The sequence below is a fragment of the Bufo gargarizans genome, chromosome 1, assembly GCF_014858855.1.
Source record: "Bufo gargarizans isolate SCDJY-AF-19 chromosome 1, ASM1485885v1, whole genome shotgun sequence".
In the NCBI taxonomy this organism is placed as follows: domain Eukaryota; kingdom Metazoa; phylum Chordata; class Amphibia; order Anura; family Bufonidae; genus Bufo; species Bufo gargarizans.
In genome coordinates, this window is record NC_058080.1 from 369161429 (window position 1) to 369233517 (window position 72089).

The 72089-nt window shown below is 42.5% G+C and overlaps 1 protein-coding gene across 1 annotated transcript; it reads left to right on the plus strand.

The window, feature by feature from the left end:
- Window positions 1–1087: 1087 nt before the first annotated feature.
- Window positions 1088–34283, plus strand: C2CD4C (C2 calcium dependent domain containing 4C). Its single transcript, XM_044284565.1, has 2 exons — window positions 1088–1327; window positions 30685–34283. Exon 2 carries the CDS (start codon window positions 30744–30746, stop codon window positions 32049–32051), a length of 1308 nt encoding a protein of 435 aa, XP_044140500.1. The 5' UTR covers window positions 1088–1327; window positions 30685–30743; the 3' UTR covers window positions 32052–34283.
- Window positions 34284–72089: the final 37806 nt, after the last annotated feature.

Consider the following 72089-nt stretch of genomic DNA (forward strand, 5'->3'; position numbering starts at 1 on the left):
TTTCACATCTGCGCTAGTTATTTCCATTGTTCTTCTCTGTTAGAGGAGAAGAACAATGAAAATAATGGAAGTGCCGATTAGGCACGTAACGGAAACCAAGAGAGCTGATCAGATCCCATTGACTATAATGGGGTCTGTTCAGGTATCTGCTTTTTTGCATGCTCTTTTTGGTGGAATCTGCCATGAAAGCCCCGAACGGAATCTCCAACACAGATGTGAGCATTCCCTTGAAGGGGTTGTTTCACTTTAGTAAATAGCATTTATTATGTAGAGGAAGTTAATACAAGGCACTTAATAATGTATTGTGATTGTCCATATTGCCTCCTTTGCTGGGTTGATTCATTTTTTTCCTCACATTATATACTGCTTGTATCCATGGTTACGACCACCCTGTAATCCAGCAGCGGTGGCCGTGCTTGCATACTATGATAAAAAGCGCCAGCCTCTCTGGTGGTCGGGTCCCTGGGAGGGCACATAGGCTGGTGCTTGTTGCTATAGTGTGCAAGCATGACTACTGGTGCTGGACTGCAGGGTGGTCGTAACCATGGAAACGAGCAGTGTATAATGTGATGAAAAAATCCACCAAGCCAGCAAAGGAGACAATATGGACAATCACAATACATTAGTAACTGCCTTGTATTAACTTTATCTACAAATTACATTTGTTGAAATGAGACAACCCCTTTAATGATGCTTTAATAATAATAAAATGCCAGAAAACTCATGGGCAGAAATATATAACTACAATGACAAATGAAATAGCAAATGTAATAATAGATAAGTCAAACTAGAAGATATTGGGAACCTGTTCACTGAGGGTTGTAAGCAAGTGACCATATACATCTCATCAAATACACGAAAAGGAGACAAGTGATAACATCAAGAAGAGAATCAGTTCTTTCCAGCTATAATACAAGCGCATGGCTGACTACAAAGCAGGGAGGATGAGCCGCATACGTGTGTACTTTGTATACAGGAGTGTGCAGTTCCCCACTGGGACTCAGGAAGCAGGCTGTGGGCACATATCCCTGGCACACTTGTTGCTCCCAGGACACAAGCAGAGAGACTAGGTGAGGGCTGGCTGGTGCCTCCCAGAGCTGGGAGGGACATGTATGGTTGGCTGGCAGGGCTGTGAGCTGTGCCTATATAACACACAGAGTCCCGGCTACTTCATAGACAGCCACATACAGGCACCTACCAGACGGCCAGCCAGCTCACCACAGTCTGTAGATGCCAGGCGGGACTCTGAGGTAGAAAAGCCGCAGCATACCAGGAGCAGCTACACGACGCGGCTGAATCCCCGGCATACAGCAGAGCGGCACTGCGGGTAGGTACAGAACCCTGCACTGCCAGCCGGGACCCACGGGTGGGTACAGACCCCTGCACTGCCAGCCGGGACCCACGGGTGGGTACAGACCCCTGCACTGCCAGCCGGGACCCACGGGTGGGTACAGACCCCTGCACTGCCAGCCGGGAGCCACGGGTGGGTGCAGACCCCTGCACTGCCAGCCAGGAGACACGGGTAGGTACAGACCCCTGCACTGCCAGCCAGGAGCCACGGGTGGGTACAGACCCCTGCACTGCCAGCCAGGATCCCAAGGTGGGTACAGACCCCTGCACTGCCAGCACAAAAGACAGCCCTGTCCTGTGCCTGGTATAATGGCTTACATGATTTATATACATTATATATCACATGACTTATATACATGATATATTACATGACTGATATACATTATATATTACATGACTTATATACATTATATATCACATATTATATACAGTACATTATATATTACATGGCTTATATACATTATATATTATATGACTGATATACATTATATATTACATGACATATACATTATATAACATATTATATACAGTACATTATATATTACATGAATTATATACATTATATATTATATGACTGATATACATTATATATCACATGACTGATATACATTATATATCACATGACTGATATACATTATAGATCACATGACTTATATACATTATATATCACATGATATATACATTATATATTACATGCCTTATATACATTATAAATTGCATGATTTATATACATTATATATTACATCACATATACATTACATGACATATTACATCACTGATATACATTATATATTACATGACTTATATACATTACATATTACATTACATATATATTACATGACATATATTGCATTATTTATATACATTATATATTACATGACTTCCACATATTGTGCATTTCCATTCAGCCAGGGCTTCTCCCTTTATAACTAACCCACCGGTCACCTCCTATCATCCTCACCCATTTGCCCATTGTTTGCTCATTCTACGGATCCACTTACTGTTTGCATTATGCTGCAAACATGTTGTCAGAGTAGCAGAGCTGAGTTTACCATTTGGCACAACTCCTCATGATGTCATGTGTTACTGACGCTTTTACATAGGGCTGCCGGTAAACCTAGCACGTTGCCCTGCAGCCCATGTAGGCATTATGATTGCCTATAAGGTCCTCTCACGTACCGCCATAACCATAAGTTTGTATGCTGAAAGGGATTCGTTCACACGGCTCATTCTTCTTTTCGTCAGGGTAATTCTCTTTTATGCTTTTATGAGTGCCTTCTGAAAGAGTTAACGCGGATCTTTAACGCCGTCGTTGACAGCAGGCGAGGAGAAGATTCTGGAGTAACATTGATTAAAGTTTTCCATTGTCTGTTAGTGAGCTTGCCTTGACACGCCATCATTAGCCCTCCCTAATGGCTGTGCCACTGTGGTCCTGTGACCTGTGAGTGGCAGGTGGGCAAACTAGAAGACAGATATAGCGGGCAGGTGGAGGGAGAGGAGAGATAACCCTGTTTACCAGTGCCAGCTTGTGCTCCATATCTGTTCTCACCAGGATTTGTATTATATGTATTATATATAAGCCCTATTCTTACCGCTGCTCCTAGATGGAATGATTTTTCCCTATTATGGCAGCATTCGGATATTTTTCAGTATGGTACCATTCATTGCCAGGGGGACTACATGTAATAATCACTTGTTTGCATTGCCACATACTGAGCACATCCAATCAGTTTGTCACCATCGATCTAACAAGTCTTAATTATCATTTTTATAATTTGCTGCATTTATGGTCAGTCCTACTCCCTGTCTGTCAGTAATCCGGGGTTATTTGCAGATAGCGGGTAAAATATTTTTTTATCATTTTCTATAGAAATCTATATTGTTTGGGAATGGCTACTATTTGCATCATTGCTTTGAAATTCAAAGGGTAAAAAGAAAAGATTGTGGTTAAAAAAAATACTAAAAGCAATAACAATAAGTAGTTACATCATCCACACCTAGCAAAATATTCTGTGTATTACTATTTTGGACATGAGATGTCATACGGGTTTTTACATAGAGCTGATTTCCTGTGAATATGTATGTAGTGTTTTATCTCTACACAACACACTGTATTATATAAAATGGCATCATGTGAAGATGATATAGAAGACCATTGAAGACCTACAGCTGACACTTGAAAGGATCCTTATTGATAGCACATCATAGGTTTCTTTCATGGAAACACCTGTAAACACTTGGAAATATGGGACAAGCACATAAGAGCTAACGCTTCTCTAGGACTATGAGGTTACAAAATTTGAGGACATAGGGAACTGCTCCATCATTAGAGGTCTAACTGATCATCAGAGATGACCGTTTATATCATGATAATTGGCTTCACCCGATGAACAATCAAATTCGTTCATTCATCAGGTGAATGGTACGTGTGGCGAGAAAGGGAGAGGCGCTCATAGAGTAGTAGGAAATTAAAAAAGTATAAAAGAGAACAAAAAAAAAAGGGGGGTGGTAGCCAATTATTGTGCTCACCTTTTGATGTAGTGCATCAAAAGGGAACAATACTCGTGTAGGTGATAGGTCGGTGCTGCCGGTACCTCTCAATCCTCGTGAGTGGAGTGGCCGATTCTCCGGAAGAGTGATGTGAGTTTCAGTGGGGGGATATGTACTAGATACAGTACAGATGGGATACCTTCTTGGCGCAACACGACTTCATTGGATTTTGTTTTAAACTCTTTTTTTATTTTGTTATGAAATAGTAATCGACAAGTATGGATCATCCATATATGAGAAACTACCTTCTCTACATCGGCACGGACCCCGCAGCCTTGAGAAAGGGGTATAATTACTCCGAAACGCGTTATCGCTTACTATTTAATAACAAAATAAAAAAGAGTTTAAAACAACATCCAATGAAGTCGTGTTGCGCTAAGAAGGTATCCCATCTGTACTGTATCTAGTACATATCCCCCCACTGAAACTCTCATCAGGTGAATGCGTCTTCCACCTGGCACCTAAAAATATCATTTTTTTCACCAGGTTGTGCTGTGTAAACACAATGGGGGCAAGCAGTGACTGTATTGATTGCTTGTCCCTATACAGCGGAGGTGATTGCTGCATGTAAATGGAGCCCTCAACTCCAGTGACGAGCAGGCAATTATTGGGAACGTATGGTTCATTCCTGATAATTGCCTGCTCCATATAAAAAGACCTTAACTTGAAGCTCCTTTGACCCAATGTAAAATCTGTGAGAGGGCCCCCACCTTCATGAGCCATTTATAATAGTTTTTTTTTTCTGTTGTGATAGAGGCACCCTAAGGCACAGGGTCAGGGAGCAACTGCCACCTTTAAACCCCCATCATCAGTTTACATGCTTGTGTTATATAGTTTATCAAGCTACTTGAGATTATGTAAAGTAGACTAGGCCACCACCCAGAATCCTACATATTCTTCTGCATATAATTCTCTTAAAACTCATCATCCCATGCCAGCTGCAGACTCCCGACAGGCACCTTCAATTACCACTACACGTTTTAGTATCAACGAATGCCAGCTGTGACTTCAACATAACAGTAAACCATTCCATATAATGTAATAATGAAAAAGAAAGAACTAAAATATAGAGACAAGCAAACCATCATGAGATGGGTTAATTAAAATAACTAGAGTTGAGCGAACACCTGGATGTTCGGGTTCGAGAAGTTCGGCCGAACATCCCGGAAATGTTCGGGTTCGGGATCCGAACCCGATCCGAACTTCGTCCCGAACCCGAACCCCATTGAAGTCAATGGGGACCCGAACTTTTCGGCACTAAAAAGGCTGTAAAACAGCCCAGGAAAGAGCTAGAGGGCTGCAAAAGGCAGCAACATGTAGGTAAATCCCCTGCAAACAAATGTGGATAGGGAAATGAATTAAAATAAAAATTAAATAAATAAAAATTAACCAAAATCAATTGGAGAGAGGTTCCATAGCAGAGAATCTGGCTTCCCGTCACCCACCACTGGAACAGTCCATTCTCAGATATTTAGGCCCCGGCACCCAGGCAGAGGAGAGAGGTCCCGTAACAGAGAATCTGTCTTCATGTCAGCAGAGAATTAGTCTGCATGTCATAGCAGAGAATGAGGCTTCACGTCAGCCACCACTGCAACAGTCCATTGGCATATATTTAGGCCCAGCACACACACAGGCAGAGGAGAGAGGTCCCGTAACAGAGAATCTGGCTTCATGTCAGCAGAGAATCAGTCTGCATGTCATAGCAGAGAATCAGGCTTCACGTCAGCCACCACTGCAACAGTCCATTGTCATAAATTTAGGCCCAGCACCCAGGCAGAGGAGAGAGGTCCCGTAACAGAGAATCTGGCTTCATGTCAGCAGAGAATCAGTCTTCATATCATAGCAGAGAATCAGGCTTCACGTCACCCACCACTGTAAGAGTCAATTTTCATAAATTTAGGCCCAGAACCCAGGCAGAGGAGAAAGGTCCCGTAACAGACAATCTGGCTTCATGTCAGCAGAGAATCAGTCTTCATATCATAGCAGAGAATCAGGCTTCACGTCACCCACCACTGTAAGAGTCAATTTTCATAAATTTAGGCCCAGAACCCAGGCAGAGGAGAAAGGTCCCGTAACAGACAATCTGGCTTCATGTCAGCAGAGAATCAGTCTTCATATCATAGCAGAGAATCAGGCTTCACGTCACCCACCACTGTAAGAGTCAATTTTCATAAATTTAGGCCCAGAACCCAGGCAGAGGAGAAAGGTCCCGTAACAGACAATCTGGCTTCATGTCAGCAGAGAATCAGTCTTCATATCATAGCAGAGAATCAGGCTTCACGTCACCCACCACTGTAAGAGTCAATTTTCATAAATTTAGGCCCAGAACCCAGGCAGAGGAGAAAGGTCCCGTAACAGACAATCTGGCTTCATGTCAGCAGAGAATCAGTCTTCATATCATAGCAGAGAATCAGGCTTCACGTCACCCACCACTGTAAGAGTCAATTTTCATAAATTTAGGCCCAGAACCCAGGCAGAGGAGAAAGGTCCCGTAACAGACAATCTGGCTTCATGTCAGCAGAGAATCAGTCTTCATATCATAGCAGAGAATCAGGCTTCACGTCACCCACCACTGTAAGAGTCAATTTTCATAAATTTAGGCCCAGAACCCAGGTAGAGGAGAAAGGTCCCGTAACAGACAATCTGGCTTCATGACAGCAGAGAATCAGTCTGCATGTCATAGCAGAGAATCAGGCTTCACGTCAGCCACCACTGCAACAGTCCATTGTCATAAATTTAGGCCCAGCACCCAGGCAGAGGAGAGAGGTCCCGTAACAGACAATCTGGCTTCATGTCAGCAGAGAATTAGTCTGCATGTCATAGCAGAGAATCAGGCTTCATGTCAGCCACCACTGCAACAGTCCATTGGCATATATTTAGGCCTAGCACACAGGCAGAGGAGAGGTTCATTCAACTTTGGGTAGCATCGCAATATAATGGTAAAATGAAAATAAAAATAGGATTGAATGAGGAAGTGCCCTGGAGTCCAATAATATATGGTTATGGGGAGGTAGTTAATGTCTAATCTGGACAAGGGACGGACAGGTCCTGTGGGATCCATGCCTGGTTCATTTTTATGAACGTCAGCTTGTCCACATTGGCTGTAGACAGGCGGCTGCGTTTGTCTGTAATGACGCCCCCTGCCGTGCTGAATACACGTTCAGACAAAACGCTGGCTGCCGGGCAGGCCAGCACCTCCAAGGCATAAAAGGCTAGCTCTGGCCACGTGGACAATTTAGAGACCCAGAAGTTGAATGGGGCCGAACCATCAGTCAGTACGTGGAGGGGTGTGCACACGTACTGTTCCACCATGTTAGTGAAATGTTGCCTCCTGCTAACACGTTGCGTATCAGGTGGTGGTGCAGTTAGCTGTGGCGTGTTGACAAAAGTTTTCCACATCTCTGCCATGCTAACCCTGCCCTCAGAGGAGCTGGCCGTGACACAGCTGCCTTGGCGACCTCTTGCTCCTCCTCTGCCTTGGCCTTGGGCTTCCACTTGTTCCCCTGTGACATTTGGGAATGCTCTCAGTAGCGCGTCTACCAACGTGCGCTTGTACTCGCGCATCTTCCTATCACGCTCCAGTGCAGGAAGTAAGGTGGGCACATTGTCTTTGTAGCGTGGATCCAGCAGGGTGGCAACCCAGTAGTCCGCACAGGTTAAAATGTGGGCAACTCTGCTGTCGTTGCGCAGGCACTGCAGCATGTAGTCGCTCATGTGTGCCAGGCTGCCCAGGGGTAAGGACAAGCTGTCCTCTGTGGGAGGCGTATCGTCATCGTCCTGCCTTTCCCCCCAGCCACGCACCAGTGATGGACCCGAGCTGCGTTGGGTGCCACCCCGCTGTGACCATGCTTCATCCTCATCCTCCTCCACCTCCTCCTCATCCTCGTCCTCCTCGTCCTCCAGTAGTGGGCCCTGGCTGGCCACATTTGTACCTGGCCTCTGCTGTTGCAAAAAACCTCCCTCTGAGTCACTTCGAAGAGACTGGCCTGAAAGTGCTAAAAATGACCCCTCTTCCTCATCCTCCTCCTCCTCCTCCTGGGCCACCTCCTGTTCCATCATCGCCCTAAGTGTTTTCTCAAGGAGACATAGAAGTGGTATTGTAACGCTGATAACGGTGTCATCGCCACTGGCCATGTTGGTGGAGTACTCGAAACAGCGCAACAGGGCACACAGGTCTCGCATGGAGGCCCAGTCATTGGTGGTGAAGTGGTGCTGTTCTGTAGTGCGACTGACCCGTGCGTGCTGCAGCTGAAACTCCACTATGGCCTGCTGCTGCTCGCACAGTCTGTCCAGCATGTGCAAGGTGGAGTTCCACCTGGTGGGCACGTCGCATATGAGGCGGTGAGCGGGAAGGCCGAAGTTACGCTGTAGCGCAGACAGGCGAGCAGCGGCAGGATGTGAACGCCGGAAGCGCGAACAGACGGCCCGCACTTTATGCAGCAGCTCTGACATGTCGGGGTAGTTGTGAATGAACTTCTGCACCACCAAATTCAGCACATGCGCCAAGCAAGGGATGTGCGTCAAATTGGCTAGTCCCAGAGCTGCAACGAGATTTCGCCCATTATCACACACCACCAGGCCGGGCTTGAGGCTCACCGGCAGCAACCACTCGTCGGTCTGTTGTTCAATACCCCGCCACAACTCCTGTGCGGTGTGGGGCCTGTCCCCCAAACATATGAGTTTCAGAATGGCCTGCTGACGTTTACCCCGGGCTGTGCTGAAGTTGGTGGTGAAGGTGTGTGGCTGACTGGATGAGCAGGTGGAAGAAGAGGAGGAGGAAGCCGAGAAGGAGGAGGTGGCAACAGGAGGCAAAGAATGTTGCCCTGCGATCCTTGGCGGCGGCAGGACGTGCGCCAAACAGCTCTCCGCCTGGGGCCCAGCTGCCACTACATTTACCCAGTGTGCAGTTAGGGAGATATAGCGTCCCTGGCCGTGCTTACTGGTCCACGTATCTGTGGTTAGGTGGACCTTGCTACAGATGGCGTTGCGCAGTGCACACTTGATTTTATCGGATACTTGGTTGTGCAGGGAAGGCACGGCTCTCTTGGAGAAGTAGTGCCGGCTGGGAACAACATACTGTGGGACAGCAAGCGACATGAGCTGTTTGAAGCTGTCTGTGTCCACCAGCCTAAATGACAGCATTTCATAGGCCAGTAGTTTAGAAATGCTGGCATTCAGGGCCAGGGATCGAGGGTGGCTAGGTGGGAATTTACGCTTTCTATCAAATGTTTGTGAGATGGAGAGCTGAACGCTGGCGTGTGACATGGTTGAGACGCTTGGTGACGGAGGTGGTGGTGGTGGTGTTGGTGGTACATCCCCTGTTTGCTGGGCGGCAGGTGCCAACGTTCCTCCAGAGGCGGAGGAAGAGGCCGAGGCGGCAGCAGCAGCAGAATAGGCCGAGGCGGCAGCAGCAGAAGAGGTAGCAGGGGGAGCCTGAGTGACTTCCTTGGTTTTAAGGTGTTTACTCCACTGCAGTTCATGCTTTGCATGCAGGTGCCTGGTCATGCAGGTTGTGCTCAGGTTCAGAACGTTAATGCCTCGCTTCAGGCTCTGATGGCACAGCGTGCAAACCACTCGGGTCTTGTCGTCAGCACATTGTTTGAAGAAGTGCCATGCCAGGGAACTCCTTGAAGCTGCCTTTGGGGTGCTCGGTCCCAGATGGCGGCGGTCAGTAGCAGGCGGAGTCTCTTGGCGGCGGGTGTTCTGCTTTTGCCCACTGCTCCCTCTTTTGCTACGCTGTTGGCTCGGTCTCACCACTGCCTCTTCCTCCGAACTGTGAAAGTCAGTGGCACGACCTTCATTCCATGTGGGGTCTAGGACCTCATCGTCCCCTGCATCGTCTTCCACCCAGTCTTGATCCCTGACCTCCTGTTCAGTCTGCACACTGCAGAAAGACGCAGCAGTTGGCACCTGTGTTTCGTCATCATCAGAGACATGCTGAGGTGGTATTCCCATGTCCTCATCATCAGGAAACATAAGTGGTTGTGCGTCAGTGCATTCTATGTCTTTCACCGCTGGGGAAGGGCTAGGTGGATGCCCTTGGGAAACCCTGCCAGCGGAGTCTTCAAACAGCATAAGAGACTGCTGCATAACTTGAGGCTGAGACAGTTTCCCTGGTATGCATGGGGGTGATGTGACAGACTGATGGGGTTGGTTTTCAGGCGCCATCTGTGCGCTTTCTGCAGAAGACTGGGTGGGAGATAATGTGAACGTGCTGGATCCACTGTCGGCCACCCAATTGACTAATGCCTGTACCTGCTCAGGCCTTACCATCCTTAGAACGGCATTGGGCCCCACCATATATCGCTGTAAATTCTGGCGGCTACTGGGACCTGAGGTAGTTGGTACACTAGGACGTGTGGATGTGGCAGAACGGCCACGTCCTCTCCCAGCACCAGAGGGTCCACTAACACCACCACGACCATGTCCACGTCCGCGTCCCTTACTAGATGTTTTTCTCATTGTTATGGTTCACCACAACAACAAATATATTATTTGGCCCAATGTATTGTATTCAAATTCAGCGGGATATAAATTTGAGGCCTAGTATTTAGGCGCTGGGTGACCGGTATGGATTTAGTGACAGAATTAGACTTGGAAATGCACAGAAGCGTGTGTGTGAAGTTATTCTGAATGACCCTATGTGCACCTTCAATATTATATACCCTTTTAGGGATAGATTTCAAATAGCTCTGATATAGCAGAAACCACTAAATTATGAAATTGCTAAATTGGGAATTGTACTTCAACCCAGAACAAAAAATGTGCTTTGACGGACACTAAATATCTTGCCCAGCAACAACAGTACAGCGGTGGGTAACGAGAGATTTAGAGGGATTTAAATTTGAGGCCTAGTATTTAGGCGCTGGGTCACCGGTATGGATTTAGTGACAGAATTAGACTTGGAAATGCACAGAAGCGTGTGTGTGAAGTTATTCTGAATGACCCTATGTGCACCTTCAATATTATATACCCTTTTAGGGATAGATTTCAAATAGCTCTGATATAGCAGAAACCACTAAATTATGAAATTGCTAAATTGGGAATTGTACTTCAACCCAGAACAAAAAATGTGCTTTGACGGACACTAAATATCTTGCCCAGCAACAACAGTACAGTGGTGGGTAACGAGAGATTTAGAGGGATTTAAATTTGAGGCCTAGTATTTAGGCGCTGGGTCACCGGTATGGATTTAGTGACAGAATTAGACTTGGAAATGCACAGAAGCGTGTGTGTGAAGTTATTCTGAATGACCCTATGTGCACCTTCAATATTATATACCCTTTTAGGGATAGATTTCAAATAGCTCTGATATAGCAGAAACCACTAAATTATGAAATTGCTAAATTGGGAATTGTACTTCAACCCAGAACAAAAAATGTGCTTTGACGGACACTAAATATCTTGCCCAGCAACAACAGTACACCGGTGGGTAACGAGAGATTTAGAGGGAATTAAATTTGAGGCCTAGTATTTAGGCGCTGGGTCACCGGTATGGATTTAGTGACAGAATTAGACTTGGAAATACACAGTAGCGGGTGTGTGTGAAGTTATTCTGAATGACCCTATGTGCACCTTCAATATTATATACCCTTTTAGGGATAGATTTCAAATAGCTCTGATATAGCAGAAACCACTAAATTATGAAATTGCTAAATTGGGAATTGTACTTCAACCCAGAACAAAAAATGTGCTTTGACGGACACTAAATATCTTGCCCAGCAACAACAGTACAGCGGTGGGTAACGAGAGATTTAGAGGGAATTAAATTTGAGGCCTAGTATTTAGGCGCTGGGTCACCGGTATGGATTTAGTGACAGAATTAGACTTGGAAATGCACAGAAGCGTGTGTGTGAAGTTATTCTGAATGACCCTATGTGCACCTTCAATATTATATACCCTTTTTGGGATAGATTTCAAATAGCTCTGATATAGCAGGAACCACTAAATTATGAAATTGCTAAATTGGGAATTGTACTTCAACCCAGAACAAAAAATGTGCTTTGACGGGCACTAAATAACTTTCCCAGCTACAACAGGACAACGGTAACGAGAGATTTAGAGGGATTTAAATTTGAGGCCTAGTATTTAGGCGCTGGGTGACAGGTATGGGTTTAGTGACAGAATTAGACTTGGAAATACACAGTAGCGGGTGTGTGTGAAGTTATTCTGAATGACCCTATGTGCACCTTCAATATTATATACCCTTTTAGGGATAGATTTCAAATAGCTCTGATATAGCAGAAACCACTAAATTATGAAATTGCTAAATTGGGAATTGTACTTCAACCCAGAACAAAAAATGTGCTTTGACGGACACTAAATATCTTGCCCAGCAACAACAGTACACCGGTGGGTAACGAGAGATTTAGAGGGAATTAAATTTGAGGCCTAGTATTTAGGCGCTGGGTCACCGGTATGGATTTAGTGACAGAATTAGACTTGGAAATACACAGTAGCGGGTGTGTGTGAAGTTATTCTGAATGACCCTATGTGCACCTTCAATATTATATACCCTTTTAGGGATAGATTTCAAATAGCTCTGATATAGCAGAAACCACTAAATTATGAAATTGCTAAATTGGGAATTGTACTTCAACCCAGAACAAAAAATGTGCTTTGACGGACACTAAATATCTTGCCCAGCAACAACAGTACAGCGGTGGGTAACGAGAGATTTAGAGGGAATTAAATTTGAGGCCTAGTATTTAGGCGCTGGGTCACCGGTATGGATTTAGTGACAGAATTAGACTTGGAAATGCACAGAAGCGTGTGTGTGAAGTTATTCTGAATGACCCTATGTGCACCTTCAATATTATATACCCTTTTTGGGATAGATTTCAAATAGCTCTGATATAGCAGGAACCACTAAATTATGAAATTGCTAAATTGGGAATTGTACTTCAACCCAGAACAAAAAATGTGCTTTGACGGGCACTAAATAACTTTCCCAGCTACAACAGGACAACGGTAACGAGAGATTTAGAGGGATTTAAATTTGAGGCCTAGTATTTAGGCGCTGGGTGACAGGTATGGGTTTAGTGACAGAATTAGACTTGGAAATACACAGTAGCGGGTGTGTGTGAAGTTATTCTGAATGACCCTATGTGCACCTTCAATATTATATACCCTTTTAGGGATAGATTTCAAATAGCTCTGATATAGCAGAAACCACTAAATTATGAAATTGCTAAATTGGGAATTGTACTTCAACCCAGAACAAAAAATGTGCTTTGACGGACACTAAATATCTTGCCCAGCAACAACAGTACACCGGTGGGTAACGAGAGATTTAGAGGGAATTAAATTTGAGGCCTAGTATTTAGGCGCTGGGTCACCGGTATGGATTTAGTGACAGAATTAGACTTGGAAATACACAGTAGCGGGTGTGTGTGAAGTTATTCTGAATGACCCTATGTGCACCTTCAATATTATATACCCTTTTTGGGATAGATTTCAAATAGCTCTGATATAGCAGGAACCACTAAATTATGAAATTGCTAAATTGGGAATTGTACTTCAACCCAGAACAAAAAATGTGCTTTGACGGGCACTAAATAACTTTCCCAGCTACAACAGGACAACGGTAACGAGAGATTTAGAGGGATTTAAATTTGAGGCCTAGTATTTAGGCGCTGGGTGACAGGTATGGGTTTAGTGACAGAATTAGACTTGGAAATACACAGTAGCGGGTGTGTGTGAAGTTATTCTGAATGACCCTATGTGCACCTTCAATATTATATACCCTTTTTGGGATAGATTTCAAATAGCTCTGATATAGCAGAAACCACTAAATTATGAAATTGCTAAATTGGGAATTGTACTTCAACCCAGAACAAAAAATGTGCTTTGACGGACACTAAATATCTTGCCCAGCAACAACAGTACAGCGGTGGGTAACGAGAGATTTAGAGGGAATTAAATTTGAGGCCTAGTATTTAGGCGCTGGGTCACCGGTATGGATTTAGTGACAGAATTAGACTTGGAAATACACAGTAGCGGGTGTGTGTGAAGTTACTCTGAATGACCCTATGTGCACCTTCAATATTATATACCCTTTTTGGGATAGATTTCAAAGAGCTCTGATATAGCAGGAACCACTAAATTATGAAATTGCTAAATTGAGAATTGTATTTCAACCCAGAACAAGAAATGTGCTTGAACGGACACTAAATAACTCGCCCAGCTACAGCACTAGGGACAGATTTAGCTGGATATAAATTTGAGGCCTAGTATTTAGGCGCTGGGTGACCGGTATGGATTTAGTGACAGAATTAGACTGGGATATGGCCAAAAAATGAACAGACTATTGCTGGTTAAATGCACTTGGTGTGACAGCTTCACCCTGATGTAGGCTTTAGCCAAAAAACAACCACACCATTGAGGGTTAAATGCACTTGGTGACAGGCGCAGCTTGCCCCTGATTTTGTATATGGCCAAAAAATGAACAGACTATTGCTGGTTAAATGCACTTGGTGTGACAGCTTCACCCTGATGTAGGCTTTAGCCAAAAAACAACCACACCATTGAGGGTTAAATGCACTTGGTGACAGGCGCAGCTTGCCCCTGATTTTGTATATGGCCAAAAAATGAACAGACTATTGCTGGTTAAATGCACTTGGTGTGACAGCTTCACCCTGATGTAGGCTTTAGCCAAAAAACAACCACACCATTGAGGGTTAAATGCACTTGGTGACAGGCGCAGCTTGCCCCTGATTTTGTATATGGCCAAAAAATGAACAGACTATTGCTGGTTAAATGCACTTGGTGTGACAGCTTCACCCTGATGTAGGCTTTAGCCAAAAAACAACCACACCATTGAGGGTTAAATGCACTTGGTCGCAGCTTGTGCTGGCGCACCACAAGACACAAAATGGCCGCCGATCACCCCAGAAAAATGAGACTGACAAACGGTCTGTGCAGCCTAAAAACAGTGAGCAATTGAGGATCAGCAGCTCAATGATCCACAGCTGCAGATCGATCAGTTAATCAAGTCCTTTGGAGGAGTTAATCTGCCTAATCTCGCCCTACTGTCGCAGCCGCAACCTCTCCCTACGCTAATCAGAGCAGAGTGACGGGCGGCGCTATGTGACTCCAGCTTAAATAGAGGCTGGGTCACATGGTGCTCTGGCCAATCACAGCCATGCCAATAGTAGGCATGGCTGTGATGGCCTCTTGGGGCAAGTAGTATGACGCTTGTTGATTGGCTGCTTTGCAGCCTTTCAAAAAGCGCCAAGAAAGCGTCACAAAAGCGCGAAGAAAGCGACGAACACCGAACCCGAACCCGGACTTTTACGAAAATGTCCGGGTTCGGGTCCGTGTCACGGACACCCCAAAATTCGGTACGAACCCGAACTATACAGTTCGAGTTCGCTCATCCCTAAAAATAACCCTTCAAACCTTACGCTAAGGTACCTCAACAGATTCTAAAATTCTATAAAAGACAGATTGCGGGGATGGTGTAAAGGTGGGTATGGCAAGGCTGTAAACTAGGGGAGAGTAGAAGATAGACCTCCCAACTCTATTGACTTCTTTACTTTTTCAGAATATTGTTCTCTAGGCTTGGGTTTTTGAATGTATCATGAAACCAGGTTTGAATGAAACATATGAGGTCACTTATATAAAACATGCAGAAAGGTGAGCTTACATGTTGGTTGCTAAACCTATAGAAAATGATTGTTTTTATAGCATAATGTTGACACATCTGTTTCTACTTATGGTTTACAGACTCCTAATTATACATGGGGAGACAATAAAAACAAATATGCTCATTTGGCTGACGGCTATCTCTCCTGACTTCCCCATACACATATATCCTCACTTTGGCTGAACGTGTATGTGTGTTTAGTGGGAAGAGAGGAGAAATCTGCTGCCAGATGCCTCTGGCGGTGGCTTGTCTGCCAGAGAACAAAAGGATTGGACGTTAAAACTCCCACCCAATCCTTCTGTTTCCCCACATTATCAGTCGGGGAGAGCTTGGAGACACCTGTAGACATTAGTCTGTTGGTTGGTCCCACAGAAAATTGCAGGTTTGGCCGACAATTACCTAATGTGTATGTTGGCCTTAAAGCGTACCTGAGTTTTCAAAAAAAATAAAAAAAGGAGCTTACATAATGGCTGTAATTCATTGTTGAATCATAACTGTAAAGGGCAAGTCTTTTTTGGGCTTCCTTAATGTTTTCCTCAGCCATATTATTCCCTGTTTTGGCTGCTCAGCTAGATGCAGTTCTCTCACAAGCAGTCAATGTCTCCCTTCTTTGGAATCTGCCAGTGCTGTATGCAGTGAATCACATCCCTTTATTCCCACTGTGTTTGTTTTCTTCTATGGAGCTCAGAAAGCTTATAATGAGGAAGAGATAACACTTACAGACACACAGGAGCTTCTGTGCTCTTCAGAAGCAGTGTAGAAGCAGCTCCTTTATCAGGCTCAGGAGTCTCGGGTTACTAGGGACAGATCTTGTCTGATAACAGACAGTGGACTGCAAATAAAGTGGAAGTGAAACCACTAGTGGCAATGATGACTTTTTTAAATGAAGTGATTAAGACATTTGCTAATTACATCATTCTCTATAAGATTTTGCGAAAGTAGAGTGACCAAGTCATACACATGCTGACAGCTCTCTTTCCCAGTCCATTAAACACATGCCTGTTTGGCTGAGCCTTCATATCTCCTGAGTGGGAAGGAGGAGAAGTCCGCTGCCAGACTCCTCTTGGCAGTGGTTTATCTCCCTGAGGACAAAGGGATCAGATAATAAGTCCAATGGTTGGGAGGTCCCCATACACATTAGATGGTCTGCTGGTCCCAACGAAATAGGTGGGTTCAGCTGACATTCATCAAATGTGTATGGCCAGCTTAAAGTTAATCTGTCACCAGCGACCTCCCTATCCAGCTGTTTACATAGACACATAGCTCTACTTCACCTGATTAAAACACTGTTTTAGTTTTGTTGATCGGAGACTCTGTTCCTGAGTTATGTCACCATTGCTACTGTTGCACCCAAGCTCCACCCGTTTCTATGGCCAACCCACCTCTATGCTTTGATTGATAGCACCCAGGGAGGGGTTGGCCACAGAAAGGAACAGAGCTTGGGTGCAACAATAGCAATGGTGACACCCGCATTACACCTAAGGCCTAATTTGCATATCAGGAAAAAGTAACATAACTTGGGAATGGAGCCTCCGATCAAGAAAACAAGAATAGCGTTTTATTCAGGTGAACCACCGCTATTTGTCTGTGGAAACATCTGGATAGGGAAGTCACTGGCGACAGATTCCCTTTAAGGGTCCTTTTACAGGGGCTGATTTCTGCCCAGTAATGAGGTCCAATTGACAATATAGAAAGTCCATTCACTCATTTAAGGGCAGTTAATTGTCTGATGGGATCGCTCGTTTTCATTCCATGTTTACTCAGGAAGATGTGTTTCTGACCAAAGATCTATGTTTCTATGATCATTTTTATGCTGCATAAAAGATCCAATCAGCTAAAAAAAACGATCTGTGGGCCTTGTATGGGAAAGAATAGCAAACCCATAAAAAAATATCTGCCCTCAAGATCGCACATATCTCCAGTTGTGAGAACTTCCAGTAACTTCTGTGACTGGTATCAACAGTGTCTCTTATAAATTGCATTTACAGAGTATAGGTTTCTGACACTAGGTCTTCTTTCAACATTGTGTATAGGCTACTGAGCACAAATAGACGCAAGATCATTTACTTCTTATAGGAAGCACTGTATACAGCAGTATATTGCAGGCTCACACAGAAAGACTTGTGAGCACAATAATACAAGGACTGCACACTTGACAGATTTCTGTGTTGCATTGTATCCATTGTTCGCTGCAACCTGCAGACCATTATTACATAGATAAATGATATCACTGCACATTTAAGGTGTACTTGTCGTTTCAGTTTATATAATGTAGGGACAAGGATGTTAAGCATTTTTATAATATACTTCATTAGGGAAACATGTTTCTTTGCTTGCTAAGGAGAGTCTGTCTTCAGTTCCACTAAGTGCTGAAGGTCGGAGGTGATTGCGGCATGCCAATGAAGCTCTCACCTCCTCTGTCAAGCAGATATTTATCAGGAAGGAGTGGTTCCTTCCTAATCAGTGCCTGCTCAGTTGGTGCGGGTAAATGCACAATTATGACATGTATTAATGAAATACTTACTGTATTTTTTATCCTATAAGACACACCTAGGTTTTCAGACCTTGGCTCAGACCCCCAATATTAATAAGAGCCCATTCAGACCTCAGATCAGACCCCCGTGTTAATAAGACCCCCAATCAGACCTCAGACTACTGTCTTGTAGTCTATGGGGCTATTCACGTTGCATTTTTTTGTAACAGTCATTAACAGCCAGTGAGTAGGCACTGTTACAAAAAATGATGTGCCCTGTTTTTGGCCATTTTGATTGCCATATGCACCCCATTAAAATCTGTTTTTAACAGGCGTTTAGACAGAAGTGCACCTGTCTATGGGTACAAAAAACAGATACTTACCTCACCACAGTCACTCGCAGGAACACTTAGAACTGGAGGCAGAAGGACCTGATGCTCCCAGCTTTAGGATGACACCTGATAACCGGGGAGGGTCAGGTCCTGCTGCTTCCAGTGGGGAGCAAGTGTTTCTGTGTGTGCCTGTGTTGAGATGAGTTCTTTTTTTTATTTCTTGGCATTATCGTAGGTGCAAGGAGAGAGGCATTTTATATATATATATATATATATATATATATATCTTAAGGAAGGTTCCAGTGTGTGGACCGAAACGTTGCGTTGGTAAATTAAAGTCACATTCATTTTACTTTTTCTGGAGTGCCGTGGAATATTTTTGTTTTCTACAATTTTTGGGAGATTGGATCGCTCTAACATCTGCTGGCACCCGATTATACTTTGGCCCTGCAGTGCTGCTTATATTATTAATTCTGATATATATATATATATATATATATATATATATATACATACTGTATATATAGCCATTTATAAGCTGGGTGCACTATGGGGGCATTTTTTATACAGGGGGCTCTGTTGGGCTATTTTTTTATACAGGGACACTATAGGGGGAATTATTTATACTGGGAGTATATGTGAGGCCATTTATAAGCTGGGGGGATTTTTATACAGGGAGCTTTTTTTCTATACAGGGGCACTATGGGGGCATTATTTATACTGGGAGTATACATAAGGGCATTTATAAGCTGGGGGCATTTTTATACAGGGGGCTTATTTTCTATACAGGGGCACTATGGGGGCATTATTTATATTGGGGGCCCTACAGAGAGGGCTTTATAGGATCTGGGGGAACTGTGGGGGCATAATACACACATATATATATATATATATATATATATATACAAACCGGATTCCAAAAAAGTTGGGACACTAAACAAATTGTGAATAAAAGCTGAATGCAATGATGTGGAGATGGCAAATGTCAATATTTTATTTGTAATAGAACGTAGATGACAGATCAAACGTTTAATCCGAGTAAATGTATCATTTTAAAGGAAAAATACGTTGATTCAAATTTTCACGGTGTCAACAAATCCCAAAAAAGTTGGGACAAGTAGCAATAAGAGGCTGGAAAAAGTAAATTTGAGCATACGAAGAGCTGGAAGACCAATTAACACTAATTAGGTCAATTGGCAACATAATTGGGTATAAAAAGAGCTTTTCAGAGTGGCAGTGTCTCTCAGAAGCCAAGATGGGTAGAGGATCACCAATTCCCACAATGTTGCGCAGAAAGATAGTGGAGCAATATCAGAAAGGTGTTACCCAGCGAAAAATTGCAAAGACTTTGCATCTATAATCATCAACTGTGCATAACATCATCCGAAGATTCAGAGAATCTGGAACAATCTCTGTACGTAAGGGTCAAGGCCGTAAAACCATACTGGATGCCCGTGATCTCCGGGCCCTTAAACGACACTACACCACAAACAGGAATGCTACTGTAAAGGAAATCACAGAATGGGCTCAGGAATACTTCCAGAAACCATTGTCAGTGAACACAATCCACCGTGCCATCCGCCGTTGCCAGCTGAAACTCTACAGTGCAAAGAAGAAGCTATTTTTAAGCAAGATCCACAAGCTCAGGCTTTTCACTGGGCCAGGGATCATTTAAAATGGAGTGTGGCAAAATGGAAGACTGTTCTGTGGTCAGACGAGTCACGATTCGAAGTTCTTTTTGGAAATCTGGGACGCCATGTCATTCGGACCAAAAAGGGCAAGGACAACCCAAGTTGTTATCAATGCTCAGTTCAGAAGCCTGCATCTCTGATGGTATGGGGTTGCATGAGTGCGTGTGGCATGGGCAGCTTGCATGTCTGGAAAGGCACCATCAATGCAGAAAAATATATTCAGGTCCTAGAACAACATATGCTCCCATCCAGACGTCATCTCTTTCAGGGAAGACCCTGCATTTTTCAACAAGATACTGCCAGACCACATTCTGCATCAATCACAACATCATGGCTGCGTAGGAGAAGGATCTGGGTACTGAAATGGCCAGTCTGCAGTCCAGATCTTTCACCTATAGAGAACATTTGGCGCATCATAAAGAGGAAGGTGCAACAAAGAAGGCCCAAGACGATTGAACAGTTAGAGGCCTGTATTAGACAAGAATGGGAGAGCATTCCTATTTCTAAACTTGAGAAACTGGTCTCCTCGGTCCCCAGACGTCTGTTGAGTGTTGTAAGAAGAAGGGGAGATGCCACACAGTGGTGAATGGCCTTGTCCCAACTTTTTGGTGATTTGTTGACACCATGAAATTCTGATTCAACATATTTTTCCCTTAATGGTACATTTTCTCAGTTTAAACTTTTGTTCCGTGATTTATGTTCTATTCTGAATAAAATATTAGAAGTTGGCACCTCCACATCATTGCATTCAGTTTTTATTCACGATTTGTATAGTGTCCCAACTTTTTGGGAATCCGGTTTGTATATATACACTACATGGCCCCAAAAAAAGTCACCACCCCAAAAAAAAGTCACCACCCCAAAAAAAAGCCTTTAGCTTTGATTACGGCACGAATTCCCTGTGGCTTTGTTTCGATAAGCTTCTGCAATGTGACAAGATTTATTTCCATCCAGTGTTGCATTAATTTTTCACCAATATCTTGCATTGATGATAGTAGAGTCTGACTGCTGTGCAAAGCCTTCTCCAGCCAGTGGCAGATACAGAGCCTGGTCTCGGGAGAGGCACTTCCAGATTATTTTCTGTCCGCCGCCACAAAACAATGGTGCTTATAGAGCAGACTACACAGTGTAGAGGTATACTGTATATTGTGTGGCACAGTGTATGCTATATGTGTATAACATAAACATATTTCACATGAAAACTTACAATTACTTGGCTTGGCCCTTGGGGATCTCGGACACCACTTCAACACTTTGACTGGGGGGCTCGGTGGATCTGATGTTGTATTTTATCCTAATGAGAAAGATTTCATAATAAGGATTTGGAGAAGGGGCAGAGGGATAGCAGAGCAGGGAGAGGCTGGTGCTGCTACTAGGGGGTCATACTATGGGGGAGTAATAAAGCCCATCATAATGCCCCCCCAGTAGAAAAAATTCTCCTTATAATGTGACAGTGCAAAAAATACCCCCTTGTAATGCCCCCAGTTGAGCTAATGTCCCCATAGTGCCCCCATAATGTGCCAGTATTAAATACCCCAATATAATGCCCCCAGTAAATGCCTCCATAGTGCTCCTCTCCCCCCTTCCTCCTAGTGCCCCCATAATGTACCAGTATAAAGTGCCCCAGTAGATGCCCCCAGTGTCCGCATAATTTGCAAGTATAAAATACCCCTTCCTACTGCCCCCCGTAGATAACCCCATAGTACTCCTCTCCCCCCTTCCTCATAGTACCCACCATAATGTGTCCCAGTATAAAATTCTACTGTACAGAGCCCCCATATAAAATACCCCATCTTTGTGGCTTCAGTAGATGCCCCTATAGTGCCCCAATCATGTGCCAGTAATAACAGCTCCACCAATCATGTGCCAGTAATAACAGCCCCCCCATTATGTGCCAGTAATAACATCCCCCCATTATGTGCCAGTAATAACAGCCCCCCCATTATGTGCCAGTAATAACAGCCCCCATTTTGTGCCAGTAATAACAGCCCCCCCATCATGTGCCAGTAATAACAGCCCCCCCATTATGTGCCAGCAATAACAGCCCCCCATTATGTGCCAGTAATAACAGCCTCCATTATGTGCCAGTAATTGCAGCCCCCCATTATGTGCCAGTAATAACAGCCCCTCCATTACGTGCCAGTAATAACAGCCCCTCCATTACGTGCCAGTAATAACAGCCCCCCATTATGTGCCAGTAATAACAACCCCCCCATTATGTGCCAGTAATAACAACCCCCCCATTATGTGCTATTAATAACAGCCCCCCCCAATGTGCCAGTAAAAGTATTGTATATATAAAAAATAAATAAACACTTATACTTACCTCCTTGGCAGCGATGCGATGCAGGCCTCTTCCGATCTGTGTGCCGCGCGGTATGGCTCAGGCGGCGCGATGACGTCATCGCGCCGCCTGCGCCGGCCTCTGATAGACTGCCGGCACTAGGCCGGGAGCCTATCAGAGGAACAGGGAAGGGACACGCCTCTCCCTCCTCTGCCCCACCGCACAGCCTTCTTTATCGCTGTCCTGAGGACGGCGATACAGATGACTATGGAGATGAGCGCTTCCCAAAGATTCTCAATGGGGTTAAGGTCTGGACTCTGTGGTGGCCAATCCATGTGTGAAAATGATGTCTCATGCTCCCTTAACCACTCTTTCACAATTTGAGCCCCATGAATCATGGCATTGTCATCTTAGAATATGCCAGTGCCATCAGGGAAGAAAAAATCCAGTGATGGAATAACCTCGTCATTCAGTATGTTCAGGTAGTCAGCTGACCTCATTCTTGGAGCACATACTGTTGCTGAACCTAGACCTGACCAACTGCAGCAACCCCAGATCATAGCACTGCCCCCACAGGCTTGTACAGTAGGCACTAGGCATGATGTGTGCATCACTTTATCTGCCTCTCTTCTTACCCTGATGCGCCCATCACTCTGGAACAGGGTAAATCTGGACTCATCAGACCACATGACCTTCTTCCATTGCTCCAGAGTCCAATCTTTATGCTCCCTAGCAAATTGAAGCCTTTTTTTCTGGTTTGCCTCACTGATTTGTGGTTTTCTTACGGCTACACAGCTGTTCAGTCCCAATCCCTTGAGTTCCCTTCTCATTGTGCATGTGTAAATGCTCTTACTTTCACTATTAAACATAGCCCTGAGTTCTACAGTTGTTTTTCTTTGATTTGATTTCACCAAACGTTTAAGTGATCGCCGATCACGATCATTTAGGATTTTTTCCCCGCCAGATTTCTTCCTCAAATATGATGGGTCCCCACTATCCTTCCAGTTTTTAATAATGCGTTGGACAGTTCTTAACCCAATTTTAGTAGTTTCTGCAATCTCCTTAGATGTTTTCTCTGCTTGATGCATGCCATTGATTCGATCCTTCTCAAACAGACTAACATCTTTTCCACGACCACGAGATGTATCTTTCGACGTGGTTGTTTAAGAAATGAGAAGCAACTCATTGCACCAGTTTGGGTTAAATAACTTGTTGCCAGCTGAAAGATAATCGCCCAGTAATTATGCAGTAATTATCCAATAGGAGGCTCATAACTATTTGCTTAGTTAAATCCAGGTGGCGACTTTTTGGGGGGGGGATTATATTATAGTTGTTGCGATACCAAATTTTTGATTCGATTTCGATACCATAAAAAAGTATTGCAATACTCGATACCATTCGATACCACCTGAAAAAAAGAAAACACCAAAAAAGCCACGTGCATTCCGCATTTAAAAAAATGGCAAATCGCGCAGTTTTTATTTTTTTCTGTTCCGGTGTTCACTGCATAGATTTTTTTTTATATTTTAATAGTTTGGACTTTTCGGCGAAATGTGATGTTTATTTATTTATTGTTCATAAATTTTATATGTAAAATTGTAAAAGGGGGTGATTTATACTTAATATTTTGGTGTGTTTTTTTAAACTTTATATTTAATTTTTAAATTTTTAATTTAAGAACTATTTTCTCCCTTAGGGGCTATAAACTGGGATTGTTTAATCCCTTGTCTTATTTACCTTACTTGATATCTATTAGGGTGAATAGGACTTTACACTCTCCCTGCTGCCGTGTGCTTTGTGCAAACAGCAGCAGGGAGCTTACCATGGAAGACTTCAGTAGCATCCTGGCTGCCGTGGTAACTGATCGGAGCCCCAGGATTACACTGCTGGGGCTCCGATCAGAAGCTGCCACTGCCACCAATGAGAAGGGGAGTGGACCCTGTGGCCACTGCCACCAATGATTTTAATACTGGGGGAGTTGAGGGGGGTGGGTACACTGCGCCACCAATGATTTTAATACTAGGGGGTTGAGGGGGCTGCCACCAATGATAATTAACCTTTAATACAGGAGGTGGGTGTCGGCAGCAGATCAGCGGCAGTTAACCCCTCAGGTGCCACACCTGAGGGGTTAACTGCCATTGATCACTTCTCCCTATCAGAGACAGGGTGCCGGCTATGTGATTCTGCTGCCGGCACCTGCCTCCTGTATTAAAAGTTAAAGACGACCTTTCATGGGTTCGGATATTGTTAAGTAGCAGGCTACATAGAGCAGCGCCCAGGGATCTCCCTGCACTTACTATTATTCCTGGGCGCCGCTCCGTTCGCCCGCTGTGGCCCAGTTACTGTCTCCTTCTCTGTATGCTAATTACTACTATCGGAGCAATGGGGAGGAGACATCAGCTTCTCTGCTGGGCGTTCCTTCTCCCTGCTGTAGCGCTGTCCAGTCGCAGCGCAGAACGTCACAGCCAGGGAGAAGGAACGCCCGGGAGAGAAGCCAATGTCTCCTCCCCATTGCTCTGATAGTAGTAACTAGCATATCGAGCAGGAGACGGTAATGAGGGCACAGCGGGTGAACGAAGCGGCGCCAAGATTTAATAGTAAGTGCAGGGAGTTCCCTGGGCGCCGCTCTATGTAGCCTGCTATTTAACAAAGCCCGGACCCATGAAAGGTCCTCCTATCATTAGTGGCACATTGCACCCGCCCCTCTCTCTTTATTGGCAGCGCGGCACAGGGGGAGGGAGAGAGTGACTCCTTGTTCCCTGTGCTTCTGAGGGAACATGAGCGCGCTGACAGCAGCACCCTAGTGTTCTGTGATACTGAACTGCGCAGCAGCGCAGCCCAGTATCGAAAAAATTGAAATCCTGGTATCATATCAATACCGGGATAAAAGTATTGATTGGGTATTGAAATTTCGATACCCGCAACAACCCTAACATATATATATATATATGACATTTATCTGTTTTTAACAGCCATTAAAAATGGATGGCAAATGGACATTAAAAACAGATAGACGGCCAGGAAATGGATGCAAAATGGCTATGAAAAAGTGAGTTTATCTGTTTTTAACAGACTTTTTTTTCACTGTCTTGTGAATGCACCCTTAGTCTTCTGCTGGACCTCCACCTGTCTGACTTATAGTATATGACATGCCTATAAACCATTTTATGTGCAAAATTGAGTATTTATTAAGCACAGTAACTCTGTCAGTGATGTCATTTACTTGTGAGGTGAGAACCGAATCTAGAAAACATACAGTCCATTGGCAAACTGCAATGGAAAAATGTCAGCAGTTTATAACTAGATAACAATAAAATATTATGAGAGCCATTTTTGTGCTATGTTTGCAGAGTTTTTCTGTGGGAGCGCAGCAGGATTGGGCATGAAATCCTTTTAACTTATGTTATTCATAAGGGATATTATGTTCTTATGACGGTATTCTAGTAACTGAGATGCCTAGCTCAGCCTATAAGGCTTTTGATCAGCATATATAAAATGTATGTTACATCTTTTGCTGTTTGGTTTTGCAATCTGATTTTTTTTAACTTTTGCAGAGTATGAAACAAAAAAAAAAAACCTTTGCAGTAAGGAGCATACTGTAGATAGTCCTTTGAGGCTTAGTAGTAGAATAAGCCTGCTTCTAGCGTTAATGGAACCCCAGAGGTCAGGCTAGGAATTACTGTGGTTATTGTTGTTGGGAGAGAGCAGAGGTGGAGTGACCTCAATAATGATCCTAATTCTCCTAAAGTCGCATTCTGGTAATATTGGGAGAGACCCCATCTCAAAGTTTGCTATACTTGATACACCGTTTTAAGGAGTTCTCTAAATTTCCAATAAGAGGCTAGAAAATGTTAGCGTGGTCCCAACTCCTTGCTTGCACTTCCTGTTCCTTAGGAGCTGGGAAATAAATGTGTTGTGTGACAGGTGTCATCAACCCAAGACATTACTGAGATGGCTAACCACCAGCACTCCAGCTGTGGTAAAACTACAACTCCCAAGATGCACACTTGCTTGGCTGTTCTCAGAACTCCACAGAAATTAATGGAAAATTCTGGGAGCCGTAGTTTCACCACAGCTGGAGTGCCGGAGGTTAGCCATCACAGAATCCTGTTCTTTTTGTCATATAGTGCTCATTGTCAATGGGATACCACGTAATTCTCTGGTTCCAAGAAATTACTGGAACTAAAAGGGAAGCCTCTTCACCTGTTCCCTCATATATTTATCACCTGGCGCTTCTTTGTGATAGAATTTCTAACATAGAGGAAACTCATTCAATGTTCTGCCATAACAATCTCAAATGCAATCAGTCTTTCTATCTAGTGCTTGATAAACCTGGAGCAAGAGGGTATAAAACATACTCCGAGCCTCCTAGCATCCTGTGAAAGCTGCAGCATATCCAGCTATTACTCAGCTATGTAGAAATAGCCATTTTCCAGTTCTTGGTATGTTCTCTAGAGAACAAGCCTATTACCTTACTCAAAGCAATATTACAATTTGCTTTACCATTTATAGAAAGTAAAAAATGTCCTCTGACCATCTTCTGTACCTCAGTGTTTAGCGAGAGAGCAATTGATTCCCTACAGTTTGCAGCATTCAAAACCCTGCAGCCTGCCAGCATCTCCTCTGCCTGGTCTCGGTGCCCACCTTCTGGTGAAAAACAAGTGTTCCCTCTAGTATGCTATACATTTAGTTATTGCCTGGTTTACATGTTTTCATAGCTGTAGCATAATATCATAGAAGCTAGATGCTGCATAATAATGACTGAATAGATGATGCATCGTAGATCATTAGATGCAATATGGTTTTCCAATATGGCATGAATGTGTGAACATGGAGGCAGATTTATGAAGACTGGTGTAAAAGTTGTCTTGCTGGCCCAGAGCAACCAATCAGATTCCACCTTTCATGTTTCAGAGCTCCTCTGGAAAATGAAAGGTGGAATCTGATTGGTTGCTTTGAGCAACTAAGCCAGTTTTCCTTCATACCAGTTTTGATAAACCTTCCCCATGGTTTTTAACATTTTTGTAGCACACTTCTGTCTAGCCGTGGTTATGGTGGTGCTGTTTTCTTTTGGGAAGAAACTAGCCATATTTTTATAATCCTGGACAACCCCTTTAAGGTTTGAATTTTAAATCGTCCATTGCAATGAAAGTCTGCCGTGTGCCCCAATCCTTTCAATAATTAATGAGGGGTTGTTTCATCTGGGACATTTATAGCATATCATTAGGATATGCCATAAATGTCAGATAGGTACGAGTCCTAACTTTGGGAGTTGGGACTCACTCCTTTCTCCAGTGAATGGAGAGCAAGCTGCGCAAGTGCAGCAACCCCTCCGTTCACCACTATGGGACTTCCAAAAATAGCCAAGCCGCGAGCAGAGAATGGCCGCACAAGTGCTGCTTGCTCTTCGTTCTCTTTGAAGGCCCCATTCTGGCCATAGATGCAGGCCCCAAATGTGGATGAAAATTAAGAAATTGATCTTGCTGCAGAAGTTTTGTTGATTTGCTATTGCTACATATAGAAGCTTTCACTTTCTGTATTGCCTTAATAAGTAACAATAAAAATAATTTGCCACCTCCTATCTGGAACTGTTGAGTGCTAAAAGGCACATAAACCATGTATATGGTAAAAGGAGGAGTGTGCCAGTCTAACAGACTGTATAAAAAGCCAGGAAGCATGTGACTAATGGAGCAGTATGAGGCCTGCTTGTGCCAAATATCCTAAGGCATTCAATAATCCAATTGACAACAGTACACTTGTTAACTCCTTACACAACAACGAAATTACAAACGACTTGACACACTGATTATATGTTAGCTCATGTATACTACTTACATCTTTTGACTTTCATTGTGTTCCTTTCCCACACAGCTAATGAAACAATTTTCTTTAATGAACTGAAATTATAGTAACGACAATAGTAATAATATAATAGTAATAGCAATTTTCAATCTTTAAATTAAAAAAAAGTTTTTTCTGCGTATACCCTATTTATAAGTGATAAAACAAGAGTTGGCTTAAAGGTTTTGTCTCATCAAGACAGTCCTAAAATGGCACATGTATGTCATACTGGAGACTTCACCAATGAAGCAAGGAAAGGTTATGGAAGATTCCAGATATGGGCTAGATTGAAAGGATAGGAACAATGTTATAATGTCTATAGCGTAAAGGTGGGATTAGGTGTCATGACCATCCAATGACTAGCAAGATTGGCTGACCATCTAAAGTGTATGGGGGCCTCATAGCCTTCCCCCGATAGCAGCTGTTGTGGGAAAGAAAGATTAAACTGTTGGATTTCAACATGCCCATGGTGTTAGGAGAGATAAGCGTCTGCCGGAGGTGTCTTAGTCCCCTCTCCCCATTCAGGAGAGTATTTCTAGTTGAATTTGTTATTAAAGGGGCTTTTCACCCGCCATGTGGCCAAACCTTTGAAGGGAAGCATACCACCTCTGGGTTCTGGCTCCTTTGTTCCCCAATTGTCGCTGCCTTGCTTCAGTTCCCTGCAGCCAAATACTGGCCACAGAGTTGACGAGTCCCCTTTGTGTCATGTCACTGGGCACGGGGAACACGTTATCCCTGCAGCCAGCCATTGGATGCAGCTGCCACATGACCCATGTCAAACAGGATGTTGATACACAGGAACCAGAAAGATGCAGTGGGAAAGCAAATGAGCTGGAACTCAGGGGTTGGGAGTAGGTAAGTAAGCTTCCCTCCACAAGGCCGGCCATGTGGGGGGTCTGCCTCAAATGCCCCGAAGATAGAAAACCCCTTTAAGACTACTTTCACACTAGGAGGGGGAGATCAATTTCTAATTCCTTTTTCATTAACCCAAAGTACAAAAGGATCTCAGTAGAGATAATAAAGGAATACATTTCCCAAGGAATACTTTATGGAGATCCACTTTTGGAATCTTTTGCCTGATTTGATTGAAAAAGACAGAAAGGTTTGCTCCAATAAACGTGTGAATCACTGTATGTACCGTTTTGTGTTGTCCTAGATGTTGGCAGTGGGATGCAAATTTCATGCACATTATTTGGATTGTGTAGAGATCCAGAAGCTTTGGACTGCAATTCTTACAGTAATACAAAATACATTCCTCTGGAATGTCAATTTTAGACAATACTTGTATGCGTAACATAAAAGCAGAACATGAGATCTCTCTTAAAAAGGTTTCTGTTTTTGCCAAAATAGATTACTGGCAGATCAATAACAGAATCAAAACATGTCTCTTTTGATGGTGGAAATACCGCAATATGCAGTCCAGATACATCTCCTACCGTACCTATCAATGTAATTTACCCCCTTACCTTTGACTTCTATGGAACACCACCATCAAATCTGCTTCAAAAAGTAGTGTCCCATTTTTCAAAGCAGCTGCGGAAAAAATGTGCATAGTGGAGTTTGTTACTTTGAAGTCATTGGGAAGCTATTGATGGCATTTTGAATGTGCCTGTTTTCTACTGCTGAATCAGCAGTAGATTTTGCTCATGGGAATATAACCTCAATAATTTTATAAAGTCTAGGATCGATGATTAAAGGTCACATCACTTTTTTTTTTCTTAAAGTTTTTTTTTGCCTCTTTTTTCTTTTTTTTTCCGTGTCTGCAGCTAATGGGTGGAGGGTCAGGGATGTGATTGATCTATACAAGTTTGTAATCTGTAATTGTATGTTTGCATTAAATCAAATAAGGATTTTTTTTAGAAAGATAACAAATGCAAAGAAATTTTTTAAAATAAGCAGTAAGCATAGCAAAGTGTCATACTGAATTGTAAATGCTTCAATAAAGTGGTTAGTACTGAAAAAAATGTGAATGTAGCCTAGAATATACTGTCATTAGGAAACTGAAGTGGAACTCAGACAAACCCCTGTAAATTGCCTAAAATAACAAATGAATGAATAGTCATCAATTTTCTTCTCTGCTTCTTCCTGTGCTGAGTTCTGGTCCTTGCTGCCACTCTTTGTCTTCCTGGCTGCAGCGTTAATGTTCTGTGAACAAAAGTCACTGCTTCAGCCAGTCATTAGCCTCAGCAGAGATGTTCTGTGCACTGCTGAGGCCAAGAGATTGGCTGCAGTGGTGACTTGTGTGCACGGAACATCACTGCATAAGTCAGGAAGATGACGTCAGCAGCAGGAGGACTGGAGCTCAGTGCTGGAAGAAGCAGGAGAGAAAACAGGTGAGTAAACATTCATTTGTTGTTTTAGGCCATGTATAGGGGTTGCCAATATTTGTATTGAACTTGGACAACCTCTTTAGGTTCACTTGATATAAGATCATTATCACTAAGCAGAAGTGGATTATAGTGGTGTGACTGTAAACTACTTTGTAAAATAAAAATTTCATTTATTCTCTTTTGCAGGCAGTTCAATCTATATCCAGTGACAACACAATTTCACACTACCGTATATAAGACACAGAATGTGGCTGCTGGAGAGGATCCGAGGCACAGTGGATCACAGCAGTGGTCGACAAGTAGGAGAATCTGGTGACAAACAGGGAAAAGGTGGATCATACAGTAATGTGCTGACTCCAGACAAGATTCCTGACTTTTTTATCCCACCAAAACTTACTAGTATACCAGCAGAAGGAGGAGCTGAAGGTGCTACAGCAGGTGAGGGAGTACAGTCCAAACCTAATATAGGCACTTCGGCTTCTGAGCAAAACTTGTCAGGCAGACGTCCACTACGCAGCCCTCGTCTACCAACCAAAGCTTCTTCAGAGAGCAAAAACCTTGTGAAATCTGCAAACCGGCACATCATTCAGATTGAAAGTGCAGATGAATGGGCTTCAGAGGAAGACTTAGGTACCAATGCAGACCCACAATCTCAATCTGCCATGTCTCTTCCATATGTCCCAAAGGCCCAGACATCATATGGTTTTGTGACCCTAATGGAAAGTCCACATACTCGACGTAAAGAGTCCCTCTTTCACACTGACCAGGGGTCTCTTTCCCCATGTCCATCACAGTCTAGTTCACCTAGTTCTCAAAGAAGAAGTGGAACAGAAGGAGGATCCCAGTTAAACACTTCAGATTTTGGAATGTCTTTGATGAATCCATACCGGTATTTTAGTGGTGGTGAAAGTGATACCTGCTCCTCAGCTGAGTCCTCACCATTCAGTTCACCATTACTTTCTCGCTCAGTTTCTCTGCTGAAAATATTCACACCAGACACACAATCAAAATTCATCAAACTCAAGCACTCGGTTGCTAGAAACAGTTCACTGTCCACAGATGAGTGCAGTTCTGCTGACACTAGTCCCAGCATGCCAAGACGAAGAGTAAGAGGTGCTAAAGGAACTGGTTTAGGTCCTGGACAACAAGGTGTGCTACCTTTGGACCTTCTACAGAAGGAGCATAATGTGGTGCTCAGTAAAGGAGGCAGTATGAGACTGTCGGCAGAGTATGACCCATCTAATGCCCGTCTAAGAGTACGGTTAATAGCAGCAGAGCATCTCTTTGACAAGCTTTGTGATCTGAAAGGAGTAAACTGCTGTGTGGTTCTCTATCTGAATCCTGGTAAAGTTCACCGTCAGAGAAGCACTATTATCAAGAACAGCCGAAACCCAGTGTTTAATGAAGATTTTTTCTTTGATGGATTGGTGGCTGGAAGTGCTAAAAAGATGTCACTTAAACTAAAGGTGCTGAACAAGGGAAGCAGCCTTAAAAGAGATACTCTCCTTGGAGAGAAAGAGATTCCACTGACTTCACTTTTGCCCTTTCTTTGAGAACGAAGAAGCTATGATAGAGTGCATGGTGTGTGAGAGAGAGAGCTGTTTGCTCTGCAGTGGTGAATGCATTTACGTACAAAGTAACGACCAAACAAGATAGCACCCTGCACGTGATCGCACAAAGCACTGCAAAGCGTTGCACTTGACAGCTAGAATGCAGAGGGTAGTACTTCCTACCTAGAAAACTTGCACACCTTCAATCAGAAAATGGAAGAGTGTTGAGCTTCCACTGCAATAGGAAACTGCAGAGCCCCGTACATTATAGCAGCAATTTTAATCTTCATCTTTTAACAAATCAACATCATTTCATAGAGAGGCCTAAAGAGAATTAACCTAAGTAAACTCAGATGATGAAGAAACATTAATATTGTATCTACAGAACGTTGTACATTGCTGTGACTGCTAGAAATCAGGAGCCTTCAGATTATCTAAGCTTGTGCAAAGAGAATTTACACTTACAATAAGTTCACATGGATAAAACCTGGCAATTATCTTTTAGACAAATGAGAATAGCAAATATAACCTCTTGGTATAGCCGCTATATGTGCTCATATTAAAGCCATGTCTTGTATGGCTGCGTGAGTTCGCATTCATTCTGTGCGCTTGCATAGCAACAGTAGGCATACACTACATGTACTTTATATGAAGCAGGCTTTAACTGAATCAATTGGCAGCTTTGCCTCTGGTTATATAATGTTAGGTATTTTTATATTTTGGATCTTAGCAGTAACTAACATGCAGTAGCAGAGACACCAAGACATCATCAGTTAACCAGAAATTGGCAGGCAGCAGGCATTGTATCAGGTGGCATCAAACAGGACAGGGTCTCTCTCTTAGCTTTTCACTATGGACCTATAGAAAGGCAGTTCTCGGTTTTAATTCTTGGCTTTCTGCCATGTGTAATGCAGAATATAGTTTTATGGGATAATGATTTTCTCATAAAAATATTAGATGCTTCCAAAAATTCACCAGGTGTCTCAGACTAATGTACTTTTCACCATCTGGATGGACTGAAGACCCAGCAATCTTTTCTTCCTTTAAGCAATCCTCCTGCCTGTGAAAATCCTGCTGTTTTTCAGGCCCTCCCACATAGCAAGAAATATTGGATCCAACGTGTAGTTTCTCTTTCACACCTAGAATTTAAGAAGATGCAGCGTGAGTATTTACAGCATACAAACTCGTACAGATGGTAGATTTGAAAAGGTCAAACATTCCCATATGGGTAAAGGAATGCGAAATGAGACTCGTGAAGACTGAATATTAACACATACAGCACCACAGCCTTTAACTTATTTTTATTAAACTAAAGTTCTAAGTCCCCTGAAGTGAAGAATTGCCTCTACTGGGGTCATGTACAAACATGGAAAAATGCATGTCTCCCATGTGCAGGTTTTGAAGCCTAGAGGTAGAATGTGTTCTATTTCATTCTTCTCTCATTATGATTCACTCGTGATATTGGCTTCATAACTGCATCACAACGACATGTGTGAAAGCACCCTTAGGGCAAGTATAACACTTTTTATGCTTTTATAATAATAAGAAGAATAAAAGATGAAAGGTACCAGAATTGATAACTTTCTGGTAGGGTAAGATCATTATTTTATACCACTGGTGTATGCAATCAGCAGTAGCCTTGTTGATATTTGACTGATTTATCAAACTTCTGGTTTGAACACATAGGGAAGATTTGTCACAGCTGGTGCAAAGGAAAACTCACTTAGTCGCCCCTAGCAGCCAATTGGTTTTCCTTTCATTTTACAAAAGAGCTCTAAAAAATGAAAGTTGGAATTTGATTGGTTGGTGGACAACTAAGCCAGTTTCACTTTGCACCAATTCTGATAACTCTGCCATAGACTTTATTCTCCCTCTCACCACAAAGGAATTAAATACTATCAGTCTCTCAATGGGAAAGTGTATTTCTATCCGTTATTAGAGCAGAAAGCTACTTATGATAGTAACAAGGTTCCACAGAAAAATATTGCATTAGCTTATTCCCGTGTGGTACATAGACTGCACTATAGGTCCACAGCACAGACCGGTAGCCCCTTTGTTTGCCATCATCTGGTGCCTCCATGAAGCACCGTTATTCCCCAGTGTTTCTAGGAGAGAATACCACTATAATACAACATACACTCACCTAAAGAATTATTAGGAACACCATACTAATACGGTGTTGGACCCCCTTTTGCCTTCAGAACTGCCTTAATTCTACGTGGCATTGATTCAACAAGGTGCTGATAGCATTCTTTTGAAATGTTGGCCCATATTGATAGGATAGCATCTTGCAGTTGATGGAGATTTGAGGGATGCACATCCAGGGCATGAAGCTCCTGTTCCACCACATCCCAAAGATGCTCTATTGGGTTGAGATCTGGTGACTGTGGGGCCATTTTAGTACAGTGAACTCATTGTCATGTTCAAGAAACCAATTTGAAATGATTCGTGCTTTGTGACATGGTGCATTATCCTGCTGGAAGTAGCCATCAGAGGATGGGTACATGGTGGTCATGAAGGGATGGACATGGTCAGAAACAATGCTCAGGTAGCCCGTGGCATTTAAACAATGGCCAATTGGCACTAAGGGGCCTAAAGTGTACCCAGAAAACATCCCCCACACCATTACACCACCACCACCCTGTACAGTAGTAACAAGGCATGATGGATACATGTTCTCATTCTGTTTACGCCAAATTCGGACTCTACCATTTGAATGTCTCAACAGAAATAGAGACTCATCAGACCAAGCAACATTTTTTCAGTCTTCAACAGTCCAATTTTGGTGAGCTCGTGCAAATTGTAGCCTCTTTTTCCTATTTGTAGTGGAGATGAGTGGTACCCGGTGGGGTCTTCTGCTGTTGTAGCCCATCCGCCTCAAGGTTGTGCGTGTTGTGGCTTCACAAATGCTTTGCTGCATACCTCGGTTGTAACGAGTGGTTATTTCAGTCAACGTTGCTCTTCTATCAGCTTGAATCAGTCGGCCCATTCTCCTCTGACCTCTAGCATCAACAAGGCATTTTCGCCCACAGGACTGACACATACTGGATGTTTTTCCCTTTTCACACCATTCTTTGTAAACCCTAAAAATGGTTGTGCATGAAAATCCCAGTAACTGAGCAGATTGTGAAATACTCAGACCGGCCCGTCTGGCACCAACAACCATGCCACGCTCAAAGTTGCTTAAATCACCTTTCTTTCCCATTCTGACATTCAGTTTGGAGTTCAGGAGATTGTCTTGACCAGGACTACAACCCTACATGCATTGAAGCAACTGCCATGTAATTGGTTGACTAGATAATCACATTAATGAGAAATAGAACAGGTGTTCCTAATAATTATTTAGGTGAGTGTATGTCTTGAATTGAAGGCAAGTGGGAGTACAGTTGGGGCCAACAGAACTCATGTAGCCCTATAGCCAGGATCTGTGTGGTATTATAAATCCCCAATACAGCAACCTGTTTGAGGCCTGAAATCTATGGTGAATAAATGTATTTTTGCAGCTTTTAAAAGAGCTCTCTCAAATTATTCTAATAGTAAATGTCCAACATGCTTCCACTCAACGGACTATTTTCAGTCCAGAATGTTATCCATGGCTCATGAGGAACATGTGACTCTCAGATCCCCTGCTTGAGCCTTCCTATCTTTTGGCAGTTGCAGATAATGAATTAGTAACACAATTAATTATGTATTTCTTTAGGTTAGAATAGTATTTAGTGTCATCTGTAACTTAAAGGGGTTTTCCAAGTGTTTAATACTGATGCTGTCTCCTCAGGATAGGTCTTCAGTATCTGATCAACAGGGCTTCGACACCGGAGATCTCCGCCGATCAGCTTTTTGAAGAAGCTGCCTCTGCTCAGCTTACCAAGCACAGCGCTGTCCAATGTATAGCGGCTCTGCTTTGTATCACAGCTCAGCTTCATTCACTTGAATAGAACGGAGCTTCGACTAGGCCATGTGACCAATGAATTTGACGTCACTGTCCTAGGAAGAGGCCTCAGTGCTCACCAAAGCACTGCAGCCGCTTCAAACAGCTGATCAACAGGGGTTCTGGGAGGCGGACCACCACCAATCAGATACATATGGTATGACCTACCCTGAGGATAGGTCATCAGTTTTAAACACTTGGACAACCCCCATTGATAATAACTACAATCACAGATGCATCTATTTTTTATTACAGACCCTGGTCAAAAGTGCCCTATTTATATGGACTGTCTGTGAATTTATAGACAACCATAAAACAGTATAAAAGAGCCCATTATGATAATGTGATCAAAGCCTATCATATCTTAAAATAGCTTGTCACCTTTAAAAGATTGGCAGACTCAAATGGGTTGACTTGGTTTCTGATGTTTTAACAGATATTATAGAAAATAGTAAAAACCTTTTAATTAGACTTAATGGGAGAATCATCCCCTGTTGGTTCCTGATGAATTAATGACTTGGATGCAGTGATGTTCTGTCCACAGTGTAATCATTGGATCAAAAAGTCATGTCACATTATATCAGTATCAGAGATGGTAGTACCTTTTTAAGTGTAAGTTTTTGCCAATGACATAACTGTGTAGGATACTTAAACCTCAACTTGATTGTCAAATATTACAGAAGGACCTAGCTGGCAGCATGGGCAAGAACGTGGCAGATGAATTTTAATGTTAATGAATGTAAAGTAGTGCACCTAGGCCCCAATAATAGTTTTACTTCAAATATGTTAAATTGGTTAAAACTGGGGCTATCCTGGGAGAACTTGGACATTCTGTTTACAAGTAGGTTAAGCAGCTGCACACAATGTCAGGCAGCAGTTGCAAAAGCAAATAAGATTCCAGGGTGTATAAAAAGAGAGATACCCCCTCTGTTAATTCCTCTTAAAGCCACATCATAAGGATAGGATTCAGTTTTGCGCTCAACATTATAAAAAAAAGTGTTGAATTTAGCATTCAATAAAATCAACATATTTTATTTCCACGTATTAAAGTCCCGCTACAATAGTACTACTGTTAACACTCCAGAGGCGACATGTTTCAACTGCAGTGTGTGGTCTCAGTCATGGCAAGATGGATTGCCATGAGCAAGACACTTTTTTTCTTCATTGTAAAAGGGATATATGAGAGCTGGAGAGGGTTCCAAGGTGGATGTCTAGATTATTACATGAGATGGAAAGTCTCTCTTATAAGAAGAGGCTATACAAATCATGCTTGTTCACTCTGGAGAAAAGACACCTTAGAGGTCATCTCATTTCCATGTTTATTCATTCCAGTAACATTACAAAGGACCAGCAGACATTCTTTTTACATAGGGAGAAAAGGTGAATTAGACATCAATACAGGAAAGGATTCTTTACAGTTAGAGTAGCCTTGCCATGGTAGCGGGGTTGCACCTAGGCTTTCTGCTGCCTGAGGCAAAAACTGAAATGGTGCCCTTCCCAATGCCAATTTCTTAACCTAACCCCTTCACCACAATGAAGGCACTCATTGCCCATGCCCCCTCTGCTACCCCCCCTCTTTCCCCTACCTAAGGCGATCGCCTCACCTGGCCTCATTGGTGGTGCATCCGTGCATGGTAGTAATGGCCAATATATCAGCATTTAACCTTTTACGGGGTGAGATGCTTTTCTAATGACAAATATCTTTGATGGTTTTAAGTTCCGGACGGGGCCACCCCTTGCGGGGATAGGACCCCGTGTTAGGAGGCACTTTAGGACATATTAGGCCAAGTAGGGCATTAACAGGGACAGACTTTTCCCTGTGGCCCCTCTGCATAAAGTGACCACCAACGGGAGGACGCATCCAGATGTGAGAACACCTTCTCCTGGGTATTTGACTCATTGGTCTCCCCCCCCCCCCCCCCGTCCACCACCGGTAAGACCCACCCTTATTTTCACCTCTTGGCATGATTATAGACTATGGCACACGGCCACGGTCTTCTTTTTTGTTTATGTTTAAAGGTCACAAGTCCACCTTCCGCCTCATTTAGAGACGTGAACTTTGGACCTGACCATCAGGTGACCTGTTCTACAGGTTCCCTATTGTTGCGTGTTTTGTTTGTCTGGTAGGGGTTTTCCTCCCCTCATAGGGATCTTTAATTATCCTAATAAAAGTTAGGTTTTAATACGTTACTACCCCTTATTCTTACATTTTTCTAATTAACAAGTAGTTATCTGGGGGGCACTTCGTGCACCACCCCAAGGGACCACCCTTTGTATTTTTTCATGGTTTTAAGTAACCTAACAATTAATGTTGTATAATTCTCCGAAAAAGGCTGAGCTTGATAGACCTGTGTCTTTTTTCAACCTTTATAACTACTTTACTATAATATGTGAATATGATTATTGTTAGTATGCAATAATTCAAGGGTAGCTGTCTTGTTTGATTTATCTGTGAAAGTCATATATTGAGCACAGGTTTCGCATATCTTGCAAGTATCTTGAGTTAGGCTGGTCACATCTGATATTTGGCATTCCCAGTTGTCTGCAGTAAAATACTTTCTAAGAACCATGGCAATTCTAAAAAGCTGTATTTGTGGATGACAGCTGCTATCAGTCAGACTAGTAAATACAGATGAGCAAACTGCTTGAAATCATTCCAGATTTCCCATCCAGAGTAATGTAGGCTATTCAATGTCCCGACCAACAGATGGCTTACTACTAATTTTGCATAGACTAAACATATTAAACATCCAAAAATTATACTGTCTCTATTCAGGGGCATCGTGGTTGTTTATTCATTCATTCATTCATTACTAAGTGGGTAATGATCAGGAATGAATAGTCTGTATGAAAGTGCCCTATGCTCATTGAGTGTCCATACCAAAATGGAAGCAGCCATATGCTGAAATCCAAACCTGAATAGAGTTGGAATACTCTTTTAGTGCCTTTTTCTGATGTTCTTTAGACAACTGCATACGTAGGCGCTTTTTTTTTTTTTTAGCTTGAAACTTAAATAATCTTCAGTTATTTATGTAAAATGGTTTGGATTTGTTTGGATTGCTCCTGCTCAAACAGTAGTCACCTACACACACATGAGCCTAGAGCGGGGAGCCTAGAGGTCCCCAACTTTGTCTTTACTGCGAGTCACCTTGAAACAGTGGATATTAAAAGGTATGACTTACCCTAGTGTTAATTTTCAGTGTTATGGATTTGGCACCAGCGCCAAGTTTCAGAACCATTATGATGTCACTTGGGAGTAATACTTTGTAGGCTCTGTTCACAGTAGTGTCACCATGGCTTCCATATAAGAGGGCAATGCTGAGTCCGTTTTCAAAAAGATTCCAGTGAATCCTGTGACCTCCTGATTTTTTAGGGGTCTGTTGAATTCTACTGCTGACTGAACTACTCTTGCCTTAAAAAAATACCAGAAAGCCTAAAAACCTCAATGGATCCCATTATGATAGAGTTCCAGAGAGCCAATAGCTGCTTTTATACAATTGTCACAACCACCTTACTAACTAAACCCTTTCTGAACTGTAATATAATCATGAAAGCAATCTTGATCTACTAAAATGCATGCATTATATACTTCTTATCTCACACATTTCAGCATTTAAATTTGACTCACTCATCTTCAACCAAATCCATCATGGTTGGCTTGGAAATATATTCCATATACCAGCCCTAGATTTTTATTAGTAACTTTATTACTTTAGATTTGATTTACACATAGGCTCTGTTGACTTCCGTGTTCACCTCAATCCACAATGTAGTACCAGATATTTCACATAACAGATTTCATTGAGGTCCAAATGCCTTACAATAGGGTCCATCAGGTTATGTCATGGTGTCTATAGTTATGGCAGAAAGAAATAGAACTGCGTGCAATGCTATTTGTTGTGTTATATGTGCCAAAATCTGTGACTGTGGCTCACATTGGAGCCTTCATTACAGATGTGACCATTGCCTTAGAAATACACTTTCCTATTGAGGTATGACTGTAAGTGTAAACTATAACCCATTGTAAGTATAGCTAGCATCTATTGTGTGGGCACTTAGTAGATGTTTAGTATCTCTATTGTAGAGTAAAATGTCGTAGTAGAGATAGTTCATTGGTCATATAAAAGACTGAAGTTTTTAATTTTTTTAGTTTGTACATAGCGCACAGTATCCAAAGTGTTATTATTGCACATATTAAGCTGGGACCAGTTTACAGGTGAAAATGACCAAATAAACTAATCTTGTAGGGCACAATGTTTATTTTTTCGCATTCAAACCCAATGACTGGATGTCAAGAGGCTCAGTCAGTGTAATTAGACATTATTGTTAATTGTCGCCGAGTGGAATTTGTGGTGGTTCATTTATTCCAGGAGCAAAGTCTAGTTAATAGTTCTCAGTGGTAACCAAATTGAATTATATGGTGGTTGGGTGCAATTAAAACTTCAAGTAGGTTAAAGAATGTCATTGTGAAGCCTCTTTGACATTAATAGTATTTCGTGAATATTCTTTATCAGTATTTGTAAGCCGGAACCTACAGAGAAAAGGTATGAAAATATTTGCAAACTTCTGTGTTTTGACCCCGATCCTGGTTTTGGCTTACAAATACTGATGATGTATACTGACCAAATAGAGGCAGTTTGAAAGTGGTTTAGGCCCATTTTAGAGGGACATTATTGTACCCATGTTTAACTGTCTTTATTCTGCCTGAACCTCCTGCAGTACTACTGAACCAAACTTAAAGTATGTACAGAAGATAGGGGTGTTTAAGCCCCTATTTTCTGTTCACATTTCAATATATATGAATGGTGCTTTGGTGATTTTGACTTCCTGTACATACTGATAGTTGGGAGTCTTTAGGACATTTCATTAATTTGTGTTGGATACCAAATTAAAGTGCCATACTGTAGACACCTATGGTGATGTAAGATGAAGGTGGAACTGGTGTCACATCTGGAATGCGATCAGTTGAACCCAGGTTCACTACGTCAATTCAAGTGCAATCTAAGTGTGCCATCTGTAAGTTGGTTTTACATGGAGAAACCTCACTATAATTATCTATGGATGCAGAGGAGGGGTCCTTCCCTTTTTTCTGTTCAAATATGGTTTCTGATGCTCCGAAGTAGTTCAGTGCCCATTTTTTTTTTAATGACATTAGAGTATGTTAGTTTCACCCTTTTAATCTAATCTATAAGTTGCAGTTATTATTGGCAGTTGGCGGGAGTACCCACTGATAACCTAGCAGCACTATCTAATGCAATTATGTAGACCTATAAATGGGGTTGTAAATATCTGTTTGCATGAATGTTTCTAAATTTACTTTCCCTTAATTTCATTACAGACTATTATTCAGAGTGGATACTCATGTTTGCCTATGATCGTCCTATAAATGGGTTACTTATATACTCCTGTGGGAGCATACATACAATATTGATCCATCTTCCTCTATATGCCTTTAAATCATGGTGGATAATATGAGGCCTAAAACATACCCTACTAAAATAACAGGGAATGCTTTATCTCTTCTGAGCTATAATCTAGTTCCGGGTTTTGAAGACATACAGGATAGCAGTATCCATATATCATCTTAAAGGGGGCTTAAAAAATCCCAGAACAACCATTTTTTATTTTTTTTTGCTATTAAAGGGGTTATCCCATGAATAAAAAATAAAAAAAACTAGTAATGCACACCATTACTTTAACTGTACCAATGTAAAAAATGCCATTCCTCAGTGTCATTTTGAGCTTTTTCCCAATTTTATTCAAATCATCTGGAGGACTTTTCTCTTCCCTTTCTGCGGGTGGGCAGCAAGTAATCAAGCTCTTGCGACATGCGAGTGCATTGTAGTCAGCTCTTGTTAACCCCTTCCTTCCCTTCATACAAACTTGTTCCAGCAATAAATAGCACTATGTTATGCAATGTAATGTCCTTCTCCACAGTCTAGAGAAAGATATGGCTATATTCTTCTATGAATTTAGAAGTAGGGAGGAGTGAAAGGTGTACAGGCCTCTTCACAGAGAGCAAGGAAGTTACTGAACATGTCAGTCCATCGTGGAGAAGGTGGACCAGAAAGATAAACTGCAGGGGGCACTATCAAAGGGGAAAATGTAATGTATGTAAGAAGACAAAAAATATTTTTATTGCATGTATATTGTAATTTTGCTTAATTTGAAATGCGCTGTTTATTGCATAAGAATACCTTTCCTGGGATAACCCCTTTAAATTGGATTTTGAGGACATTTCCTTTAAGTGTAAAGTTAAAAAATAAGCAACTCTGCAAATATTCTTTCTTAAAAATCTCCTACATTTTAGTGTGTCTTTGCAGATCTAATTTTATAAAGTAGTTAAACATCCTTCCATTTGTCCCTATGTGTTAGCAGGTAGTAGGGAGCCAGATGGAAGGAAGCATAAGATTGCTCAGGGTTTGTTTGTAGTCTGTAACCATGTAGACACATACACGTCGGTGTGGGAGCTTTACACACTAAACCGTAAGGTACTTTGGTTTAAAAAATATTTGTAAAGTTGCTACATTTTTTTATTTTTAATTATTTATGCTCAGGAGCAACCTAAAAATGGTTGCCAAGGTGGACCTAGCCTGTAAGGCATATACAGTTATGTGTGATATGACCAGTTAGCTGTGAAAGTGAAACTTTATGAAGATTTGCTGTAAAAAAATCTTTTTTATGTAATGTTTGAAAAAAGATGAGTGGAAGCATATTACTGATTTATCAGTTTCAACCCAGTAAGGCCTGGTTACCGTTTTGTAGTTCTGATTCTTCAGAAGAACAGAAAAAAACCCAGATCCTTTATTTTGAGCATCTGTTGTGCCCATGTTGCATCCATTTTTTCAGTTTGGTCAGAAAGACAGGAGAAAAAGTCAATTTTTTACAATTATTTTTCTTTTCTTCTGACAGATTAGAAGAATGGAAAACAAAACGGTTATGTGAACCCGGCCTAAACATGTAATATTAACAGTAGAGGCAAAATTGAGAGTGTATTTTCAAGCTGATCACAACAGCACATGCTGTTTATGGATCTAGCAAACATAACTGCTTTTCTAGAGGAAACGTAGCTTTACAAAGTGCAACCATTTCATTGTCCTCAGCATATAAATACAACTATGTACAGATTATGCAGATATCAAGAGTCACAACATAAATCATAATTTATACAGCATAACATGACCTTGTGTGAGGGCTTGGGCATATTTGTATATAGGGATGAGGTTGTTATCCTGCTAATAGTTTTCTGAAGTGAGGAGAGGTTGCGTTCTTCTGATGCTACATGTCGATATACAATATCTGTCATTGGTCAACTTTTTGTTATAATCTACCATTTTATAGTATTTTTTGTGCACTGCGCTTTGTGTTCACTTTATAATGAATTGTATGGCAAGTCTAGTGAAATACTGTTACACGTGTTATGGAAATGAACCTATTGGATTTATGAGTCCATTTACTAGAACTATTACTTTTGTGTTTATTATGTATCCTTCCTTTCATTGTCCTGCAGAACAGTGTGGTGCATGTCCCTGCTGTTCCAGACATGTGATGTCAATTTATTCTGGTAGGTAGATTCACCCAAGCGAAAAGATACGACGCATGACCAACTGCGGCTCGTAAGTGATATCACCCGCTTAACTCTGATTGGACTGATTGGAGTAAAAAAAAAATGAAGAACACAATTTGCAGGAAAATAAAAATGGCACATTCATTAAGAAGGGTTAGAGTAAGACCACATGGTGCAGCCAATTGTCTCATAATTCTGTGGTAAAACATTATGGGTGGACATTGTTTGGTCACGTGCAGCTAGCCAGACTGTGCAATCTCACCCTTTAAGGAGTTTTCCAGACAACTGATACTGACTTATCCTCAAGATAAGTCATTAATATCTAATCGATGAGGGTCCAAAGCCCCACACCTCCACAGATCAGCTGTCCACTGTTCTTTGAGTGTCCCATTGTGGCTCCGTACAAATTGGAGTTTATGTGGAGCCGTAATACATGCATGTGCATGATCCCTGTTGTAACCTAATATAGTAATGGTACCTTTTAGTTATAAGGTTCATCAAATGAGCATACACAGTTAAAAACTTTATATCCATCTCATGTGAAGGGGTATGTTATCCTAGTTTCTATTCTATTTTATCTACTGAGATAAATGGAGTAACCAGCAGTAATAATCTTGACTTTATAAATCCTTCACTGATTAGTGGCTGACAGAAGGATGACTATAGTAGAATTCTGGAAACCACACTTCAGACTGTATGACTGTGTTGGAACCAAAGTCATCTTAAAATTTGCACTTACTGTCAAAAAGACACCCTGCATTAAGAAAAAAAACTATGTAAAACTTTTGTAGCAATATTCCTAATTCAGGACAGCATTTGGAATAAGTAATTGCAGTGAATAATCTTCTGAAACGCCTACAGAGATCCAGACCTTGGCATATTAATCTGATATTAGAAGCTATGAAACATTCAAACTTCAACTACTCTGAAACCCTCTATTCCAGGGATCAGCAACCTTCGGCACTCCAGCTATTCACAAACTACAACTCCCAGAATGGTTCATTCACTTTTATGGAAGTTCAAAGAACAGCCAAGCATGTTTGTATGCTGGGAGCTGTAGTTTCACAGCAGCTGGATTGCCGAAGGTTGCTGATCCCTGGACTATTCTGTGCAGGCCTGGACTCAGAGTCACCATATGAACTACAAAAAAGCCTGTGCTTATCCAAGAAATTGTCTGATTTTGTATATCATATCTCAGTTTATAACACATAACTAAGGCTTGTTTCACATTTGCTTTAAAACAGATCTGGCAGGCTGTTCCGGCTGAGAACAGCCCGCGGGATCCGTGAATACTGGGCGCTGCCAAGATTCTGTCTGGCCTCATTCACTATAATGAAGCAGCAGTTTTAGTCTGGCCGCCCCTCTGCATATTTGCCCAGTTGCAGCTGGATCTCCGCCGTTTCCCCTTATAGTGATGGGGCCAGATGGAACCTCGGTATTCAGGAATAAGGCAGGCTGTTCACAGCCGGAACAGCCTGCCGGATCTGTTTTAACGCAAATGTGAAACAAGACTAAACCTTTGTTTAAAAAATGAAGGGGCAGAAGGGCTGCTCCCAGCGCTCTCCCCCTTCAGCTTCCATTGGCTCTCCTCTGCTGTGCAAGTGTGTGGAGTATGGAACCTATATATTTTCTAATGATTTGTATTCTCCTTGTGTGCTCCAAAAGTCAAGCAGAGCTGATGGAAGCTGAAGGGGCGAACTGTTCTGGGAAGCGGTTCTGTCTCTTTTTTTTTTTCAAATATTACTCTTGAAAAATTGCTCTGTCTCTTTTAGGGTATGTTCACACTGAGTTTTTTGGAGTAAATTTTGAGGCAGATAAAGGTTTTTCAGCCAAAGCCAGAAGTAGATCAGCAGGATGGAGAAGGAGAAGGCTTTCTTATATTTCTGATTCCTTTTGAATTCATTTCTGGATTTGGTTGAACAATCTGCAGGAAAATCTGCCTCAAAAGCTCTTGCTCAGCCACTTGTTTTCTTTGCTGAGGCAGTTTTGGAAGCCAGTAATTTTGGCCTCCAAAACTGGAACAGGAAACTTGAACGTGTGGCCATACCCAGGGTGCCTGTACATGATGCGGATTACATGAGGTTTTTCTGCATGGAGTTTAGTGTGGAAAACCATAGCGTAGTACATTACTCTTTTTTTTAGGTGGGGAAAATGTTAAAATCTGCAGCGTGTCAGTTGTTACGTTTTTCTTGTGCAGATTTCACCCTTTTCAATGGAAGGTGAGATCTGTGAAAAAACTGAATCAAAATCGCACCAAAAGCCGCAATTACGTATTGTGTTTTTTTGTGTGCGGTAATGTACAGAAATCTGCACGTGCGGGTTTTCTGTGTGCAGGCACCCTTATAGTTTAGAGTACAGTATATTGAATTTACCAGCTAACATAAAAACTTGTGTTATAGCATAGTGACAATATTTGCTGCCATTTAAAGAGCACCTGTCAGCAGGGATCAACCCTATTTAACCAGGCATATTGCCTGGTAGAGTTGATCCTGCTGATTAAAATGATACCTTGTGAAAACCTGTTGTGACATTTTTGAAAAAAGGATATGCCAGCCTTGACATCCCCTGTGCCACCGGACAAGGCACACATCTAATCATAAATTAAGTGCCTCCTACGGCAGTTCATGCACCTAGATTTCAGTCTTCATTTATGCCAGAAAACTGGAATAAATAATGATAAATGTGCCCCATGGCAGAAGAATTGCAATGGTGTTTAAAAAGTCGCAAACTTGAGACTTTTTTATGCCACTTTCTGGAGTAGGGGACATAGTAAAATAACCCTATTATTCTTTATGCAAATTAGGGCTTTAGTGCACCACAGGATGGATCTTATCCTCCTGGTGCACCTGAACTGTGTCTTTTTTCTTAGAAATGCTGAAACTGATTTTCAGAAGACAGGTATCATTTTAATCATTATGCTCAACCCTACCAGTCAGGATGTATGGTTTAATATGGTTTATCCTACTGATAGGTGCTCTATAAAGGTAAATATACAGGGCTCTTTAGAAGAGCAACTACAAAAGAAAATTTGAATAGCCACCCCTAGCAACTAATCAGATTCTTTTTTCAGTTTCCAAAGGGCCACTGGGAAATGAAAGCTAGTATCTGATTGGTCATTATGGCCAGTTGCTCCTCTTTAGCTTTCTAAAATCTCCCTAATTGTCTTTTATTAGGGTACATTCACACGCAGCACATTTGTTGCAGAACTTTCTTCAGCTAAACATCCTTTCCAAGCTTGTGAATGGAGTTGTTTGTGCAGCTTGTGTATAGATTATTGCAAACTCCATTCAGATGTATGGGGCAGAAACATAAGTTCCAACAGTAAAGCTGCCACATGTGAGCATACCCTAAGTCCTCATGGTATAGCGACATACAGACTGCCAGATGGCTCTGTACTACTTGGGCTGTATGTCAGAGATATACTCCTCTAGAAAAATTCTTCTAGAGGAGAATACCTCCGTAATGTGCCGGCAGATGAATAGTGTTGAGCGAACTTGTGTTTTAAGTTCGCCGTCTAAAGTTCGGGTTATCGAAGAATCGCGTTATGGATTCCGCTACCACGGACCATAACGGAATTTAGAATCCATAACGTGATTCTTTGATAACCCGAACCCGAACTTTAGACGTCGAACTTAAAACACAAGTTCGCTCAACACTAGAGATGAAGCATGCCATGTTTTTTTCTCTAGACTTCATACAGAATCCTACAAAGAAACCCTCTGCAAGTGTACATTTGAACTCAGAGGCATGTGGAGGTATAGTGAGGGTACAACCAGACGGCGCGGTTGTGTCGCTGTTGTGCCACGGCCGTGCAGTGGTCAAGTACCTCTGTGGTCGTATGGGCTGCATCTTCCTCTAAATAAACTAATGAGACCGTTACATTCAGTGGGTCTGTACCACGTGGCCATTAACAATGCAGACCCACTAAACAGTGAGGTCTAATTAGTTTCCTTACAGGCAGCAGTGTTACTCGACCACATCATGGCCGCCTCACAACCGTGTCCTGTGGTCCTACCCTAAGGTCTCATGCAGCTCTATGGGTGCTCTGTTACGGCTCTTGCATCAGTCTTTAAATACTTAGAAATTTAACATAAGACACATTTATGCTGTTATCCAGTTAAATATAACTGTTATCCAGTTAAATAGGGCTTTACAAATGATATTGGGGGACATTTATCAAAACTGGTGTAAAGGAAAACTGACCAAAGCAAATCAAATTCCACCTTTCATTTTCAAAGGAGCTCTGAAAATTGAATGGTGGAATCGGATATGCACTAAACCCGTTTCCTTTACATTACTTTTGATACATTTTCCCCTTTGTTCATACTTTTGAACCCAGCAAGACGTAGGACGTAGCAATAGAGAACATGGCTGAACTACTTTCTGTGATGGTAAAGCAGCCCCTCTATGTTTTCACTAATGCACTTAATTGACTCCTCATTAATACCGGACACTTTTGTCCTGGTGTTATTTGGGTATCCAGAGAGGTAGTTTCTAACCTCTTTATACAGGATCCATCTAGCAGATGAGGGTATATCTTCTTCCTAATAAGTCACTGTCAGTTTTTCTAAGCTTTCATAGAATTTTTGGGTTTGTATGTAATATACAGTATATTAAACATATATTGAATGAAATCAAGAACATAGAAAAACTAATATCCAAAAAATGTGTTGTATGTTTATATATAATGAAAATTTGCATTTTTTTTCTGTGCAATAAATGATATTTCTAAGAATGTATAACTGGTGTTTGTTTAGTATGAGCCAAATCACTTACAAACAAAAATAGTAACTTCTGTTAATTTACAGGTACTGTATAATAAATCTCTGGTATGCTAGAGATAACAGGCCTCTAAGATCTAGAAAGTGTTGGGATACCTACACATTACACCAACAGGAGCTCTTATGACATCAGATTTAAAATCTAATTTTTTAATCAAATAATTTTTTATTGATTTCTTTAGCATTTATACAGAAACAAAGATGACAAAGATTCATGTGCAAAAATATACAGAGACCCAAATTGGGTACATCCACAGTCATAAACAGAACATACCCGAAATCCATAAGAATTAACCTCATTCCAACATCTGCTGTACAGGTACAGTGGATGTCTGGACTTTAAAGATGGCGTCCAAGCTTGGACACCATAGCTGCCAAGTGCATGCTGTTTTACACAACAGACAACGCAGTAACGCCAACCACAGACTTTTAACCCTCGAGATTGAAGGAGCCGTTCGGTTGCTATGGCAGCCTCTGACCTTCTTAAAGCTCCTAGGCCTGCCATAGTGAAGTTCCTGAAGCCCTGCTTATGGCCAAGGTTCGATGGGAACACACTGATTCATTCATAGACTGCAATGGTAAATAATTTGAGTCTATGGGACAAATGATTGCATGTTCAAGTCCCCTAGTAGGTCTTGATCCGTCCCGGCCACCACACGGATGTTACCCGTGCATTGGAGACCGTGTGCATGGGGCCTTAGAAAAAAAACTCCAAAGTGGCCCATTTTGATCCTTAGCAACGCTTCTCTGTCTCCTGTTTACATAACACAGTCAGTGTTGAGCAAGTCTCCACTGTTATGTAAACAGAAGACAGAGGAGCGTTGCTAAGGCTAAAAATGGGCCACTTTAGAGCTATTTTTCTAATAGAAATGTGCGATTTCGGTATCACTGCCCCAATGCATTAAAAAATAAAAATAAATGACAGTTACACTTTAATAATAAAAAACTAAAGATCATTAGTATCTCCTCATCCTAAAATGGCAGTATTTTTAAAATATAAAAGTATTTATGCTGTACTGTGTACGGCATAGCAGAAAAGAAAATCAAAATGGCCAGTTTGCCATTTTTTGGTCACTTAACCCCTCCCCCCCAAAAAAATAATAAAAAGTGATCAAAAAGTCATACACACCCAAGAATGGTATCACTGAAAAATGCAAATTGCTGTATAAAAAGTATAAAAGTTTTGGGTGTGCAGAATATGCTAACGCATATAACAATTTCAATTTTAAGTATTAAAACTATAAAAATGTGTTGGAATTTAGTTTTTTTTTCCAATTCCATCCATTTAATTTTTTTCCCCAGATTTCCACTACATTATATGCAATATTAAATGGTGCCATTAGAAATTGAAGATTTTCCTAGCTATTGTAACGGAAAATATAGATTTTATTGAAGACAGGAGGCAAACATTGTGCTTAACTTTCTTAAACTACTCCCATAGCAGCAAGAACTATTACAACAGGTGAATGAAAGTTTTTTCAAAACAGGTAATCAGTATGTAAATGAGGAATCACAGGTAGCCAATCAATAAGCATCCCAGTTTATATAAGGTGAAGAGAGCATAGACCCCTCCTCTTTCTTGATGACGACCAGAGAAGGAGTGGATCCGGTTGGAAGTAATCCGAATAATGCAATCATGGAATAGTCGATAGGAAACTGGATTAACAGGAACTTTTGAGGATGTATGAAACTGTGAATTATCCAGGATGTTCTAGTATGCTACGGAGATAAAATATATACAGTTAGGGTTGGGTTAATAGGGAGGGACAATGTTCGCCTCCTGTCTTCAATAAAATCTATATTTTCTGTTACAATAGCTACCAAAATCTTCAATTTTATTGCAACAGGAGGCTCTCATTGTGCAAGTTTAAAGCTAAGTAATAAAGATTCATAACATAGACATAGAGACATGAGAGTCAGGTTTCAAATAAAACATTTTAAAAGTAGATTCTGAAGACCAGTCTGCGGCCTTCAGAATATCAGAGAGGGAGCCTCCTTTTTGGAATACTTTAGTGGATACTGCGCCTCGAACTGAATGGGCACCAAAGATTGATGTGTTAATCCTAGCCATCTGCATGGTAAGCTTAACCCATCTGGATAGCATAGGAGAGGATACCGGAAGATGTGGTTTATGAAAAGAGATAAGAAGTTGGGACGCTTGAGGGGTGCGTAGAGTTTGGGTCATAAGTTCATATGTCTTTAGACAACAGACAACACAATTTATTATGGGAGGGGAAAGCTGGGTAGAAGTCCATGTGTACAGGGAGTGCATAATTATTAGGCAAATGAGTATTTTATGCATGTTGTCTTACTCCAAGCTGTATAGGTTCGAAAGCCTACTACCAATTAAGCATATTAGGTGATGTGCATCTCTGTAATGAGAAGGGGTGTGGTCTAATGACATCAACACCCTATATCAGGTGTGCATAATTATTAGGCAACTTCCTTTCCTTTTCAAAATGGGTCAAAAGAAGGACTTGACAGGCTCAGAAAAGTCAAAAATAGTGAGATATCTTGCAGAGGGATGCAGCACTCTTAAAATTGCAAAGCTTCTGAAGCGTGATCATCGAACAATCAAGCGTTTCATTCAAAATAGTCAACAGGGTCGCAAGAAGCGTGTGGAAAAACCAAGGCACAAAATAACTGCCCATGAACTGAGAAAAGTCAAGCGTGCAGCTGCCAAGATGCCACTTGCCACCAGTTTGGCCATATTTCAGAGCTGCAACATCACTGGAGTGCCCAAAAGCACAAGGTGTGCAATACTCAGAGACATGGCCAAGGTAAGAAAGGCTGAAAGACGACCACCACTGAACAAGACACACAAGCTGAAACGTCAAGACTGGGCCAAGAAATATCTCAAGACTGATTTTTCAAAGGTTTTATGGACTGATGAAATGAGAGTGTCTTCATGGGCCAGATGGATGAGCCCGTGGCTGGATTGGTAAAGGGCAGAGAGCTCCAGTCCGACTCAGACGCCAGCAAGGTGGAGGTGGAGTACTGGTTTGGGCTGGTATCATCAAAGATGAGCTTGTGGGGCCTTTTCGGGTTGAGGATGGAGTCAAGCTCAACTCCCAGTCCTACTGCCAGTTTCTGGAAGACACCTTCTTCAGGCAGTGGTACAGGAAGAAGTCTGCATCCTTCAAGAAAAACATGATTTTCATGCAGGACAATGTCCATCACACGTGTCCAAGTACTCCACAGCGTGGCTGGCAAGAAAGGGTATAAAAGAAGAAAATCTAATGACATGGCCTCCTTGTTCACCTGATCTGTACCCCATTGAGAACCTGTGGTCCATCATCAAATGTGAGATTTACAAGGAGGGAAAACAGTACACCTCTCTGAACAGTGTCTGGGAGGCTGTGGTTGCTGCTGCACGCAATGTTGATGGTGAACAGATCAAAACACTGACAGAATCCATGGATGGCAGGCTTTTGAGTGTCCTTGCAAAGAAAGGTGGCTATATTGGTCACTGATTTGTTTTTGTTTTGTTTTTGAATGTCAGAAATGTATATTTGTGACTGTTGAGATGTTATATTGGTTTCACTGGTAAAAAATAAATAATTGAAATGAGTATATATTAGTTTTTTGTTAAGTTGCCTAATAATTATGCACAGTAATAGTCACCTGCACACACAGATATCCCCCTAAAATAGCTAAAACTAAAAACAAACTAAAAACTACTTCCAAAAATATTCAGCTTTGATATTAATGAGTTTTTTGGGTTGATTGAGAACATGGTTGTTGTTCAATAATAAAATTAATCCTCAAAAATACAACTTGCCTAATAATTCTGCACTCCCTGTATAAATATATATATATATATATATATATATACAGGTCCTTCTAAAAAAATTAGCATATTGTGATAAAGTTCATTATTTTCTGTAATGTACTGATAAACATTAGACTTTCATATATTTTAGATTCATTACACACAACTGAGGTAGTTCAAGCCTTTTATTGTTTTAATATTGATGATTTTGGCATACAGCTCATGAAAACCCAAAATTCCTATCTAAAAAAATTAGCATATCATGAAAAGGTTCTCTAAACGAGCTATTAACCTAATCATCTGAATCAACTAATTAACTCTAAACACCTGCAAAAGATTCCTGAGGCTTTTAAAAACTCCCAGCCTGGTTCATTACTCAAAACCGCAATCATGGGTAAGACTGCCGACCTGACTGCTGTCCAGAAGGCCATCATTGACACCCTCAAGCAAGAGGCTAAGACACAGAAATAAATTTCTGAACGAATAGGCTGTTCCCAGAGTGCGTATCAAGGCACCTCTGTGGGAAGGAAAAAGTGTGGCAGAAAACGGTGCACGACGAGAAGAGGTGACCGGACCCTGAGGAAGATTGTGGAGAAGGACCGATTCCAGACCTTGGGGGACCTGCGGAAGCAGTGGACTGAGTCTGGAGTAGAAACATCCAAAGCCACCGTGTACAGGCGTGTGCAGGAAATGGGCTACAGGTGCCGCATTCCCCAGGTCAAGCCACTTTTGAACCAGAAACAGCGGCAGAAGCGCCTGACCTGGGCTACAGAGAAGCAGCACTGGACTGTTGCTCAGTGGTCCAAAGTACTTTTTTCGGATGAAAGCAAATTTTGCATGTCATTCGGAAATCAAGGTGCCAGAGTCTGGAGGAAGACTGGGGAGAGGGAAATGCCAAAATGCCTGAAGTCCAGTGTCAAGTACCCACAGTCAGTGATGATCTGGGGTGCCATGTCAGCTGCTGGTGTTGGTCCACTGTGTTTTATCAAGGGCAGGGTCAATGCAGCTAGCTATCAGGAGATTTTGGAGCACTTCATGCTTCCATCTGCTGAATTCTTTATGGAGATGAAGATTTCATTTTTCAGCACGACCTGGCACCTGCTCACAGTGCCAAAACCACTGGCAAATGGTTTACTGACCATGGTATTACTGTGCTCAATTGGCCTGCCAACTCTCCTGACCTGAACCCCATAGAGAATCTGTGGGATATTGGGAAGAGAAAGTTAAGAGACACAAGACCCAACACTCTGGATGAGCTTAAAGAGGACCTTTCACTCGTATACTTTCGCCCGGTATAGGCTCCGGTGTCTCAGCTCAAGCGTGTCCCTTGCTGCAGTGCTGGCCAATCGCAGCACACAGCTCATAGACTGGCTATGAGCTGTGCACTGCGATTGGCCAGTGCTGCAGCAAGGGACACGCCTCCTACAAAAAATCAGTCCAATACAACAGACGGATCTGAGACACCGGAGCCTATACCGGGCGAACGGAGCGGCGCCCAGGCATACTAGTAAGTGCAGGGGGACCCCTGGGCGCCGCTCTGCCCACAGGTATAGTTAGTTTTTAGTTTGCATACGAGTGAAAGGTCCTCTTTAAGGCCGCTATCGAAGCATCCTGGGCCTCCATAACACCTCAGCAGTGCCACAGGCTGATTGCCTCCATGCCACGCCGCATTGAAGCAGTCATTTCTGCAAAAGGATTCCCGACCAAGTATTGAGTGCATAACTGAACAACATTATTTGAACATTGACTTTTTTTTGTATTAAAAACACTTTTCTTTTATTGGTCGGATGAAATATGCAAATTTTTCGAGATAGGAATTTTGGGTTTTCATGAGCTGTATGCCAAAATCATCAATATTAAAACAATAAAAGGCTTGAACTACTTCAGTTGTGTGTAATGAATCTAAAATATATGAAAGTCTAATGTTTATCAGTACATTACAGAAAATAATGAACTTTATCACAATATGCTAATTTTTTTAGAAGGACCTGTATATATATATAGAGAGAGAGAGAGATATAGATATATAGAAATTACTGTATTAGGTATATTTACAGAGGAAATGAGGTAAGTTATGTAATTAATTAATAATTTGATTAATTAGTCGAGTGTATTCAGTGAGAGGTGTGGCGTATGCTCTGTGAGGTGAAGAGACACACTCTGAGGAGAAATTGGGAGCATGCGCAAATTACCATACAGATTAAGCAGAGCGCCCGAAATCTCGCGATATCCGAGATTACGGCGTTCAGTGTGAGATGGTGCTTCTAAATGCAAGGGGGCGAACGGGAGATTTGTATATAGGGAAAAGAAGTAAGTAAGACAACGTTGAAGGTGAAATGGAGTGACAGAAAAGAGCAGAAGATTATAATAGTGGTAAAAATATAAAATTCTTATGCGCTAGTGGAATAAACGGCAATAGGGAATTCAATAGGCAACATATAGGTAATACGAATATAATTTAAACTATTAAAGCAAATAATTCGCAAATTTTTACCACAGAAATTAATTAGAATAACAGAAGAAAAAATCTATACGTATCTCTTGTTTGGGAGCAGCAAGAAAGAGGAGGGGGTCTATGCTCTCTTCACCTTATATAAACTGGGATGCTTATTGATTGGCTACCTGTGATTCCTCATTTACATACTGATTACCTGTTTTGAAAAAACTTTCATTCACCTGTTGTAATAGTTCTTGCTGCTATGGGAGTAGTAAAAGAAAGTTAAGCACGATGAGAGCCTCCTGTTGCAATAAAATTTTTAACTTTTCCTGCAAAAAAAACAAGCTCTTTTACATGAAGTAAAAAATGAAAACGAAGAAACAAAAAAAAAATCGCTGTGTCAAAAAGGGGTTAATATGGAGTTGGTCCACCCTATACAGCTAAACAGTTTCCACTGTTGTGGGAAGGCATTCTACAAGATTTTGGAGTGTGTCTGTGGGAATTTTTGTTAATTCATTAAGAAGAGCACTTGGGAGGTCAGACTCTGATGTATGGCTCATAAATGCCATTCTAGTTCATCCCAATAATGTTTGATGGGCTTGAGGTCAGCACTATGTGCAGGCCAGCCAAGTTGTTCCACACCAAACTCATCCAACCATGCCTTTATGGACCCTGCTTTGTAGAGATGGGGCACAGTAATGCTGGAACAGAAAGGGGGTCTTCCCCAAACTGTTCCCAAAAAGTTGGAAGCAGGCAATTGTCCAAAATGTTTTGGTATGCTGAAGAATTAAAATTTACCTTCATGGGAACTAAGGTGCCTAGGACAACCCCTGAAAAACAACCACATTACATTATCCCTCTTCCACCAAACTTTACAGTTGGCACAATGCAGCCGGGCAGGTAACGTTCTCCTTGCATTCTCCAAATCCAGCCTTCCAGATAGATAAGCATGATTCTTCACTCCACAGAACACATTTCCACTGCTCCAGAGTCCAGTGGCATTGTGCTTTACACCTCTCTATCCAACTCTTGCCGTTGTGCTTGGTGATGTAAGGTTTGCAGCAGCTGTTTCCATAGAAACTCATGATATGAAGTTCCCAGCGACCAAGTTTTGTGCTGACTGGTTGCAACAGTGGCTTCCTATTACAGTACCACATGGGAATTCAGTGAGCTCTTTAGAACAAGCCATTCTTTTGCAAATTTTTGTAAAGGCAGACTGCATGGCTAGGGGCTGGATTTTATACACCTGTGGCAATGTTACTTAATTAAACACCTGAATTCAGTGATTATTTGGTGTGTCATAACACTTTCTCCATATAGTGTATGTCTCCTGCAAAGATCCTATTATTTACTGGCACATAAGAATTCAAATAACTAAAATGAAATCTGAATCATTTAAATGGTCAATGATTACAGTCTAACTTAAGTGAAAAAGTACTTGCCCCTAATTGTCACCAAAATTTGTCACGTAAAAAAAAAAACACACGCGCAGATCAGTAGGCATTGTGTTTTGGCGGTGGAAACACTGCCAAAAACATGCGCAAAAACAATAGCTATTGACTTAATTGAGGAACACAGCTAAAATCTGCTTAAGGCCTCTTTCACACTACAGTATGTTGAATTCAGTGTTTTGCGTTCCGTTTTTCACGGATCCGTTGTTCCGTTTTTTGCTTCCGTTGTGGTTCAGTTTCCGTTCCGTTGTTCCGTTCCGTTTTTCCGTATGGCAAATACAGTATACAGTAATTTCATATAAAAAATTGGGCTGGGCATAACATTTTCAATAGATGGTTCCGCAAAAAACGGAACGGAAACGGAAGACATACGGATGCATTTCCGTATGTGTTCCGTTTTTTTTGCGGACCCATTGACTTGAATGGAGCCACGGACTGTGATTTGCGGCCAAATATAGGACATGTTCTATCTTTTCAACGGAACGGAAAAACGGAAATACGGAAACGGAATGCATACGGAACACATTCCGTTTTTTTGCGGAACCATTGAAATGAATGGTTCCGTATACGGACCGTATACGGAACGCAAAAAACGGACCGTATACGGAACGCAAAAAACTGTAGTGTGAAAGAGGCCTAACTAACATGCCACTTCTGTAATGGATTGCAAATCAGTGGAGCAAAAAAAATAAAGTCAATGGAAATCTGTTGGTGTTTTAATTGTGCATAGGGATTCTTGTTAGGTGAGTGAGATGCCTTGGATGCAGCCTACGCCAGGTACTGGCTCTTCTTCAGGAGCCCAGCGTGTTTGAAGACTTAGTGACATTGCTACTTGGAAAAATAATATTTAAACAGGTATCTCTCAGAGAAGTGGCTCCCTATGAGTCAATGTTCAACTTTTTTTTTAACAAGCCTTGGAACACAGATACATAAGGTATCTTAGGAAGATACAAGGGGTTGGCAACTTTCATAAGCCATACCCCTAGGCAAATGTTACAGCCCACATAGACTTCCTGTCTATAAGATGGCCGCTGATGGAGGGTCATCTGACCAGGGAAATCACCTCCATGCGATGTCTCCTGCATTCAAACACTATGCTCCTGCACTAAACTCCCAACAGTGCAAGAGCAGAAGGCAGGTACAGTGTATTTGAATGAAGCATGGAGGTGATTTTCCTGGCCATATGACCCTCCAATCCATTAGCCGCAATTTTATGGACAAGACCTCTGTGTGACAGCAGAAAAGACTTGGCAAACAAGGGAGCATACCTGATGAGATATAGAAAATCGCACAGCTTTTCAACAAAGGATATATGAGAAAGTGCCATGTAGTCATCATACAAACACATTGGTCAATAGTAACCAGAAAGTGGTCAACCACTTTAACCACTTCAACCCCGCTAGCTGAAACCCCCTTAATGACCAGGCCACTTTTTACACTTCTGCACTACACTACTTTCACCGTTTATTGCTCGGTCATACAACTTACCACCCAAATGAATTTTACCTCCTTTTCTTCTCACTAATAGAGCTTTCATTTGGTGGTATTTCATTGCTGCTGACATTTTTACTTTTTTTGTTATTAATCGAAATGTAACGATTTTTTTGCAAAAAAAATTAAATTTTTCACTTTCAGTTGTAAAATTTTGCAAAAAAAAAACCACATCCATATATAAATTTTTCGCAAAATGTATTGTTCTACATGTCTTTGATAAAAAAAAAATGTTTGGGTAAAAAAAAAAAAAATGGTTTGAGTAAAAGTTATAGCGTTTACAAACTATGGTACAAAAATGTGAATTTCCACTTTTTGAAACAGCTCTGACTTTCTGAGCACCTGTCATGTTTCCTGAGGTTCTACAATGCCCAGACAGTACAAACACCCCACAAATGACCCCATTTTGGAAAGTAGACACCTAAGGTATTCACTGATGGGCATAGTGAGTTCATAGAACTTTTTATTTTTTGTCACAAGTTAGCGGAAAATGATGATTTATTTTTTATTTTATTTTTTTCTTACAAAGTCTCATATTCCACTAACTTGTGCCAAAAAATACAAAATTCTAGGAACTCGTCATGCCCCTCACGGAATACCCTGAGGTGTCTTCTTTCCAAAATGGGGTCACTTGTGGGGTAGTTATACTGCCCTGGCATTTTAGGGGCCCATATGCGTGAGAAGTAGTTTGCAATCAAAATCTGTAAAAAATGACCGGTGAAATCCGAAAGGTGCTCTTTGGAATGTGTGCCCCTTTGCCCACCTAGGCTGCAAAAAAGTGTCACACATCTGGTATCGCCGTACTCAGGAGAAGTTGGGAAATGTGTTTTGGGGTGTCATTTTATATATACCCATGCTGGGTGAGATAAATATCTTGGTCAAATGCCAACTTTGTATAAAAAAATGGGAAATGTTGTCTTTTGCCAAGATATTTCTCTCACCCAGCACGGGGTATATGTAAAATGACACCCCAAAACACATTCCCCAACTTCTCCCGAGTACGGCGATACTAGATGCGTGACACTTTTTTGCAGCCTAGGTGGGCAAAGGGGCACACATTCCAAAGAGCACCTTTCGGATTTCACCGGTCATTTTTTACAGATTTTGATTGCAAACTACTTCTCACGCATATAGGCCCCTAAATTGCCAGGGCAGTATAACTACCCCACAAGTGACACCATTTTGGAAAGAAGACACCCCAAGGTATTCTGTGAGGGGCATGGCGAGTTTATAGAATTTTTTATTTTTTGTCACAAGTTAGTGGAATATGAGACTTTGTAAGAAAAAAAAAAAAAATATCATAGTTTTCCGCTAACTTGTGACAAAAACTAAATAATTCTAGGAACTTGCCATGCCCCTCACGGAATACCTTGGGGTGTCTTCTTTCCAAAATGGGGTCACTTGTGGGGTAGTTATACTGCCCTGGCATTCTAGGGGCCCTAATGTGTGGTAAGTAGTTTGAAATCAAAATGTGTAAAAAATGACCTGTGAAATCCTAAAGGTGCTCTTTGGAATGTGTGCCCCTTTGCCCACCTAGGCGGCAAAAAATTGTCACACATGTGGTATCGCCGTACTCAGGAGAAGTTGGGGAATGTGTTTTGGGGTGTCATTTTACATATACCCATGCTGGGTGAGAGAAATATCTTGGCAAAAGACAACTTTTCCCATTTTTTTTTATACAAAGTTGGCATTTGACCAAGATATTTCTCTCACCCAGCATGGGTATATGTAAAATGACACGCCAAAACACATTGCCCAACTTCTCCTGAGTACGGCGATACCACATGTGTGACACTTTTTTGCAGCCTAGACGCGCAAAGCGGCCCAAATTTCTTTTAGGAGGGCATTTTTAGACATTTGGATCCCAGACTTCTTCTCACGCTTTCGTGCCCCTAAAATGCCAGGGCAGTATTAATACCCCACATGTGACCCCATTTTGGAAAGAAGACACCCCAAGGTATTCATTGAGGGGCATGGCGAGTGTATAGAATTTTTTTTTTTTTGGCACAAGTTAGCGGAAATTGATTTTTTTTGTATTTTCTCACAAAGTCTCCCTTTCCGCTAACTTGGGACAAAAATTTCAATCTTTCATGGACTCAATATGCCCCTCACGGAATACCTTGGGGTGTCTTCTTTCCGAAATGGGGTCACATGTGGGGTATTTATACTGCCCTGGCATTTTAGGGGCCCTAAAGCGTGAGAAGAAGTCTGGAATATAAATGTCTAAAAAATGTTATGCATTTGGATTCCGTGAGGGGTATGGTGAGTTTATTTTTTGACACAAGTTAGTGGAATATGAGACTTTGTAAGAAAAATAAAATAAAAATAAAATATCTATTTCCGCTAACTTGTGCCAATTTTTTTTTCTAAATGGAGCCTTACAGGGGGTGATCAATGACAGGGGGGTGATCAGGGAGTCTGTATGGGGTGATCACCCCCCTGTCATTGATCACCCCCCTGTAAGGCTTCATTCAGACGTCCGTATGTGTTTTGCGGATCCGATCCAAACTGCGTTAGGCGGTCCCGAGGCGGTTAAAGAGGACATGGCAGGCTGACACTATCCAGTCAGTGCTGCTAGTGGTGGACTGTGTAGGGACAAATTCTAGTAATAGATGCTCCAGAATTATTACATGGGGTGTGCGAGTAGTTACTAAGACAGATAAGTCAGGAGAGGTTACAGGTTCTCTTTAACCGCCTCCGGACCGCCTAACGCAGATCTGCGGTCCGGAGGCGGCAGCGCTGCGCAGTCACGCATATACGCGAGATGACGCGCTTTGCCGGCCCGCGCATGCGCAGTTCGGGCCAGCATTTCGTCAAGGGGGGTCGCGTCATCAGCTTGCCAGCCAATGATCGTGGCTGGCAAGCTGATGATTCTTTAAAAAAACAATCAAGTGCCAGATAAATATGATCTGTTATATGGCTGCCCTGCTCCTCTGCTGGTCCTTTTCGTCGGTTGGATCCAGCAGAGGAGCAGGCTTCACAGTGAGTAGCACCAACACCACACTTTAGCCCCAGATCACCCCCTGCACCCCAATTAACCCTTTGATCACCCCTTTGATCGCCCCTGTCAATCACTAGTGAAAGGAAAAAAGTGATCAGTGTAAACTGTCACATTTTTTTTTCACTGGTATTGACTGTTAGGTTTTAGGGATAGTTTAGGCCCCTTGGTTAGGTAGTTTAGGGATCAGTTAGCGCCCAGCCCACCGCACCGCAGTCACTGATTCGCTGATTAGCGTATCGCTAATCAGCATTTGTTCTTTTATAGTATCTGTAAGTGATCAAAACTGATCACGGTCAGATCTATAATAGTATTAGTGTCACTTTAGTTCGCCCTCCACCCAAAACGCAGTGTTTGCCCGATCAGGCCTGATCGGTCGCCCACACGTGCGTTCGCCCACACCCGCCCCACCGCAGTGACAAAAAATATATTTTTTTTGATCACTGCACATTCACTTTACACGCGCTGCTGCGATCAACCGCAGCGGCCTCCGGTACTTCGCTAACCTCCTATTTGTAAGACAGGCTTGCTTTTTTTTCTTGGGTAGTCTCAGGGAATACCCCCAAATTTAGTTGCCCAAATGTCAAACAGGGGGTATTCTTCTGAAGAGGCCTACAGGCTTCTGACCCAGTCGGATGAGGAATGGGAACCCTCATCTGATGAATCTAGCGGGTCAGAATACAAACCTGTAGAAAGCAGTGGCTCTCTGACCCAAAGTTCGGACGAGGAGGCTGAGGTCCCTGATAGCACCAGGCATACCCGGCCCCGTGTCGCTAGACCACAGGTTGCGCAGGATCCGCTTCAAGGGCAGCAGAGTGGGGCTGGCGCTGTCGGATTACGTGGTGAGGCATACACCAGCAGCGCAGCCCTCCCTGGTCCTAGTACCAGCACTGCCGTACAACATGGTGAAGTGGCGAGCACCAGAAGGGCAGTTGAAGCTGGTACGGTGGCACGAGCAGTAGTGACCCCGTCGCAGCCACCGCAAAGACGTGCCCATAGACCCCCTAGAATCCCTGAGGTGCTGGCAAACCCTGATTGGCAGTCCCCAACTTCAGCTGCACCTGTAGTTCCCCCTTTCACCGCCCAGTCTGGAGTTCGGGTTGAGACAGCTCAGATTGGTTCGGCCCTGGGATTTTTTGAGCTGTTCTTGACTGCGGAGCTCTTAGACATAGTCGTGGCCGAAACAAACAGGTATGCCACACAATTTATAACCGCCAACCCGGGAAGCTATTATGCCCAGCCTTTCCGGTGGAAACCAGTCCAAGTTTCCGAAATTAAAATTTTTCTGGGCCTTCTCCTCAACATGGGTCTAACTAAAAAGCATGAATTGCGGTCATATTGGTCCACAAACCCAATTCATCACATGCCCATGTTCTCTGCTGCTATGTCCAGGGCACGTTTTGAGGCCATCCTGCGTTTCCTGCACTTTAGCGACAACACCACCTCCCGTCCCAGAGGCCACCCAGCTTTTGACCGGCTCCACAAAATTCGGCCCCTCATAGACCAGTTCAACCAGAAATTTGCAGATTTGTATACCCCTGAGCAAAACATCTGCGTAGACGAGTCCCTAATACATTTTACCGGGCGCCTTGGCTTCAAACAATACATCCCAAGCAAGCACGCCCAGTATGGGGTCAAATTGTATAAGCTCTGTGAAAGGGCCACAGGCTATACCCACAAATTTCGGATCTATGAGGGAAAAGATCAGACCCTGGAGCCGGTCGATTGCCCTGACTACCTGGGGAGCAGTGGGAAGACAGTCTGGGACTTGGTGTCACCCTTATTTGGCAAGGGGTACCATCTTTATGTGGACAATTTCTACACAAGTGTGGCCCTCTTTAGGCATTTGTTTCTAGAACAGAGTCGCGCGGGCTTCCCCCAACGGCTCGTTACCACCTGTCTTGCAAGGGGGCAGAGGGCTGCATTGTGTAACGAAGAACTGCTCGCGGTGAAATGGAGAGACAAGCGTGACGTTTACATGCTCTCCTCCATTCACGCAGACACGACAATCCAAATTGAGCGAGCAACCCGTGTCATTGAAAAGCCCCTCTCAGTCCACGACTATAACCTTCACATGGGAGGGGTGGACTTCAATGACCAGATGTTGTCTCCGTATTTAGTTTCCCGCAGAACCAGACGCTGGTATAAGGAGGTTTCTGTATATTTGATTCAATTGGCTCTGTATAATAGTTTTGTTCTCTACAGTAAGGCTGGGAGAACTGGATCCTTCCTCAAATTTCAGGAAGAGATCATCGAGAACCTCCTGTACCCAGGAGGTTCCGTGGCCCCATCCACCAGTGTAGTTAGCCGTCTACATGAGCGACATTTCCCCAATGTCTTCCTGGTACCTCAACCCAACCGTCACCCCGAAAAAGATGTCGTGTCTGTAGCAGGAGTGGAATAAGGCGTGACACCCGCTATTTCTGTCCTGACCACCCTGCCCTATGCTTTGGAGAGTGTTTCCGGAAGTACCACACACAGATACACCTAGCATAGGGATCACATCTCACCAGGACAGGCACACAGGGCTATTAGAGCCCATTCACATACAGCTGCTGCAAACGTCTCCTTTCACATGGGACAAAGTGCATAACGCACTTCGCCACATCTTTGGGCGATTTGCGCTTTGCACGTTGACCCATGGGGAAGGAGAGGTTTGTTCTATAAAGGTAAAAAAAAAAAAAACACTAGTAAGCAAAAAGGTTAATGTTTAGTTCAAAAAGTAAAAGTTTATATGTTCTGTTCCAAAGTTAATAAAATTATTACGTTGCGGCCTGGTTTTTTCCTTCCAGGTGGACCAACCGATCGACTAGCTGCAGCACTGATGTGCATTCTGACAGAAGCATTGCGCTGCTGTCAGATTACACGCAAGTCGGTGTATGCGGCGCTGCAAGACGAGATTTCTACTCTGCAGTAAAAGATACGTTTGCCAAGGCATACGAGCTGAGGAGGAGCTGAATCCCGGTGTTCCTATGCTTTGGCAAACACTTTGTATATAAAAAAAAAAAAAAAAAAATCCCGGCTTTGGCAAACACTTTGTATATAAAAAAAAAAAAAAAAGAATCCCGGCAATGATTTATTCATCCACATCGATTGATGTGAATGGAGAAATCTGGTTTGCCAGGGCATACGAGCTAAGTGGGTATGGATGTTGGGCGGAGCTCCTATGTCCTGGCAGACGCCTTTCCCCTCCTTTTTTTTTTGGGCAGAGATTTTTTCATCCACATTGATCGATGCGAATGAAGAAATCTGTGCCGTTCTGAACGGAAAAAAAAAATCTCATTACCTGTATGCTCAATATAAGGAGACTAGCAGAAACTCCTAATGCTGGCCATACATGTAATGATTGCGGAGACCCTCAAATGCCAGGGCAGTACAAACACCCCACAACTGACCCCATTTTGGAAAGAAGACACCCCAAGGTATTCGCTGAGGGGCATATTGAGTCCATGAAAGATTTAAATTTTTGTCCCAAGTTAGCGGAAAGTGAGACTTTGTGAGAAAAAAAAAAATATATCAATTTCCGCTAACTTATGCAAAAAAAAAAAAATTCTATGAACTCACCAGGCCCCTCATTGAATACCTTGGGGTGTCTTCTTTCCAAAGTGGGGTCACATGTGGGGTTTTTATACTGCCCTGGCTTTTTAGGGGCCCTAAAGCGTGAGAAGAAGTCTGGGATCCAAATGTCTAAAAATGCCCTCCTAAAAGGAATTTGGGCACCTTTGCGCATCTAGGCTGCAAAAAAGTGTCACACATGTGGTATCGCCGTACTCAGGAGAAGTTGGGGAATGTGTTTTGGGGTGTCATTTTACATATACCCATGCTGGGTGAGATAAATATCTTGGTCAAATGCCAACTTTGTATAAAAAAATGGGAAAAGTTGTCTTTTGCCAAGATATTTCTCTCACCCAGCATGGGTATATGTAAAATGACACCCCAAAACACATTTCCCAACTTCTCCTGAGTACGGCGATACCAGATGTGTGACACTTTTTTGCAGCTTAGGTGGGCAAAGGGACCCACATTCCAAAGTGCACCTTTCGGATTTCACCGGTCATTTTTTACAGATTTTAATTGCAAACTACTTCTCACACATATGGGCCCCTAAATTGCCAGGGCAGTATAACTACGCCACAAGTGACCCCATTTTGGAAAGAAGACACCCCAAGGTATTCCGTGAGGGGCATGGCGAGTTCCTAGAATTTTTTATTTTTTGTCGCAAGTTAGTGGAATATGAGACTTTGTAAGAAAAAAAATAATAATCATCATTTTCCGCTAACTTGTGACAAAAAATAAAAAGTTCTATGAACTCACTATGCCCATCAGCGAATACCTTAGGGTGTCTATTTTCCGAAATGGGGTCATTTGTGGGGGTTTTCTACTGTCTGGGCATTGTAGAACCTCAGGAAACATGACAGGTGCTCAGAAAGTCAGAGCTGCTTCAAAAAGCGTAAATTCACATTTTTGTACCATAGTTTGTAAACGCTATAACTTTTACCCAAACCATTTTTTTTTGCCCAAACATTTTTTTTTTATCAAAGACATGTAGAACAATAAATTTAGTGAAAAATTTATATATGGATGTCGTTTTTTTTGCTAAATTTTACAGCTGAAAGTGAAAAATTTCATTTTTTTGCAAAAAAATCGTTAAATTTCGATTAATAACAAAAAAAGGAAAAATGTCAGCAGCAATGAAATACCACCAAATGAAAGCTCTATTAGTGAGAAGAAAAGGAGGTAAAATTCATTTGGGTGGTAAGTTGCATGACCGAGCAATAAACGGTGAAAGTAGTGTAGTGCAGAAGTGTAAAAAGTGGCCTGGTCATTAAGGGGGTTTCAGCTAGCGGGGTTGAAGTGGTTAGGCTACTTTCACACTTGCGTTTGATCGGATCCGTTCTGAACGGATCCGATCATATTAATGCAGACGGAGGCTCCGTTCAGTACGGATCCGTCTGCATTAATAACTTAGAAAAATTTCTAAGTGCGAAAGTAGCCTGAGCGGATCCGTTCAGACTTTCAATGTAAAGTCAATGGGGGACGGATCCGCTTGAAGATTGAGCCATATGGTGTCATCTTCAAGCGGATCCCTTCCCATTGACTTACATTGTTCAGCTGTCCGCCTGGCCGTGCGGAGGCGAGCGGAGCGGAGGCTGAACGCCGCCAGACTGATGCAGTCTGAGCGCATCCGCATCCATTCAGACTGCATCAGGGCTGGACGGAAGCGTTCTGCTCCGCTCGTGAGCTCCTTCAAACGGAGCTCACGAGCGGACAGCAGAACGCTAGTGTGAAAGTAGCCTAAAGGGTGCTGGCACACAGCACAGTTGTGATGCAGTTGACTGCATCATCAGACATGCATTCACAATTCGGTTATAGAATTTAGACAATTTAGTATCTAATTAAACCCTGGTGTTCTTCACTGAAGAAATCATCTAAATGGTTTAATTAATTGTAGCTGCGTACATTCAAAAACTGCAGTGAATGCAGTAACTGAATCACAACTGAATCCCAATAGCGCTGTGTGCCAGCACCCTAAAAGGGGAGTCATATTTCCCTTAAGCTCAATCCAAGGGGAATTACTTAGAAACAGATGGCTGTGGATGGATATATGGCTTGGATATTTATTCTTTAGTCTTTTTTCAAAGTTGAAAATTCAAACATTGACTCGTGAGGAACCAATTCCAATAGTTGGCACTTATAAGTTGGCTCTATTTCTCTGGGAGATACCTTTTTGTAGATTATTTTCCCATGAAGCAATGCTAGTAAGTCTCCAGGTCGCAGCTAGTCTCCTTAAAGAGGACATGTAGCCTCTCCTTGCAAAAATTCAGGAGCACCTATTGTTATGACTCTGTGATGTTCCATTTTTTTTTACTATTCCTACTAGAGGGTAAAAATTATTTACTAGCAGTTTTCAATGTAGGTCCAATTGGGGGGGGGGGGGGGGGGGGTTGCCCCTGCACAGTCTGAGACTATTTTAGGCTAGTGCTACACAGTGGCATGTCTCGCGGAAAAGTTGTGCAACATTTGTTGTAATATAGTGTAAGGGATCGCTCTCTCTCAGGGGGGTCACAGTCACAGACTTCTCCGCAGACAAGAGAATTTAATGTCCAAACTAGTGCTTTATTTTGGCACTTCAGCACCCACACAAACTTAAACATCAAATAAACACCTGCCCATCTAGGCACTTCCTAATTCACAATAGTTTTCCCTGACTCACCTCTAAGCACAGCTTGTACACAGGGTCTCAGGCTCCAAGCCTTAACAGGTCTGCTCATCAGACACAAGTCCAGACAAGGAAGAGATTAGGCTACACGTAGCATTGTGGCCCCTCAACCATATACGGTCCAGCAGCCTTCAGGCTGTGACCACACCAGCACCCTTGGGGGGAGATGGTCCAGAAGTCCTCCCGACTCTGACTGTGCGACCCTCTTTCCGTAGGCGTTGCTGGGCCCCCCAAACTCCAGGCTTTACAAAGCCTTGTGGCCCCTCGGCCCTCCTGGCTGAGACCACACAGAGCCTCTGTAGGCCTCTGTTTCCAAGTTTTTTCTCCTCAGACTGACACACAGAGGGTTGGTTTTATCCCTCCTTGATTACAGCAGGCCTCACCTGCAACCACCTCAGGTAAAAGACAACACCCGTACTGGAAGGGTGTGGACTGGCAGATCCCACTACCAAACCTACCCACCAGTCCACATGAAATCCAGCCCAGAACAAAATGTAAACAAAACTGTCTCAGCAAACTACGCTTTGCTTAAACCCCTGCAGCTTTCTGGATTTTATTTATCTCACCCAGCTGAGGTATCTGGGTGGGATATACACGCCTTCCAGAACTTATACTGTTCACATCACCATAATAGTCAATGGTGTCGCACTGCGACATACAAAGCAACAGTTGCAAAAAATCCATCCAAGTTGGATTTGTATGCGACTGTCACGTCATAGTTGCATGTCTCAGTGCAACACATTTGACTATCATTACAAAAAATGTTGTATGATATTGTTCCGACATAAATGTTATGCGACACATGTCGCAGTGTAGTACCCTTTTTGTCGCACGACACATGTTGCCATATAGCCCTAGCCTTATCAGTGCTGCATGACTTTCTGGAGGCAAGAAGAGGATGGGAGTCGTGGTGGATGAAGGTGGGTGTAGTCATTCACTGTGCCTAACTCCTCTCCCTGTAGCACATGCAGTGAAAGGAGGGTGCACACTTTCTTCCCTCGGGGCACACCATGCTATTGGGGCTTCTGCTTGATGGTGGCTTGGGTGCCCTTGATGGTAAATCTGTGTGGTGATGAATTGCAAGGCAAGAGAGCAGGTGGCCAGGTCTGGGGAAGGCTGATGGAGTCAATGATCAGGTCCGTTTGGTCTCTCTTTACTGAATGGATAATGGGAGTAGTAGTTCACATAGTAGCAATAGGCACAGTTCTGGAGTATGTTACAGAGTAGGCTTCTCCCAATAGTTTTGTATAGGCAGTAGAAATGATTGAAGTAATTCTCCATGAGCCTCACTCTAAGTTTACTTTGCAATTGTCCCAAATAACCAGAGGCATACAATTCTGTTCTCATTAAGTCTTCTGACAGTTGCACAGTAAAGATCTTAGATTTGAACGGCTTGTCCGTCTCAAAATGTGGTGGGCACTGAAGCAATATACAGTACCCTTCCCACAAGCAGTAAAGTTATAAATCTGCTGTACCATACTGTCTGAATCTACGAAGGACTTGATGGTTTTCTAGACCTTCTAGGAATGTCTGTTCTCTTTCCCTCTTAAGTGCTCCCTCAGTTATGTATTTCTCTGGCAGCTTGTCAGGCTGGGGAATCGTGCTTCCTGCATGGGGTTTCTCTTGGACCCACTTGACCGGAGCTCACTAATTTGGTCTCTCTCTTTGCTCAACTAAGACTCACACTTATCAGGAGGCGGGACCAGCCCATCACCCTGGAAACTAGGCAGACTGTCATTGTTAACTGTTTGTTGTCCATAAACAACCATTTTGGATACACAATGCTTAAAGAAATATGTGCTTTTAACATTTAATCACAACATTTATCTCTTGACAACAATTATCTTTTAGCAGTGATCTACTGGGTTAACGCAATTGCAAACTGCTAGCAATTCATATTGTCTAGAAGGAATAATAAACAAATAGGATATGTCTTCAGAAATGTCTTGAAACACTAAGGGTACATTCATACAGGACAGATGTGCTATGGATTTTATTTAGCGGTTTTGTGTGCAGCAAATATGCGGCTTTTACAGCAACTGCCAAGTGGAGATTTAATAAATCAGCAGTGGAAATGTATTTGTGGTGCAGATTTTAAATGCATCCTTCTAATATAGATATCAGCCTTTGCACTGCAGAGGATGAAATCTGTGTCAAATCCTTATCAAAATCTGCAGTGGAAATTCTGACCAATGTGGCCATACAAGAGAAAAAGACCAATTATTTTTTAAACATTTCTTTCTTATTGGACCTGTATGTCAATACGCACTCCCATTCCCCTACCGTGCGCCTGCAAACCAGCCATGGAATGAACTGAGATGATTCCTGTGCATGAAAACAAAATGGAGAGGACTCCAGGAGAAGTCCTCTCTATGCACTCCACAACCAGTTTGTGGGCACATACTGTAGCAGAAGAATGGGGGTCAGTGTCCACATACCGTATTTTTTTGCTCTATAAGACGCACCCCCCCCCAAAGTAGGGGGAAATGTCAGTGTGTCTTGTGGGTCAAATACTAATGAGCGCTTCCATTATGGAAGCGCTAATTAGTACAGGAGGACTGGGGAGCGGTGAATGCAACAGTCCCTGTGTGTGCCCTGTACTCATCGCTTCCTGTTCTTCTCCTGCAGGCTCCTCAAGCAGTGCTGTGACCTGCACACATTGGGACTCTGATATGAGGTCTTATTGGGGTCATTTATATTGGGGGTCTGAGCTGAAGTCTGAATGGGGTCTTATTCACATTGGGGTCTGATCTGAGTTCTGAGTGGGGATCTTTTTCACATTGGGGGTCTGAGCTGAGATCTGAATGGGGTCTGATCTAAGGTCCGATTGGGGGCCTTATAAACATTGGGGGTCTGATCTGAGGTCTGAATGGGGTCTTATTAACATTGGGGGTCTGAGCTGAGATCTTATTGGGGGTATTATTAACATGGGGGGTCTGAGCGGAGATCTAATTGGGGGTCTTTTTAACATTGGGGGTCTGATTGGGGCTATGAGCTGAGGTCTGATTAACATTGGGGTCTGATTCGTGGTCTGATCTGAGATCTACCCAAAAATATTTATTTCCTTATTTTCCTCCTCTAAACCTAGGTGCGTCTTATGGGACAAAAAATACAGTACTGATCTGGAGTCAGTGGCAGGTGGTCTACATATGTATGCATAAGTGCACTGCATTTCGCTTAAATGTTGCAGACATTTTTTGTTGCAAACATGAATAATTATTTTTCACACGAGGCACAGATATATTGGTGATTACTGTTACTTGCTGGCGGTACTATAAAAGCATAATGGTTAGGTACACAGTTGAGTGTTTTCTTACATACTTTATGCGTCTGATTATATTGATCCAGCTGTACAATATAGAACAAGGCAGGAGACATGTAGCTGTGCAGTGATAGTAGTTGTGGCAGCAGCACAGTATGGAACATTATGGACAAGCCAGGAGATGTAAATTGTAAATGTGTAGGGGTAGTATTAGAGGCAGCACAGTATGAAACATGATAGATGAGATAGGATACAGAATATGCCACTTTGTAGGGGTAGTAGTATCAGCAATGACAGCAGCAGCAGTACAGTATGGAATGTGATGGGCAGGCAGACAGCAACAGTGGCAACAATGTTCCATTAACAAACAGCCAGTCCTCACTATTTAGTGACATCAGGAAAAGGTGTTTTAAAATTCTTATAGTAATATGCTTGAATAAATCCCCAACAGTGTCACCAACTGGCTCACATGCGGACCGCCCCAGGAAAGGAAGACCAAGAGTCACCTCTGCTGCAGAGGATAAGTTCATCCGATCCATTTTCACAAATTTAATGTTTTTCACACTTGTGGAGGACAATTTTTCTGCTTTGATTTGATGATGCCACTTGCTCCACTGAATACCCTCTCTGACAGTACACTGGAGGGTGGACAAGATGGTACACTGATGACAAACTGGGCATGTTCCTGCCCTAATTGGTTCAGCTTACCCAGAAGTCCATGGATCAGGGTATTTGCCAGAGAAAGGGCACGGTCCAGGTATGACTGAACCTGGTTGTTCAGGCAGTGCATATCCATCTGCTGATATTCATCAGGTTGGTGTAGATTTTTTTTTTAAAAACTGTTCCATTAGGTTCAGCAAACTGTATTTGCTGGTGCTGTTTCTGCTACTTGTTGTAGAGGTAGCACTGGCAGAGGTGATGGAGCTTTAACTTAGTGGGAAGTGGATAGGAGATTCCTGATCAGAGATGGAACCAGCAGGCCTCTGCTCAGCAAAAGCTACTGCAAGCTGGGTACAGAGTATAGTCCAACCAGATAAAAATTCCCCCACTTTCCTTTTACTGTGAATGTCTGCAAGCATGGCATTAGGATCCTTTTGCTTGATGCTAATGATATGCTTATCAGTGCGTAAGCAACCAAGCCTGTAACTTACCATGCTCACCAGCATGGACCAAGTTGTTTTGTTCTCTTTCCTGCACCACAATGTTTCTTTGTGGCCAGAGTCGTTGGCATCATCATATTTTCCACAATCAGTTTCAGCCTCGTACCCTAGCATTGCCTAAGAAAAATCCATCCACCACCAACACCCCTCATCTACTTCCTTTTGCAAGTGCAGTTGCTTAGCAACTGTTCTCCTTCCACCATCCCTTCTATCATTGTGAAGATTTGCTGTTGTCCCTACTCAAAATTCTGGTGGCCTTTTTGAAGGACCTGAGGACCTGCCTGGAACATCGCAGATCAAGCGGTGCAGAGACACACCATTCTGTCACTCCAAGTCCAGAAGTCCAGAAATTTGCACATATGGTCTCTCCTGCATATTGTCAGCCCTTTCTGCAAGTCTTTATATGTTTTTAAAAAACTAGACTACAAAAGTTATGATATGCACCACACACAGAGTATGTGTTATATTCCCTAAATGCAACATAATGTTCCTGTCATTGTTGCTGATTATGTTGCCCAGTTGTTGGCAGGGAGATATCCAATAGGAAATTTGCTGGTTGATGCACAATAGCAACTGTGTGGCTTGCCCAGTTGTAAGTCATCAGTTGCAAGACAGCATAGCAACGCTTCAGTTTACACAAATGAAAGGAGCGAGGGGAAGTGTAAACAACGCTGTGGCCTGTTTTGGTTCCTGTTCGGGACAGTAAGATGTCCATTGAGAAGGATGAGGAGGAGGTGGATAAGTGCCTGATGTGGGAACCAGACCTGCACAACTGTGAAGGTGTCAGTAGCACCTGTCCCTGGCCATAATTGCTGCTCCGTGTGTCAGTAGTGGTGTGCACCTTGCCGCAACCAACAACCCCAAGAGTATAACTGAGTTTATTTGCGATATTATGGTGACTAGCTATGCTTCACTGAGGCTGAGTACATGGCAGTGCAGTGGACTTACTGGAGACCTGGTAGGAGTTCAGTTGA

What these genes read in the sequence shown, in the direction of transcription:
- C2CD4C (XM_044284565.1), top strand. Translation starts at nt 30,744, where the DNA reads ATGTGGCTGCTGGAGAGGATCCGAGGCACAGTGGATCACAGCAGTGGT.